This window comes from Phasianus colchicus, chromosome 21, assembly GCF_987193195.1.
Source record: "Phasianus colchicus chromosome 21, bPhaCol1.hap1.1, whole genome shotgun sequence".
NCBI classification, from domain to species: Eukaryota; Metazoa; Chordata; class Aves; order Galliformes; family Phasianidae; genus Phasianus; species Phasianus colchicus.
Window position 1 is genome coordinate 832,499 of NC_143456.1, and position 65,462 is coordinate 897,960.

Below are 65,462 nucleotides of genomic sequence, written 5' to 3' on the forward strand. Positions count from 1 at the left end.
CGTTCGTGTTTTGTGACAGAAGATCTGATCACGCTAGAATACTGAATATACCTCTTGATGACATGTTTTGGTTGCAATAGTGTTATGTTTTGCGTTGGTGTGGGTGTGGGTGGTGGTTGACATCAGTGCTCGGATCTGTTAAACTTCACAACTGGGTTCAGAGTTCTTAGAGGTCATCCTCGCTTCCTGATACTCCCTGCACAGTGATAGCATTTCCTTTGAGCGCTTCTTATCAAACTGATCATGATTTGCACGTAAGTCCTCCACAGTGTTTCCTAACAAACGGAAATGAATCAAGGGACCCATCTAATATCTGTCAGATGCGGGCACAAAAGAAATCTGTCGTAAAGCCTTTTGCACCGATGCTTTACAGTGTCACACCAGCCCAGGAGCTCCATCCCAAACACGGCTGTTGGAAAGTGCCTAAGTTTTGATAAGAGATGTGTACGTTTCTGGGATTACTCCTCTTTGACGCTTTCTACTGTCGCACGCTTTCCTGTGAAAGTTCTGTAGACTGTAACAGTACTTGAAGTTGCCAAACTAGGAGCTCTATCTCTCAGCACCTGAATTGCTTTGGAAATGCTCAAGTGGAGAGTTCTCATGACACTAAATCATCTTAGAAAACATTCCATGGCAAGTCCACATACTGTCAAATTGGACTAGATACGCTTTTGGTGAATTAACTGAAGTGTCCTATTGTATGGCCGTTGAGAAACACCACAACCTCTACTGAAGAATTCCCATCTGGATCCTGGCTTCCACTGGGAGTTCCTGGGTGGGCTACGCAGCTGACACAAAGAGCTCTATTTGTTTTACCTATTGATCTGTCATTATTGGTTCTTGTTAAATGTATGGCTGTTGCCAAATGGATGGTTGTCTCTTTTCACTTTCTACCTTTTCTTCATTAGGAACCATGGGTGTCACCACTGCTGAAGAGCCACCGGCTGGTGTTTGCGGCAAACTGAATGATTCTAATTGTTGTCTAAAAATTGAATGATAATGAAGAAGTTGCTAAACAAATTGCCCACGGGTGAAATGCATCCTATTTTGTGTGCTGTTGCAACTCTTGTGTTTGTTCCTTGTGTGGTTCCATGGTGGATTCAACCTATACAACCAGCGGTATCCTCCATGGACTTTGTAAGCACTTCAACTGATGATGAACCAGTCCAACAGATCAGGGCAACCTTTGTAACCAAGCCCAAGAAGTCCCTTCTAACAACTGTGTAACATTTAACCCCCCTTACTCCCCACCCCTCTTTTCCCTTCTGCTTACTTTTTCTTTTCTTTCCTTTCTTTCTTTCTTTCTTTCTTTCTCTCTTTCTTTCTCTCTTTCTCTCTTTCTTTCTTTCTTTCTTTCTTTTTTTCTTTCTTTCTTTCTTTCTTTTTCTCTCTCTCCCCACCACCAGGAACGGTCATTTGCACAGCAGTTTCAAGCAATCTTGTTTGGGCTCAAAGCTTGCTTCCTGAGGTATTTCTTGTGATGAGACTGACTTGTTTAGGAGATGAGTGATGGGTGTTGCCGTGTGGCAATCAACATCACTGTGTGGACAATTTTAGCTGTTTCCTTCGGAAGAGAGTGCTCAGGACTGTTTACTGGTGGAAGATCTAGGCTGTGACCAAAGAAGTCCAGCTTGCTACGGGAGACTGGGGGATGATCCCATTGTATCCTGTGAAGGCAAGATACAAGTGGGCGCCTCCCTGCTCCCTCTTATCTGCTGGTAAGGCCCGGAAGATGGGAACAAAAGGAGTTCCTGCCGAGATCCAAAAGCCAGAAGCTCTCACCCCCAAAACAACTGACTCAACCACTTTGGACTTATAAATTTATGAGTTGGTACTACCATTGGAAAGGAGTTGCCATCATCGCTGTGGTGTCACCGTCGTCGTCAACAGAACAACAATGCCCGACGACCCACCACTACTGAAGATCAATGACTGAACTATGAACCACGCTGCATCCACGGTGGTGAGTATCTCCTTCTTGCTTCCTACAGAGACTCCTTGCTGCTTCTTTCCTATCTGTCCTATTGGCCCCCTTCCCTTCCCCGTTCCCCTCATTCATAATAGTGTCCGTCCTCCCCTTCCCCATCTCCCTGATTAAGATCTGCAATAAACTGGTCGAACCAACATTGGAACCGTTGTCCTGTAAGCCCCGGGCATCTCCCTAAAATCTACCTGTCGGCGCTGGAAGGGATGCACCGCCCACGGCCAGCCTCCCTTTGCTATTTGCTTCGTTTAGTCTTTACTTCAGCACGTGGCAGACATCAGTAACGCAAATGGCTGACCAAGCAAGCATCAGAGGTTTCCAACGCACTGAAGTTTGAAAGGCTTCAGGAAGCGCTGGCACATTCCTGTGTGCAGCAGCGAGGAAAAAGGAGTAACCGGAAAGCATACATATAGGTGTTGAGTTGATTTTATTGATGACTTACTCCAATTGTTAACGTTCAAGAGTAAAATGGGCAAAAGCCCAAGTCGATAGAGGGAAATGGAATCAAGTGGAAATCGGCATTTGATTGGTGTCTTCCCGTCCCCTTCCGTCCCAGGAAAGCAAAGGCGGCCTTCCAGACTTGGCTGTTTTATTCCACAATCAGAGGGGTTGTGTAGAGGGAGTGCCGGATTCCAAAAGTGGATGCAGGCGCCTGGGGCTTGATCAGCGTCACCTGGAAGGGCGAAAAGGAAAGGCAGATCCACAAGGGCCCTTGTCTTCTCTGCTGCCCTCGCACCCTGCTGTCCCGCACCCCTCCCGATGCCAGACCGTCCCGGGTGCCTCTCTGGGCAGGGCTGAGCGCCAGCGCAGGGCCGCTGCAGCTGGAGCAGAGCTGGCTCAGGGAGCTGGGCTGGCCTGACAGGAGGTGCGCTAACGGGCACCTCCTGTCTCGGAGAGGGCTGGATGTGCACCTGGGACCTCGCAGCTAACTCTCCTACGCTGGGGGTGTGCCGCTTGGAGCCATTCTGAGCTGCGTCCCCCAGAAGAGCTTGTGAAGGACCAGCACGCCCCGTGAAGGGAAAGGGAGCAGAGGGAGGAAAAGCTGCATGCTGTGCTGTCTGTCCCTTCCTCTGCTCGGAGGTGGCACGAGGGCAGGGAGCAGGCCTGCTGTCCGGCACTTGGTCCCTGCGGCCAGAAGCTCTTTGGCCGGAGGAAGCCTTGGGGGAAGGGGGAGAGGCGTGAAGGCTGTGCTTGTGAAACAGAGGGGAAGAGCTGAGCAGCTAGCTGCCTTACCCGGCCTACGCTGTAGTCTGCTGGCCCAGGCTTCGCTGCTTTGCCCTCTGCGGGTTTTGGTCGGGCTGCCATGGTGTACGCGGGCGCCCTGGTCTTGTAGGCATCCACAGCTACTTTGGGCAACGCCGCAGGACCCGGAGTCTGCAAGAGAGTCATGGGCGCACGGGGCTGGGATCACATTCAAGGCTCTCTCTTTCCCTGGAAGCCTGCGTTAAGCAAAGGTGCAGCAGGCTTGGAAGCCCCTGTGGCACAGGGAGAGCAGCCCAGCTTTGGATGCTAACATGGAAAAGAGGAGCAGCAGAGCTCACCTTGGCGAGGTCTTCGTCAAAGCGGCCGCGCTGGCTCCTTCCCCTCATGGAGTAGCAGGGGCTGGCCGACGTGTAGGCCGTATTGGGGCCCATCAGCCTGGGCAGTGTGTAGGTGCCCGGACCTGCAGGAGGAGCAGCAGAGAGCGTGTGCGCGAGGGGCCGGAGGAGATGGAAGCAGCAGAGAGGGGCAGCCTGCCCAGCCTGCTGCTGGGAGGTCTCGCCCCTCTGCCAGTTCCTCCCTCTACTCTGGCACTGGGCCAGTGCCGGCAGCTCTGAGCCCGAGCAGCTGGAGCCGCTGCGGGCCGAGAGGTGTTGGTCATGCCAGAAAGCTTGCGGCCCCAGCGCTGCGCAGGCTGCGCAGTAGGCCCGCTGCTGGTGCTGAGCAGCAGCCCGTCCCTGGACGATGCTCAGGCTGAAGGCTCTGCCTTTGCCAGGGTCGGCGTACCTGGAGGGTGGTCTGTCCGCAAGGGCTCCCGCCGGAAGGCCATGGACTGCACCGGGGGGCACTTGAAGATGTGCCTGTTGGCTGCCTCGGTGCGGTAGTCACCTGGGGCAGAGGAGAAGAGGAAGAAAGCTGTGAAGCACTGGTCTCCCTCTGCAGCCGCAGAGACAATGGCCCGAGGAAAGGGTCTTCTGAAGAGCTGCAGGATTGCTGGGGGACCCAGGCAGCACGCGGGGACGCTTTTCCGTGCCCCGCCACTATGTCCTGCCGTGCTGTCCCTCCTGTCAGCCCCTGACTCTTTGCTCTTTTCGGACGCGGGGTCCTTGTGCCCTCAGCCCGTGGTGCTGGGCAGCGGTCCTTCTCCGAGGGCGTTTATCGCTGCTCAGAGCCGTTTGTGTTCTCTCGCAAAAGACCTACAGCTCCATCAGGGCGCGAGCTGACCCAGGGCAAACGCCCCGTGCTCGTCCTGTGTGGGGGAAGCGCTGCAGAAGTGGTACTCACTGGGTCCGGGGGTGACGGTGGTCTCCGTCATGGGTCGTCCGTGAAGGTGGGCGCTTGGAGCCACGTACTTCCCGTTCCTGGAGATGGCGGGCTCCACAAAGTAGCAGGGACCTGGCCCGCAGCTCTCGGCCGCAGGCGGTTTGGTCCCGCGAAACGTGTATGCGGGGGCACGGGCTTTGGTGGGGCTGTGGCCCACGAAACCTAGGAGGAAAAGCAGAAGAGAGCACACCCCTGAGCAGCTGCACGTTTCAAGCTCCTGTGGAGCAGTTAGGCGCAGTTAGGCGCCTGGCCCCCTGACATTCCCTTCCCGTGACTTCTTCCTCCCAGACCAACAGAGGCGAGCCGTGCGGGGCCTCGCAGCGCACAAGAGTCAGCCCCTGAGTGCAAACGGCTGAGCCAGCGCCTTGCAAAGTCACCGGAAAAAGAGAGCGGAGCTTTGGCCAGCACGCTGCCTGTAGCCAGCAGTTTCCAAAGGCCTTCCCGCACCACGCGTGCAGGCACTCCATAGCGAGAGCCCCCAGAGCGCCTCTGTGCAGCTGCCGAGCTGAGTCTGTGGGAGGCTCTGCCGGAACGGGGAAAGGCTCGGGAGCTGCTCTGCCCCGTGATGTCCCCGATGCGCGCCCCGCCCTGGGGATGGCCGCTGTACCTGTTGTCCCCGGGATGGAGTACTGGGGCCCGGGGCTGGGGAACTGGGCCGAGATGAGGCCGCGTGGGCGATGAGGTCTCCACGTCCCCACCCAGGCTCCGTCCATGCTGGCAGGCACGTGCCTCCAAACCTAAAGGCAAGAGCAGAGGAGTTAGTGACGGGCTGCCCCGGCAGAGGCCGCGGGTGAGCTTTGCTTCCTGCCCCCCGCCCCTCGGAGCCCAGAGGGGCAGGCAGGAGAGGGCTGTCTCATTTGCCCAGCCGCGAGCCGCCCGCCACATGGCTTGCAGCTCCCGAGCCAGAAGGGCCGGCAGCAATTTCTCCTGCTCACGGCAGTCCTGCCAGTCTCGTGCTGCACGCCCCTCGCGCACAGCGGAGCTAAGCCCGCATCCTGCGGCCGGGCTCTGCAGCCTGAAGCGTTTTGGAGCTCTCCCTCACCTCTGAGAGCCTTGGAGGACGAGCGCGAAGAGGCTGAGCTGGTCTGCTGCTGGGGCTGCTCTCGGGCACAGCGCACGGCGAGCGGCTGCGGGCAGCACAGCTCACGAATGAGGTGCCTGGAGCCGGCGGGCAGCTGTCCTTGGGGAGGGCCCGGCGTCGTCATGGCAGTGCATTGTGACAGCACGCGGGCTCCGGGTGATGTCATCTGTGCTGTGACATCTCCCGGCTGGCCTGAAGCCGCGCCCTCCACGCCTTTTCCGCCTCGCACTCCAGCCAGGAAAAAGCTGTAGCGCACGCTGCCGGCACCTGCAGTTGGACCGAGCTCTCAGTTCCAGCCCCGTGCCGCCCGGGGCTCCTGGGGCTTGATCAGCGTCACCTGCAAGGGAGAGAATCCCAGCGGGGAAGTGCACTGAAAGTCCCTTCCGTCTGGCACGGCCAGCTCAGCCGTGTGCAGCCACCAGCATGATGATTTGGTTGCCCTCTTTTTTAGCTCGTACCAAAGATACATGTAAATGAAGTACACGTGTTCTTGTTGTTCACTCTGTTCTGGAGTGCATACGTGGCACCAGACAATTTTTCTTTGCCCAGTCCGGCCCAGACAGGCCAGGAGTCGTAGAATCATATCATAGAATCATAGAATGGCTTGGGTTGAAAAGGACCACAATGACCATCTCGTTTCAACCCCCTGCTACGTGCAGGGTCGACAACCAGCAGACCAGGCTGCCCAGAGCCACATCCAGCCTGGCCTTGAATGCCTGCAGGAATGGGGCATCCACAGCCTCCTTGGGCAACCTGTTCCAGCGCCTCACCACCGTCAGAGTGAAAGACTTCCCACTAATATCTTACCTAAACCTCACCTGTCTCACTTTAAAACCATTCCTCTTTGTCCTAGCGCTATCCACCCAAGTCTTCACTCACTCTGGCCCAGAGAGATCAGGATTCACACATTCACCCTCCACAGAAGGTGTTTGCAAATCTGTTCCAGTTTCCAAGCACAGCTGCTGTTTCTGCCACACCACAGTGTGCTGTGCAATACCTCCTTCCAGTGCTTTGAGGCAGCCCAATGAGCTTATGGCTCTATGTAGAGCACATTTCTGCTTCCCTATTAGGAGCTGTCTCCACCACTCTCACACACCCCACTCCCGCTATGGGCTGTTCTCACTCCACTGAGAAACCTCACCCATAAGTTGGGGGAAGGAACGGGACATTGCTGAGCCATTCCTGTCCTGGGTTTAAAGGCAGAGCACACCCTCACCACACTCACACCTCCCCATCTTGCGTGAGCTATATATTGCTTGGTTGCTTCTCTCCTCCAGGTTGGGGATTATTTGGGTAGGGCATTCCATAGAGAAGAACCCTCTGTCTCCTCTAGGTATTGCCTCTATTTGGGCTAATGCCAATAGTGGCAATCTGACCCAAGGTTAGTGCATTTCCATCACTGCTTTAAGAAGAAGTTTCTTTATTCCCTCACTGTCACAGTTTTTCACAGGAATTCCATATCAGAACATCATGCAGTATGCTGTCAGAGCTGTATGCTGTGAAGCTGCAGTTCTTGGGGTCGATAGGTGGGAACTACAGTTCCCAGCAGCGTTGCACATCCCCACATGGTTTCTGTGAGGAAAGGTGAAGTAAGCATGGCCCTTCTGGCCACACTGCCATTCCGCAGCGCAGTTAGGAAGACGTTTCTCTCCCATTTGCTTGATTTACTACTGTTGATTCCTTTTATATTGTATTCTCTCCTATTTCTTTACTTTTTCTAATACATTAGTTTTGGATCAAAGAAATGGATGCATAGGAACAGGTATTCTTTATTAGTGACACTGGGAAGCACTAGGGATATTCCACCTTAAGTGCTTCAAAGATGACATGGTTCAGAGTCCATTATATTTCAATTGATAGTACATATTCATCAATTACCTGAGAGGTAATTAACATATACACACCTACCTCAGATAGTGATTTATGAAGTTCCAAATCCTCTATTCCGTGGTCTCTATTACTCTAGTAATAGGTCTAGTGTCCTTTCATCAACATGACAGTCCAACTAACAGTCTTTTATTTCATCCAGGGTCTTCCTCGCTTGCCCTCCAGATGAACTCTAGTTTTGTCTTTAATTCCCCATTTGTTTCATTGAAAATATTCCTCTCTGATTTCTTATTGAAACAGGAGCCACAGGTCTGCTCCTGGCTAATGCTGGCAGCAGATGAAAGACATTTTCACATGTCTGTGTTGGTTCTGAAAGCAGTTTTATTCTGTAGGATGAGCACAGGCGGCAACAGCCATATGTTCTCTCCCAGAAATAAGTAAGACACTATGTCATGCCACCCTTGAAATTCAGCCGCACGGAATAACAGGACGAAAACCACCACCCACCCCCAGAGCGGGATGCACAGTTCTTCCTTGAAGTGTCCTGATCCCAATCTTTGGTGGAGAATTTCATGTTGTTGTGCATGTTACTGGGATTGTCTGAGTCCATGGCATTCCCTGCTGTGCCTATGTAGGAGCCCAGCCGCAGCCGGTAGCCCTGGGACTCATCGTCCAGACTGAAGAGGTTGTACTCTGCGAACCTGATGTTGTTGGAGGCATCCTGGATGACGAACCTGACCTGGTAGACCTTCTGCTTGGCGATCTGGTGGATGTACTCGGTGCCCAGCCAGTAGTCGCCGCGCACGTTCCCAAAGCCGTACTTGTAGGTGCTCCAGGACTCGGCCCAGGTGATGTCTGTGTTGTAGCGGTTCCTCTGGATGACCGTCCAGCCCCCGTCTGTCACGTTCATCTCGCAGTACACCACGATGGGGTGGAGCCCTGAGGGCTGGATGATGTAGACGCCACTGGGGCTGCCTGCAGAAATCTCACTGCAGTCCTTGGGCCAACCTGCAGCAGGAAACAAGTGGTTTTACATCTTATCTGACACAAGGAGACGGTGAGAGCACTCCTTGGTTGGCTCAGACCAAGAAATGACAATGGGGTTGGTGAGAGCACTGCAATACCCATGGAATACTCCTTACTGTTTTTCTTCAAAGCATTTGTCGAAGTGTCGGAGAAGGTTTTCTTGAAAGTGTTTAGGGTTTGTGAAGGCAAGGAGAAGACTGGGGCAGCTAAGACCAGCACACAAGCAAGGAGTAGAAGGCACTGGGTTACTAGAAAAGGGAAAAGATATAAAAACGTTGAGACATGAGGTGGGAAACCTCCTGGCTCCAGCACTCACATGTGAGATGCAGGAACACACAACATTCGCTGTGCTCTGTGCCAGATGGGGAGTGAAGGTCTCTGCTGCTCTGCCCAAGGGGTGAGCAGCTTGCCCTTTCCCTGTCCCCAAAGCCATGCACGAGGCAGGGTAAGGTGGAGCACAGCACCGACAGCTGACCGAGCTGAGTCCTCACAGGATAACCTTCCTGGCCTTAAAGCAGGACCTGACTGGGCTCACCAGCAGGGTGGGCATGAAGGGGTGCAGGGGAGCGCGGCCCTCTGTGTGTGCTGATGCCCCCAGTCCCCATCAGGGCAGCGCTCAGAGCCTCTCGTGGTGCCCCACAAGCAGTCCTCCCCAGCCCCGCACTCACCCATGGCTGCAGCACGGGGCTCCCTCTGACACGCAGAGCCGTGGGGCTGCAGTGGGAGAGGCACTTGTATGGCCATCTGCAGTGGGTGGGGTGAGCACATCTGATCCACGCAGTCTCCTTTCTCCTGGGGGTGGGAATCCGAGTGAGTTCCCTTCTGGCCCTCAGAAAACAGGACCTGAGAAGAAAGTGACCGTGGTGCCTGGCATACAGCTGCAAAGAAAACAACGCCTGTGCCAGCAAGAGTGCTCAGAATGCTCTCTGCTGTGAGTGCTCAGCTCCTTGGATGAAATTCCTGCTGGGAACGGCATAGCTGAGAGCTCTGAAGGGCGCTGCTTTTGAACAAACACTTGAATGCCAGTCCTCATCCAGCAGGGAGAGCAAACTCTGGGGACTGGAGAGACCTTGAGTGGTCATGGTGAGAATGGAGGGCATCTGAGGTGCTAGGAGCTGGACAAATCCACAGGTGGTTGGGGTGGGACACAGAGATCTGAGAGTACTTAGAAGGCAACAGAGGGGATTGGAAGGTACATAGAGGGGATAAAATTTGCGTGTAAGGAATGGCAGGGGCTGAGGTGTGCATGGAGGGCGGCAGAGGAGATCAGAGCACACATGGATGGGAACTGTGGTGTTGCAAAGCGTGAGCTGGGGGCAGAGAGGGGCCACAGTTGCCCTCCTCCTTTTCCCCTTCTGTTTGCTTTCCTCCAGTTTTTGGATGCTTCTTGCAGGTGCCACGGCCAATCAAAGCTGATGGTGCGTGCCCACGCAGTGACACCCACCCGCACCCAAATAGCTGTGGGTGCATCCCTCAGCACCCAGGAACTTGTCCACATCCAACTTGCTCAAGTGTTCCCTGACCCAATCCTTTCCACCAAGGATAAATCTCCCTTGCTCAAGTCTTTCAGAGCAAGCCCACGTTTTCTCTGCTCTTTGTACTGCAGGAATTCTTCTCACCGTGGATTTCCTATTGAACTCAGCTCCTTGTGAAGCAGCACTGCCCATCAGGAAGGGCGCGTGGGGCAGCTCCGAGATGGTGACAGTTTATCACGAAGACAAGGAGCCCACCACATATCAAATGAGTTTAGGATTCCAGCTCCTGCACTTCAAGGATATCTACATGCCTTTGCACAGGTGCTTCTCAGCACAGAGAGATCTCAGTGCGGAGGACAAGACACGACTGCGTGACTTGTTTGCTCCATTTGGGAAGAGCTCCAGTGCATTAAGCTCCATGACAGCAGCAGCAGCAGAGGTGGTGCAGCTCTGTCCCTGGCCACTCTGTGTTCTCAGAGCATGTCACTGCTGTGCTGCTGCCTTTATACCCAAGCAGTGAGTTGGGACAACAGGCGCTCTCTGGCTGCGTTGGACTCTCTGACACGGCTCTCCTGGGGCTGCACACAGCGGCTCCTGCCTCTGCGGGGTTGAGTCATCTCCTCCCATCCCATACCTTCTCTCTCCCAAAAATGAATAAGACACTATGATTATAATTTGTAACAAAAGCAAAGGCAAATTCTCCCCCAGTCCATACAGGCAAAGAGTCAGGAGAAGGACCCAGAAGTCTCCGCTACACCCCACGGACAATGCACGATGAGCAACTGCTGATGCTTTGACCCTCAGGGAAAGATCCTAGTGTAAGTCCACATGAATCCACACTCCCTTTGGGGCCCTGGTGTCCAGGTCCATGGGGTGCCTGGGAGTCACTGGGGTCTGGGAGGCTCCAGAGATTTTCGGCAGCATCGCCAGGAGGCCCTAGGAGGAGGTGAGAAGGATGGAGAGAGAGCAGGAGGGGAAAGGAGACCTCATATCCCCATCTGTTGGAGGTGAGGGAAGAGGGCTGTGGGGCACCCGTGGGTCCTGGAAGCAACCGAAGGATCTAAGGGTGAAAGTATGGGGCCTTGAGGTCGTGGGGTCAACTGAGTCACCTGTAAGCAGGGCCCTAGAGGGACTGTGGTGATTCCGGAGAAACTGAGGGAAAGTGACAGGGTCTCAGGGGCAGCTAAGGAGTCTGGGGAAAGCAGGGTGCTGTGGAGAGGTCCTGGGTGTGAGTGAGGAGCCCCAAGTATGGGTCAGAGGATAAAGGGAGTCCCGGGGGAAAATAAGATCTCTGTCAGGCGGGGAGTCACAGCAGTCTGTGCTGAGGGGGACATCTGGTCCCCTCACATCTGTAGGGATTCCTGAGGTGCTGAGACTTCAGGGGGGTTTGGTAACCCGATGCAGGTCTGTGAGGGACCCCAGCTACGGGAACGGTGAGTGCAGCAGGTCAGGAGCGCTCACAGCAGCAGCAGCAGCAGCAGCAGCACAAGCCCGATGAAGCCAAGGACCAGTCCCAGCTGCAGGGATGTGGCGAGGTGCAGGGGGGTTCTGCCCCGGGGCCAGCGCAGCACAGCTCTGAACCGGGCCTGGAGCCCCTGCTCGGCCTCCACGCTTCCTCCTGACACTGCAGGGACCCAGCCAGGCATGTGGGGAACTCTTGCCAGGAGCCACACACCCTTGCAGCCCCTTCAGCCTCTGCTCTGGAACAGACCTGGTGGCCCCCAGAGCCCCCACACACCCCATTGCCCCACGAGGAACTGGGGTCAGGGCACATGTGCTCTGCTCTCTCCTCTCACCAGGGCCCCGGCTGTGCAGGCACTCTGCTCTCGTGTAGCCCACCTCCTCCAACCCCGTGCACCTGTGGATCCCGGGGTCCCTCTGCACCCCATGCTGCCCTGGAGGCTTCCGATCCATGCACACCGTTGAGGTAGAAGTACTTGCGGGCCAGGGTCTCAGAGGCGGCCCCCAGGCGACAGGCAATGGTTCCCAGAGTGGGGTCCTGCACGGTCAGGCTGGGTGGTTCCCCAATGCCCCTCCTTTGCAGCTCCTCAAACAGTGCCAGGTCCTGCGTGCGTATCTGGGGCATGGGGAACCCGGCCCATCGGTGCGTGCACGCAAAGGCACCCGTGTCACATGCGTGCTTGTCGTGTCCCCATGTGCTCCTCGTGTCCTACACTCATGCATGTGCATTGCACCTCACGTCCCACGCATGCTGCTCACGTGCTCATGTGCACAAGGGTGCACAACACGTGCACGGGTCACTTCCTTCACAGAAGTGCACGAGAAGCTGCACACACACGGAGACCCATCTCGTGCTCACGCTCACCCTTTGTGCGGGTGCTCACCTGTTCCTGCCCCATGCGCTCTCACACATGCTGCTTACAGTGCACATTCATCTCATTACAAGCAATGCCCCCCGCAGCTGGCCCCATACACATAAGCGGCAGTGCCCCCATGCGCAGGCCCCTCCTGATGTCTGTACGCACTGCATGTGCGTGCTGCTTACATCCTTGGCAAACATCCACGTAACCTGCAGCTCGGGAGGGACGGCGAAGGGCACGTTGCAGTGCAGTGTGATGGCTTCATCCTCGTGGACCCACACATCCTGAACTGGGAGCACCGCCAGCTGAACTCACCTGTGCTCATGCACCTGCAGGAGCCGCTGCGCCCCTGTGCAACTGCTGGTGCTCGCAGCAGGCATGGGCAGACACACAGCCTGGGCAGCGACGTCCCGGTCCCCATGCCCCCTACCTGGGCAGTCTACAGGGAACTGGCAGTCCACGAGGCGGCAGGTTGAGCACTGGAAGATGCGGGCCGCCGGCTGGTGCCCTGGGAAGGAGGTGCTTGGCAGTGTCAGGGGGTACGAGGGGAATTTGGGGACGGAGGGATGGCAAAACACAAGGCACTCACCGCAGGGGGGGATGCAGGCAGGAGCTGGTTGGGGGAAGCATCGTTAAACTGGGGATCGCGAGGGGTCCTCATCCCTGTGACGAGCTGTAAGGGCCCAGGCCCTGTCCAGCCCTGGTATGGAGTCCCTGGGGGTGCCTCCAGGAAAGAGATGCCCAGGGAGGGTGGAGACCTAGAGGGGTGTCTGTGTGCCCCATGTGGGGATGCTGGGGGGGTGGAGTCCCAGGGTTCACATGGGTGGGAGTCCTGGATGGGGGTCCCTGCTGGCCCCATACCTTGCTCCAACTGGCTCAGCTTCACCCAAATCATTTGGATGGCTTCTTGCAGGGACACCTCGAAAGGCTCTGGGGGCTCACAGATGTGCACGTCAGACAATGCCCCCATCCCCAAATCTTCCAATGTCAAGACTCCTGTCCCCACTCATCCCACACATTCCCCGTGCAACTCATCTGGATCCCATATACCCATCCCAGAGTTTCATATGCCCCTAAATACCCCCCAAAGCACCAGACCCTCTATACCCTGAAACCCATATACCCTCACCATTCCCCAGATATGCCCTTATACCATGCCAGAAATCCATATATGCTATATTCCCACGGATCCCCATCCAAATCCTCTGAGTCCCGTCCCCTGTGCCCCAAACCTCCCATACGTCTCATCCCTGCTCACTCTTGTCCTTCTGCTTCTCCAGTAAATGCAAGGCATCCATCACGATCTTCCGCAGTGCTTCGCTCTGCCCTGCTCCTGGGACCACAACAAGGGCACTGGGACCACCACATGGTCAGGATTGGAGGCTCAGGGCTAGAGGGTTCCAGTAAGAACTGGAGGAGGGTGAGGGGGCTGATTCCCGGAGTCCTGGTCAGGGCATAGGGGTACTGGGAAGGGTCAGGTATCCCTGAAGATCTCCAAGATCTTGGGTAGCTCTGGGAGTTGTTGGAAGTCCACACTGCATCCCTGCCCAGGGCTGGGATCCATCCAGCATTCCACACAAGTCTGGCATTCCCAGACATCCCCGGGATCCATATCACAGCTGGAAGAGTGCCAGATGGGGCTGAGGGGTGCCTGGGGGGGTCCACCTCAAGACTGGAGAGACCATGGCATGCTTGAGGGCCCCCAGAATGCTCATCTGAGTATCCCATTGAGATGGTGGTCCCTAGGGTACCAGTCAGGACGGGTGACCTTGGGCAGAGGGTCCCATTGGGGTGGGCATCACCACCCACCCACAGTGACGGGGGCAAGTGGCACAGCAGCCTCTGCGAGGGCCTCCAGGCAGTGTTGGTGCTGGGAGTCCTTCTGAGAGCTCCTGGCGATCTCACGGCAGAGCCGGGCCCACTGAATGGGGGGCCCAAAGCAGAGCAGGCAGGGGTGCAGCCCCGGAAGCCAGGGCACCAGGAGCAGCAGGAGGGGCACCCACCACCACTCCATGGTCCCAGAGCACAGCACTGGCATGCAAGGGTGCCCAGGCAACAAGGGTTCTGAGGTGGGGCCCAGGTGCCTGGGTCATCTCCCGTGGGGATGGAGATATTCTGACACGTGGCTTTTGGAAATGGAGGAGGAGCTCTCGCTCTCCTCATTTTCATCTCCTCAAATTCTTTGCCTTCAGTCCCCACCAATATCACCTGATATCTCCAAACACCCTCTTAACATTTAATTTCCGCCACCCCCCTCCCACCCACCCATTTCCTATAAGCTTATTCCTTGCGCACCCTCAGTCCAGGCTCTTGGAGTCTCCAAATCCCAGCTGGTGAAATCCACACAAGGCTCCACTTTTGGTTTGGTGCCCAACTGTATACAAGGTACCTACATCATTTCTGAAGTGCTTGGTCTCTGGAACAGTAGGAACCACTTCGCATTTGGAGGCAGCGCTCATTGCGCAGCGTTGGAACGCTCCTGGAACTGAGCTGCTCACATTTCACATTTTGTGCTGAAGTACAAATCCCAGATACTGCAACACAGAGGAATATTCCATTCCAAGGTACAGAACAGCAATCTGTTTTCGTAGGAATGGGTAATACTGAGAATCTGAAAACAACTTACAAACAGGTAGGTACGGAAACCAGCGCCAGGTTTCACTGCAGAAACCTCAGTAATGGATAGAGAGGGAACACAGACAAGCCCCGGAGACACCACAGAAATGCAGAGCAGTCACTTCCCAACACCATTTTTGAGATGCCTTAACATGGCAGGTGCAATCTGCAGGCCCTGGCAGGGATCACTGGGGCGACCCTGTGTTTGTGGTTGTGTCCTTAAACACGGGCTCATGTAAGCAGACTTTTTACCAGATCAGCATCAGATTCTTCAGCCACACATTCGTTCTCAATTGACCAGCAGTGCTGCCCGGCAGACACGTGGTCAGTCCTTCTGGCTGCTGGCCATGCATCTGGGACTTGGACAGAGATGGATTCTCGTGTTCTGATTGGAGTCTGGTATGCTCTTCCTAACAGCAGGGTCACCCACGGCCCTTCCACAGCCATTTCTGTGGTTCACACATTATGATCTGCTGGAAAATATTCTGTAGTTGTCTACTTAATGCGGGCCCAGTCTGACCTGCTCCAGAACTTAGGATTTAGTCAAATATTTGAATGAAGAGCGAAATAAAGTGATAAATAAGTTACTTTATCTCTTCATAAGCACGCAGACGTTTTGTTGTCAACAGAAATCAGTCACCAACCCTTCCCACTCATCACAGAAGCTCTTGTTATCCCCCACTGTGGGCAGGGTCCCCAGTGTCCCTCATCTTATGGAAGGGGGAGGGCTCAGTGCCCCCATCTCCCATCAGTGTGAAGTGGGTCTCGCTGCCCCCACAACACAGGGAGGCTCTGGGAGAGGGCTCTGCCCCCATCCCCACCCAGAAAGCATTAAGAGGGACCTTAGAAGTGGGGGGAGCTTTGACAGACCCATCTGTTTTCAACCAAAAACTATCCCACGGGGGGGCATTTTGGGGATCTTTATTTTGTAAATGATCATTTTTGCACCTTTTTTTAAAACTTTATATCAAGTGCTGTAGGGGGGGGTGCCTTACTGTGAGGGGAGGGCAGCTCTGGGGTTCCCGACTCCCAGTGCAGGTCCCTGGGGTGTACTTGTTGGGGGGTTGTGTCTCAGTGTCACCGCAACACGGGGGGATGGCCGCATCAGCAGCCCCCTCCCATCCCTCGCCGCCACGGTGCTGAACCCTGTGGCTGACCCAGACCCTCTTCGAAGGTAACCCCCCCCTTGTTCCTGTTCCTCCCTGACCCCCCTTGGCCGCAGAATTTTATCGCAGTTAGAAGGGACCAGGACTGCCGTGTACTCCCTCTCTCCCACTGAAACATTTTGTACCTGAGATTAAATTAACCTGCACAACTCTGTTTCAGGTTGAAAATGGAGTGTTTGGGGGAGGAAGGGGCATCTGTGTCCTGCTTTGCAGGGGACTGGAATGACGGCATCACGTGGTGACAGCGTGACCACCACGGGGGCTCATCTGGGGCTGCAGGGACCACAGTTCCGGTGGTCATTTTGCATGGCTGGCGTTCATCACGAGTTAGGGCACACGAGAGATGCACAACACTCAGGGCTCCGTCCCATGGTGGGGCCGTCAGGAGCACAGGGCGGCAGCGGCGTCGCGCTCCACCTCAATGGACACGATGTGGTGCCCAGGCACCATGGCCAAGCCCAGCACACGTGGCTCGCTGCCCGGGAACGCATCTGCAGGGGACAGCAGCCCCGTGTCAGCCTCACCGCTGCGTCCCCATCCCCACCGTTCCCCGTGGTCCCGCTCCCATAGCCCTTGGTACCCCCACCGCCCTCCCCATCGCTGCCCCCATTTCATCACTCCCTTCACCCCCATCAGCCCCCGAGTCCCCACTGTCCCTGCGGCCCCATTTCCCACCGTGGCCCCCTACCTGCAGCCTTGAGGAATTCCTGCGCAGAGCCGAGGATGATGTTGGCGTCGCGGTCGGTGCAGAGGAAGGCTCCCACCAGCGTGCGCCCATCCGACATGCGCACCCGCAGGCTGCGGTTCAGCAGTGCCGCCAGGCGCCGGGCGCGGGGCTGCGGCCCCCCGGGGGGCTGCACAGGGGGAGCCGGGTCAAACACAGCCCTATAGAACCTCTGTAGCACCCATAACCCCCAGACATCCCGTGAGCACCGCACAACCCCACAGCGCCCCTGCGGCTCCCAGGATCGCCTGCTGAACCCCATACCCTCTCCGTGCCTCGCCGGCCCCCTGGAGCACTCCCACAGCCACGCCTGCTGCTCCCAGCAACGCCTGCACCGCTGCCACAGCACCCCTCTATCTCTGCACCTCGCACACAGGGCCCCTATTCCCACTCCGTCGCTCCCCACCCACGCTTCTCAGCACCCCACAGCACAACCCAGATGGTCACCTGGAGGATCGCTTACCGTACTCCCAGAGCGCCCGTCGAGCACCCCTAAAGCTCTCGGGACTGCCTGTGGGACCCGCACAGCTTACGGGATCACCTATGGGACCCTGCAGCCCCGCTACGGCTCCCAGGACCCCAGCAGCTCCACACATCGCTACCACCTCTACAGCTCCGCGACCCCACGGACAGCCCCGTGCCCACCCGCACGCCTCTACGGCCCCCTCGCAGCTCCTACAGCCCTCCTACAGCCACCCCGGAGGCCCCGCGGAACTTACAGACTTACAGCCCCCAGCCCCCCATCCCGCCCCACGGCACCCCAAACGCCCGCCCCGCTCACCGCCGGCTCCGCCATAGAACCGCACCGCTTCCCGGCAACCCCCGCGCGGCGGCGGAAGGACCGCGCTTCCCGGCATGCCCTGCGGCGCCGTCGGGGGAAGGAGGAGGGGCGGCTCTCGGATCAGCCAATCAGGAAGGCCGCTGCCAGCCGCGTTGCCATGGAGACGGCGTCACTTTCCGGCGGCGTTGTCGTTAACGGCGCTGCTTTCCGGCGGCGTTGTTTTTTTTCCCCTTCATTCTCCCGTTGCTTGTGCCGCGTCTTTTGACCGGGGTCCGTTGGCCCTACCGGGCGCGAGGGCGTCTCTGTTTGGAGTAGGGGTTCTCGGTCCATCTTTTGGATATCCCGATGCGGTGCTTTTGTTTTCAGGGACCTCCGGAGCTCGCGGCCGTTGTGGAACACCTCCATCACTCGGTGGGGCTGGGAACGCCATGCTTGGCGGCGCTGCTCTTTGAGGTCCCTTCGTTCACCCTGGGGGTTTGGGGCTCTTAGCGTCCCTCCAGCCGTGGCTTCTCCCCCTTTTTGGATTTCTGTTGGGGTTCAGGTACCCCCAGATCTGAGCCCCCCCGCTTATGGGGGTAATTGTGGGTCTGTAGGGGGCTGTAGTTGACCCCGTTATCTTTTTGGGGTTCCCGAGTGTGTGAAAAAAGTGGGGGGGGGGGGCAGGGGGGTCCTGTGCAGGGCAGGATTGCCCTCCTGGAGCTATTCAGGGCGTACTTTGGGCAGGTCCTGCTGTGCCTCCACCTCACCCTACAGCAGGACACGGGCCCCGTGACGTTGCCAGGCTGCACCTGTCCCCACAGCCCTGCCTCTGGCTTTGTCATAACAGCATTAAGGCCTCTGATGATGTTGGGGAAGGTAGAGACTTCAGGACCCTCCTCAAGATCCCAACAATGCCTCTAGGCAGCCCCAAACCAAAATGAGTCCTCAACCCCCCCCTGTGGGGGGCAAGGCAAAGGGGGTTCATTTATAGAGCTTTGAACTAGGTATGAAGAGGTGTGGGGGTGAAACTGGAGTCACTAGAAATGAGCCAGTATGTAACAGGCCTGCTCTTGTGGGAAAGGAATGTGCTGGTAAGATCCCACAGTCTTGTGTCCTGGTGAAGGAGGAGAGTCACACACCTTTTTGCACGATCAACACAAGAGTTAGTGTGAGGTTGGTTACTATGGAAACAACTGAATATGGTCAAGAGGCGTTAGGCCTTCTGCCACTCAAAAGTTGGCCCAGCTGAGGTACATTTACACTAATGCATGCAGCATAGGTAACAAACAGAAGGAGCTGGAAGCCATCGTGCTGTCAGAAAGCTATTATGTAGTGGCCATCACAGAAATGTGCTGGGAGGACTCATGCAGTTGGAGTGCTGTGATGAATGGTTACCAACTTTTGAAAAAAAAGATAGGCAAAGCAGGAAAGGCCATGGTGTGGCCCTCTACGTTAAGAAAGAAATGTGAATGTCTGGAAATTAATTATGGTGATGATAGGGTTGAGAGCTTAAGGATGGGAGCCTAAGAGAACGCTGAGATGCTATCAGAGCTAATCCGTTGGAGAGAATCTGTGCTGCAAACTGGATCGTATGTGATGGAGAGTCCCCCAGAATAATGAAAAGCTAGACGTGACCCTACTAAAATTGTTCCCATCTGTGGAGTTGTCTGACAGTGGTGGGCAACCCTCTAAAAACCTGGTATATTTTAAAAATTATAACCTTTCTGTGAGATTGCGTGTCTGTTGGGGATATGCTAATTATGGTCACTGGAAAAAAAATAACTGATGTGATGGCTCTTCTATATATTCTAAGGCACTGCAAAAGCTTCCCTTTCTGCCCTCCCCCTCCCCCATTAAATCTCCCCTGTGTCAGCATTCCCTCAATTCTGCACTGCTTTCTTTGCACCCCAGTTCTTCTGCCCTTCTGCTGCATTTGGTGGCCCCAGTGTATCCCCTCCCATTGTATCCACCAGTCTTGGGATAAGTGGTGTGCTGTGGGAAGATGGTATGTTCTGAGAAATAAACATTTTTGTGAGAAAAATACTTCCTTTGGGGGGAAAAGATAAGTGTTTTGGGGAAAAAAAAAAAAAAAAAAAAAAAGGCCCTCTGCTGGCTGTCCCCTGGGAGCTGACAGCATCCATCTCTCTGTTTCTCCAGGGAAGCAGCATCCATAAAGCAGTTGTCAGGCCATAATCTACCTGCCACGTGTCTGCCAGATTGGTTTGTTTCCTCTCACACAGCTCTGGGTACAGGTGCATGTCTTACAGCGTTTCCCTTTGGATGCCCACCATCCTCCAGTGGCTGTGCAGCTGATGGAGAGCCTCTCTGTGAGGCCCTGTGGCAATGTAAGGCTGAAGTGTGGGGAGAGGACAGCGGTGGTGACAGGCAAGGGGATCTCTCCACTAAAAGAGGAAAGACATAGCTTAGATGTGAGGGGGAAATTCTTCACTCAGGGTGGTGAGTCCCATTCCCCCTTCCCCACCAGCTCCTTTTAGGCAGTTGTAGGGAGCAGTGAGATCTCCCCTGAGCCTCCTCTGCTCCACACTGACCCATCCCAGCTCCCTCAGCTGCTCCCCATCAGACGTGTGCTCTATAACCCTCACAGCTCTGTTCCTTCTCTGGACACACTCCAGGGCCTCCATGTCTTTCTTGCAGTGAACTGAGGTGTGGCCTCATCAGGGCTGGCACAGAGGAACGGTCAGCTCCTGCTCTGCTGGCTGCATTACTGCTGACACAAGCCAGGATGCCATTGGCCTTCTTGGCCCCTTGGGCATGCTGCTGGCTCATGGTCAGTGGGTATCAGCTCACACCTCCAGCTCCTTTTCTTCCATGCATTTTTCCAGCCATTCTGCCCTAAGCCCATAGCACTGCACGGGGCAGCAGGTCACGCACTTTTTCCTCTCAAGTCATGGGGAGTTACTCTGCTCCCACTCCTGTGTTCCAGCTCAGAAGCTGAGTACCCCAAGGATAACCAGTTTGTTAAAGACAGAAGTAAAGAGGGCTTTGAGAATGGCCATGCCACAGACAAGGAACTCCTGTGCAGTGACAGTGCCATGGTGCAGACCCATGACCATGTCAGCCTGGGCCCAATGCCCAGCCATGTCCTGCAGTGCAGGGCTGTGGTGTGTGTGGGGTGAGGTGCACGGGCAATAGGCTGGTGGGTGGGACACCTTCATCCCATGGAGCTGTGCCCCCTGCCCACAGGGAGCAGCAGCCCTGCATGCCAGGAGCTCTGTGCACCAGGAGCTGTGCTGCACCCTGTGCTGCAGGAGGTGGAGCAGCATGCAGCTCTGTGCAGTGCTGCCAGAAACAGTCTGGGGACAGCCAAACAGAGATCTGTTCTGTCAATGCCAAAGCAGACTGCTCCTGGGAGCTGACAGGCCAGTTTCCTGCAGCCTTTTGGCACAGGCATAAAGAAATGTAATCATAAGAGGTGTCAGAATTTGTTTTTAGAAGCGCTTGTGTGTTGAGGAATGCTGAACGGCAGAGTGAGGCAATGTCTGAGAGCAGGCGGTGCTCAGCAGTTTGGTGGCTGACTCACATCCATTGCTCCCACTGTCTATTCATTTTCCTTTGTATTCATCTGTTGCCAGCTGAAAGGGAAGAAGAAATGCAAAGTCTTTATCTGCACTGCATTTGTTTCATGGAGAGTACTGGATAATTGCAAAAGAGTATTACACACTTGTACAATTGAGAAATAATTGGTATGAATGAATATTTGTTTTACTGTTTAATTGGAGCCAACGGCAGTTTGGGGAAGTGGCCAAGGTCTTGGGAAGGGATCTGATGTTTTTCTTTTGTTTAAATGTGATCTGAAAAGCTGTGGTGTGGAAACCTGGTGGCAGGACTGCCTGGCTTTGGCATCTGCCTTTTGCCTCCTGGTCCAGCAGTGCTGTTGCACTGCAGGAATTCCCATCTGGGCTTTTGGCAGAGGCAGCAACAGCTGCACTGAGCACCGTGACAGTGGTAGAACTCTGCAGGCAACTCAGTGTGCATTCAGTGTAGGGCAGCATTGTGTACGTGATTGACCACAGAGATCTCTGCAGGAAGTGTCTCAGACCATGGTTTCAGAGGTGGCTGTCAGCTGGGAAGGGGGAATCATGTCAGAAGCACTGGATGGCAATGGTTGGTCAGAAGTACTCTTTTAGATTTGATGAGGGAAAAAGTGCTGTACCACAGTTTTTGAGAGCATTTTTTCTGTTACACAGGCCTTGCTGAGAAACTGTGGCAGAGGATTTTGTGTGTTTTGTGCTCTGCCTGAGCACTGCCAAACAGGTTTTTCCTAAGCCGTGACATCCTTTTCCCTTGTTTCTATTAGCATAGGCCACCAGCAGTTATCCTGAGTATGGAGCACTGCCATGAGCAGCCAGCAGTCCTGCTGCATGCCTGGAGGACACTGGCTGTGTTCCCCAACCTCCCCAGCCCTACAGCTAAAGTTGTGTCTGTTTTTCTCCACCAGTGAGAGCACCAGACCATTAGAGGCCTGCAGGCCAGGAGGGAAGCCTTTAGTCCTCTAGCCATCTTGGCCTTCCTCTGGACCTCCTTGTCTCTAAGCCCTCCCATAGGTGTCTAAATCTATACACCTCTGCACCTTCCTTGGTTGCTGAATGCCCCTTGGCCTCCCTCCAGCTCTCTTGGCCCCTTTGTCTCAAGACCTCTAGTCCAGCTTTAGGCCTTCAGGCTTCTTGGGCTGTAGGTGTCCAGACCTCAAGGTTCGAGGGCACTCAACCCCCAGATCCTCTTGGCCTCTGGTCTTCTAGACTCCCTCTTTCTTGGCCTCCATGCCTCAGTTTGGCCTCAAGACTACTAAGCTGCAAGGCTTCTTGGCCAGGTTCTTGGCCTCTCTCCAGGCTGTTTTACCTTAAGGCCTCTAAGCCTCCTGGGCAACCTCTAGCCTCTAGGACAGCCTGCAGACATCTGTGCCTCCAGATATGTTCTCCATTACACCTCTAAGCCTTCCTTTGTACCTTAAATACTCATGGACTCGTGATCTCTTTTTTGGCCTCCTTCTGTGCATCAGGGCCTCAAAACCTCAGTGCTTCCAGTCCAGCCCATAGGTATCTCAGCTCTAGGCCTTCCTTTAAGCCTCAAGGACTTTAGGCTCTACACGTTAAGGCCTCTAAGCCTCCTTGGCCTCTAAAATTTTAGGCCTCTATACCTCCTTCTGGGCCTTCTGTACTCTAGATTTCTAGGCCTCTTGGCCAGTCTCCAGCTCTGTAGAAATCTATGCCTAGAAGCTTCCCTCTTGGCTGCTAAGCCTCTAAGCCCTAAAGCCTAAATTCTGGCCTGAGGCCTCTGGTGCTCTTGGCTGGCATCCTGGCCTTCCACTGGGTCTCTTGAGCTATGGCAGTAGAGGTTGAACCTTCCCACCAGTGCCCCATTTTTTGTTGTTGCTGTGTGACAGCTGGCAGCAGAGGGGCAGTCTGTCAGAATGGTGCCTGACACAAAAATGTGGATGGAGCAAAGGGTGTAATTGAATTCCGCTGTGAGGAAAAAATTGCACCCACTGACATTCATTGATGCTTGCTGAATGTTGATGGAAACTAACAAACAGCTGTGAGCACAGTGAGGGGTGGGTGCATTTCAGAAGTGGGACAGGAACATGACAGACATGCCATGTTCCAGAGAGCCGTGCAGAGCTGTCATGCCGCAAAATGAAGAATGTCTGGATCAGCATATCTATGCAAATTGGCTAATGGTGGTGACTATGTTGCTTTATTAAATAGCGTTATTGTGCTCTTTGTATCTGGTGTCGTTTCCATGAAAATACCCAGGAGGCATTACTTTTGGAGAAACCTACATAAAATTGTGTCACATAGATGCCACACTCTGCCCTGTATTTCCCAGTTTTCCCCACAGTTCCCATTGTGTCTAATAGAGCCACCTCTGTCCTGTAAGCTCTGTCCCATAACCCCCACAGCTTTGCCCTGTAAGCTATGCCCCATAAGCTTCCGCTTTGCCTATAAGCTATGGGTTCTGTGAGCCCCTATGGGGCTCTACAGTACACACCATGCCCACCACTTCCTGCTGCAGACAGGGGGACAAGGATGGGGCTATTTCTGACCTCCTTATCACCCGGCCCCGCCTCTGCCTCTTTGTCCCCTCTTTGTCCTTGGCAAGTGACAAATTCCTAGGGTTGGGCCACAGGGGTGGTCCGTTCCCACAGTCCGTCGGAGGCAGAACCCACAGGACCCATAGAACATCACAGAGAGTCATAGAACCCAATAGAGCCACGTACGAACCACAGGGAGCCATAGAGACCCATGGGGAGCCAAAGGGAACAAACAGAGACCCATATGGGAGCAATAATGACACACTGTCACACAGGAACCTGGAGGGACCTATAGAAGTGCATAGGGAAACATACTGTCCTGTAGCAACCCATAGTGCCCCACAGCCAGTTGCACTGAGGTTCACTCACCATGAGTCAAGATGCACAGCATTGTAGGATAGCCTGAGTGGCCATCTCACACTCTTGTCTACCCTCTGTCTCCCATGGCTCCCACACCAACCCCACTGCACTACCCACACTAAGCCCTACCCCATACCAAGCCCTGTCCCACACATGCAGCTGCTGCTGCTAAACAATTTTTATTGGCTGAAAGCAGGAGAGTTGGGAGATCCAAAGGGAATTGGTCAGAGGTTGGGGCTGGAAGGCAGAGCATCTGGAGCTTTCATTCCTCATTGAGTCCTTTCTATTGGGAGAGAAGATGGAGGAAGGTGATGAGGCACATGAGGGACAGATATAGGGTGAAGCTGCAGCAGGGATGTGGGGCAGGAACCCACCTTGGCGCCAATGTCACGGCTCCGTGCCCGCAGCTTGTTAACCTGGGATTCAGCCATGTCAGCACGTTCCTCTGCCTCATCCAGCTCGTGCTGCGCCTTGCGGAACTTGGCCAGGTTGGAGTTGGCCTGCTCTTCCTGTGGGGTGAGGCAGTGGCCATCTTGGCAGCTTATCATCTATCATCATCTATCCATCCACTGGTCCAAAAATCCATCCACCATGCATCCATCCACCCAGACTTTTTCTGTCTACCAGCATCTACTCTTTCCCACCCATCCATCTTCATTCTCCCTCAGTCCTATCATCCTTGCAGCCATCTCAGCATCATATTGTCCATCCACACTTCCCCATTCTCTGTCCCAACCCAGCCATCTATTTCTACTCTTCCATTCATCCATCTTCTCAACCATCCCTTTCTCCAATTCTTCCACCTGAATCTTCATCCAATATCTCCATCCATCAATCATTTTCTCCATTTCTACATTTTCTCCATTTTATCCATCTTCTCTAATTTCTCCATGCATTCTCCTCCAATATCTCCATCCATCAATCAATTTATCTAATTTCTCTGATTTCTACAGTTTCTCCACCTAGTTCTCCACCCAATACATCTGTCCATTCATCCATTTCTCCAACCTTTTCTACAGCCAGTTCCACATTCATCAATCATTTTTTTCTAGCTTTTCCAACTTCTCCATCTATTTCTCCATTTTTCCTAATTTCTCCCTCCCGTTCTCCTCCCCACTGAACTCACCGCCTCCTCTGCCTGCCTCTTATAGGCCTTCACTTTCAGCTGCAGCTTGTCTACCAGGTCCTGCAGCCTCACCATGTTCTTCCGGTCCTCCTCTGTCTGGGGGGAGGGAAACACCAAGGTGGGAGATGGTTGGTCCAGGTCCCATAGCCCCTCATAGATCTCCATGCTTTAGGTAACCATGGTGGCAGTTAGAAGTGGAGATTATTTAGAGGTGTTCTTGTGAGGGGTGTGTCCTCCCTACAAGCTTGAAGGTCATTGGATGTAGACGCAGCAGTGTCCACTGGCCACGATGTTCTAGGTTACCCATGTCCCTGTGACCACCAGGTCTATGCTTTAGATCATCCCTGCCCCTACAGCAAACAGGTCAACCATGTTCTAGGTCACTCATCCCCATTGCTACCAGGTCAACCATGCTGTAGGGCATGCATTTCCCTAAAGCCAAAAGGTCAACCACATTCCAGGTCATGCAGCATCTATGTGAACATAGAGTGGGTGACATTCCAGGTCATCCATGCCTTTATGGCCACCAGCTCTGCTGTGATGTCCCACCTGGTAGCTGAGCTCCTTGACTCTCCGCTCTGACTTGCGGAGTCCCTTGATGCTCTCAGCATTGCGCTTCTGCTCGGCCTCCAGCTCATTCTCCAGCTCCCGCACCCGAACCTCCAACTTCTGCAGCTGCTTCTTGCCTCCCTTGAGGGCCAGCTGCTCAGCCTCATCCAGCCTCAGCTGGAGGTCCTTGACAGTCTGCTCCATGTTCTTCTTCATCCTCTCCAAATGGGCACTTGTGTCCTGCTCCTTCTTCAGCTCCTCCACCATCATGGCCGCCTAGGCAAGGGAGATGAGACACCAAGGAGGGAATGGAGAGATGAAGGAATGTGGGGAGTCCCATTTGTCCACTGACCCCATTGCTAGGAGAATGATTTAGGGTGTCCTTGGTTTGTCAACCAAGTCCATCATGACACTCACATCAGTGATGGCCTTCTTGGCTTTCTCCTCAGCATTCCGGCACTCCTGGATGGCTTCTTCCACCTCTGTCTGCAGCTGGGAGATGTCGGCCTCCATCTTCTTCTTCTGGTTGATGAGGCTGGTGTTCTGGAATAGAGGAGCATGGAAGTCACCTGCTGTTCTCCAATGGGACTTTCTAGGTCTTTCTGCCCTTCAGAGGAATGTTCTATGTCTTAATGCTCTATCTCTTGCCTCTCTCCAATGGGATATTTTAGGAGATAAAAGGCTGAGTCTTCATCAAAGTGTCCTCACCTGGGAGTGGAGAAGTTGGACCCGCTCACTGGCCTCAATCAGTTCCTGCTCAGCCAATTTACGAGCCCGCTCGCTCTGCTCCACCATAGCCCGCAGCTCCTCCAGTTCTGACTGAAGGAGGTTGTTCCTCCGCTCCACAATGGCAGTGTTCTCTTTCAGGTCCTCATTAGCTCGTACAGCATCGTCCAGCTGTAATTGGGTGTCCTGCAAGGCAATGTGGTGGGAGGAGCATGAGTAGGGAGCTGGGAATTGGGTGAACACACACCCAACAGCCATCTTGTGCCACCTAGTGGCCACCTAAGGATCACCCAATGGCCACCCAATTGCCATGCAGTGATCACCCACTGGCCATACAATAGATGCCCAGTTGGCGCTCATTGGCAACCAAACAAGCATATAATGGCCTCCCATGGCTACCCAAGGGTCACTGGATAGCCACCCAATGGCCACTCAACAGTACCCAATAGGCAATCAATGGCTACCTAACAGGCACTCAGCAGGCATCCATCAGCTACACTGAGCTTTCCAATGACCACCCAGTGGGCAAGCCAAATTCCAACCAATGGCTGTCCATCAGCTAGCAAATGTCCACTCATTAGCAACCACTCAAAGGCCACTTAGTGGATACCCAGTGGCATCTTAGTTTCCACCCAATGGACAGCCAACAGCTATCTAATGGCCATCCATCAGCCAGTAAATGAATATCTAACAGGCACCCAATAGCCACTCAGTGGGCACTCAGTGGTCACACAATAACTTCCCTATTGCCACTTACTGCCACTCATCAGCCAGCTGATGGTCACCCAATGGCAACCTAAGACCAATCATACTGGCGTCCAATAGCAAACTGGTGACACCTAATGTGCAAATGGCAATCTTGGCCCATTAATTCCTGATGGGTCAGCAGTCCAATAGGTACCTTGAGATAGCCCTGCAGTGCCTTGACTTGCTTCTGGGCCTCAGCTGCCATACGGTTGGCATGGCTCAGCTGGATCTCCATCTCATTGAGGTCACCCTCCATCTTCTTCTTCAGCCTCAGGGCTTCATTTCGACTTCGTGTCTCAGCATCCAGTGAGGTCTGCAGTGAGTCCACCACCCGCAGGTGGTTGCGTTTGGCTTGCTCCATCTCCTCATCCTTCTCAGCAAGCTTGCGTTCATAGTCAGCCTTTACTTGATTAAACTCTAGCTGGGCCCTCAGGATCTTCCCCTCCTCATGCTCGAGAGATGCCTACGAAGGACAGGAAAACACTGGTGGCCATAGAGGACACCAGGAGGACACATGGAGATATATGGGGCAGGTGGTTATAGAGTTTGGCTCACCTCTGCCTCCTCCAGTGCTGCTTGCAGCTCCAGCTTCTCGGCATCCAGTTGCTTCCGGACTTTCTCCAACTCATGGATGGATTTTTGGCTGGCTCCCAGCTGCTCTGTGAGGTCCGAGATCTCCTCTGCATGGATGAGAATCCATCAGATCATCTCGAAATAGATGGATAACATTGGAGTGACCAGGTGGATGCCATGGTCTCACCTTGGAGGTTCTTATTCTCCCTCTTGAAGGTCTCCAGGTGTTCCAGTGATTCCTCATAGGCATTCTTCAGCTTGAAGAGCTCAGTGCTGAGGGACCTAGCCTCCTTCTGTGATGCTTCCAGCTCTGTTTGTGACTCCTCAAACTTCTGCTTCCATTCTGACAAGATCTATGGGGACACCAGCAGGACATTGCTTAAAACCTCTTCCTCTGTGGAGAACCTTCTCCTCCTCTGAACCCTTACCATATTCTGGTGCCCTGACCTTGTCAAAGTTCCTCTGCTTCTTGTCCAGAGCAGCAGCCGCGGCATTTGACCTCTCTACATCCGCCATCAAGTCCTCAATCTCATTCTGCAGCCGGTGCTTGGTCTTCTCCAAGGAGGAGCACTTAGCATTGACCGCCTCCACAGCCTCCTCAGCTTCCTGAAGTCGTTGTGCCAGCTTCTTCCTACCAGATGGATGGACATAACCCACACATGGCCTTTCTGGACTCCTTGAAGAGCCTCTATATCCATGGAAGATGACTCACTTGGCCTCCTCCAGCTCCTCAGTGCGTTGGATGGCATCTGTCTCGTACTTGGTCCTCCACTGGGCCACCTCAGAGTTGGCCTTGGAGAGAGCACGCTGGAGTTCAGCCTTGGCCTCCATCTCCTCCTCGTACTGCTCCCGCAGCAGGTCGCAGTCATGCTGGGCTGACTGGAGGGCATGGGCCAACGCATTCTTGGCCTGGGGCAAGAAGATGGAGCTATGTTAACTGGGGACATCTTGAGGTCCTCCAACTCATTAAGTGGTGGTGTTCATCAGCTTAAAGCAATCAGGTATTCCTTAGACCAACTGAACCCAAACAAACTCAACCCAACCTAACTCAACCTCCTTGACTCCAGCCAACTCAACTGAGCTCCCCCATCCCATTCCTCACGCCTAACATTGTGGTGTCTTGCACCTTAAACCTCCAGCCCTACCAACCTCTCCAGCAAGGCCATACCTTGGCCTCCTCCTCCAGCTGCCTCTTGAGATCCTCCAGCTGCTGAGTGTAGGTGAGTTTCCCTCGCATCAGCTGGTTGACGAAAGCTTCCTTCTCCTCCAGCTGTCTTGAGAGCTCACCTAAGGAGTACAAAGAGGGGTGATCATTGCTGAAGAGACCCCCAGAGCCACCTCATAGTCCCCAAGGCCAGCAGTGGGTGAGAAGTGAATGAGGCACTCACTATTCTCTGTCTGGAGCTTGGCTCGCTGGGTGCTGAGGTCAGTGACAGTGCGCTGAGCCTCCTCCAACTTGCTGCGGTGCTCATTCATCTGGTCCTCCATGGTGCGGCACATCTTCTCCAGGTTGGCCTAGGGGAAGAAAGGGAAGGGAGATGCAAGGGAATGTGGGAAGAGTGGAAGAAGAGCTAGCCTCATCTTGATCTTTGCAGTTGAAGGCCCCAGTCTCTTACCTTGGCCTTGATGAGCTGCTCCGTGTTGGAGCTGACATCATCCAGCTCCAGCTTGAGCTCACTCTTCTCCTTCTCCAGTTTCTGCTTGACACGCTGCAGGTTGTCGAGCTGCTCACTCAGCTCAGCCACACTGTCGGCATGCTTCTTGCGCAGTGCGGCAGCCGTGGCCTCATGCTGCAATGTGGCCTCCTCCAGGTCCCTCCGCAGCTTCTGGAATTCGGCTTCCCGTTTCTTGTTAAGCTCAAGCTGCACTGAAGTGGCACCGCCTGCCTCCTCCAGCCGCTCACTGGTCTCCTCCAGTTCCTGCAACAGCTCTGAGCGTAGCTTCTCCACCTTAGCCCGGCCCGTCCGCTCCGCCTCTAGTTCTTCCTCCAGCTCCTCAATCCGTGCCTGTAGCCCATGGACAGGTAGAACATCAAAGGGCTTCCCTTGGCCCAACTCTTCCACTCAGCCAGTTGGAGACTCTTCAACCCAACTCAACCAGTTGCATATTCTTCAAATCCAATCTGATGGAGAGTCTTGAACCCAACCCAACTCCATCCAACTGAACTCAACCCAACTCAGTGGAGATTCTTCAACCCAATCCACCCAACTGGAGACACCTCTATCCAAACCAATTCAACCCAACCCAACAGAGCTCAACACAACCAAGTGGAGACTCTTCAACTCCACCCTCAGCCTGACCTGAAGCTCTTTCAGCTTCTTCTGGAGCTGAGCAGCAATCGCTTGTTCATCCTCAATTCGAGCGTTGAGTGTGTTGAGTTCAAAGTCTTTCCTGGAAGAGAAGAAACACCAATCATAGGCCCAGATTCTCAGAGAAGAGCAGGATTATGGGTAAGAGACAAGGGGATGGAAGAGGTGGTGGGCAGTTCCCTACTTTTTCAGCCTCTCCTCCAGCTGCTGCTTGTCATTCTCCAGGTCCATAACACTCTCCTGAGCTAGCTTCAAGTCACCTTCCAGCTTCCTCTTGGCTCGTTCCAGGTCCATCCGTATCTTTTTCTCCTGTTCCAGTGAGCTCTCCAGCTGCAAAAAATGCAGAGACCTCCATCAGCTGACAAAAAAACCCACCCTAGAAGGACGTTTTCCACCAGGAGAAACAGGACTCACATCATCCACTTGCTGTTCCAGCTTCACTTTGGCCTTCGCCAAAGTGTTGACCTTGTCTTCCTCAGCCTGCAGGTCATCCAGGGCTTGCTGGTGAGACTCCTGCAGGGTCTTCTTCTCTTTGGTCAGCTTGGTGATGTTCTCGTCCAACCCAGCCATCTCCTCTGTAAGGTTCTTGACCTGCATGGTGAGAAACATCAGGCCTCCATCATGATGTCAAAGGTAGGGCAGAGACAGGAAGAGGCTGTTCTTGCTCATAATCAAGCTGAATCTAAATTGATACAGGAGAACCCTTGGTACTTCTCAACCCAAATCTACCAACTTAAATTTCATCTCAATGCAACTAAACCATCTTTGGGTCAAATCCAACCCAGCCACCCTTGGGTCTTCTCAATCCAATCAAACCCCTCTTGGAGTTTCTCAACCCAACTCAACAACCTTTGGGTCTTCTCAATCCAACCCAGCCACCCTTCAGTCTTCTCAACCCAATAAAACTACCCTTAGGTCTTCTCAGTGCAACTCAACAATGTCTAGGTTTTTCCAATTCAACACAACTCTCCTTACATATTCTCAACCCAATCCAACTAATTTTGAGTCATCTCAATCCAACCTAACTGAAATACCCTGGGACTTACCAACCCAACCCAACCATCCCTGGGTCTTCTCACCCCAACCACTTCACCTTGTTCTCTGTGGCATGCTTCTCCTTCTCCACTTTAGCTAAAGACAGCTCCAGGTCATCAATGTCCTTCTTAAGCTCTGAACACTCATCCTCAAGCTTCCTCTTCTTGGCTGTCAGCTCAGCGTTCATCTCTTCTTCTTCCTCTAGCCTCTCTGTCATCTCCTTCACTTTGGCCTCCAGCTGGATCTTGTTCTTGATCAGCTGATCACAGCGCTCCTCAGCATCAGCAAGATTGTCTTGTTCCTATGAAGGGGACAAATTGGTGGGAGCAGGAAGGAAGGGAGAAGGGAGTCTGTGGGGTTGGGACATTTCCATCACGCACAGCCTGCACTTGCAACTGGAGGTCATTCTTCTCCTGCAGCATGGAAACCATTTTCTCCTCCAGTTCCTTCCGACGTGCCTCTGACTTCTCCAAGGCTTCCTTGAGATGCCCAAATTCCTCCTTCATTGTCTGAATCAGGGCACAGGAGACCAATAGCAATAGCAAATGGTTCCACCACTCATTAGCACTATCCTAACCATGTCCTTGGTGGCCCACACCATGATGGTTTTGTGATGTCCTCCCACCTGCATCTCCTTCTCAGTCTCAGCGCTCTTCAGTAGGGGCTTGATCTTGAAGTAGAGCTTCATCCACGGCCAATTCTTCACCCCCATGAAGGCCCGGATGTTCCACTGGATTACCAAGAGTGCATCCCTATGATGGGGACACTCAGATGATGCCACCACCCGAGCCCTACATAATGGAGCTGGGTCACATGAGAGCTCCATCGTTGGTAGGAGGAGCTATCTCCATCTCACCGGCGCTCCAGAATCTTCTTGAACTCAATGCGCATGAGCTGGCCTCGGGCTTGAGCTTGGATGCGGGTGATGATGAGGGAGAGGCGCTCATCCCGCATCTCCTCCAACTGCCCCAGCAGCCCAGCCTTGAAGAAGACCTTGGAAGAGGAAGGAGGTGGTTGAGAAGAGGATGGAGCAGGAGACAGGTGGAATGGGTGGGATTGGGTTGGATGGAAGGGCTGGAGATTGAATTGGATGGGAGAGCTGCCTGGAAGGGTTGGTGGACAGGCTGGATGGAAAGAATGCCAAATGAGTTGGATGGAAGTGTCAGTGGTTGTGTTGGGTTAGATGTGGAAGAGTTGGAGACTGGATTGAAGGGCTGGACATTGGATAGTATGGAAGGGTTAAATGGAAGAGTTGGATATTGGGTTGGATTGGATAGATAGAAGTGTTGGTTGCCAGGACAGACTGATGATTTGATGTATGGATGGACCTCACCTTGGTGTGCCCAAATTTGTACTGGTTATGGTCAATGTCAAGGGACCCCAGGAGCTTCTCAGCACCCTTGCGGCTGTCAATGAATTGTCCCTCAGGGATAGCTGTGGGGTTAAGGATGCGGTATCTAGGTAGGGCAGGAAGAGAGAACCCAAAATGAGCTCAAAGCCCATCCCCACATCCCCAACACCCTTGTCATGCTGTCTCCACCGTTGGCGGAAGTCCCCATAGAGGATGCGGTTGGGGAAACCCTTGCGGCAGATGCGGATGCCCTCTAGCACCCCATTGCAGCGGAGCTGGTGCATCACTAGGGGGTTGTCCATCACACCTGTCAGATAGAGAGTAAAAATGGGTCAGGTCAGCCTTTAGCCACACCTACTGCCACACCTCTCTAGTCTCCACCCCCTCACCCGGCTCCTTCCTCTCATTAGGGATGAGGCAGCGGACAAAGTGGGGATGGGTTGTCTTGAGGTTGGCCATCAGCTTGTTGAGGTTCTCCTGGAGGAGGTGAGAAGAGGCTGAAACCAATGGGCCAGAGGAGAAGAGCAAGAAGGCCCTGGGGTGAGGTAGTCTTCCCTCTGCCTCCTAGCCTGTCCTTTCTATGGGGCACTCACCCGGTGCAGGGCTGAGACAGTCTGGAAGGAGGAACCTTTCTTCTTGGCTCCTTTCCCCTTTCCACTGTCACCACCTTGGGAAAGGAGAAGGGGTAAGGTAAGCAAGGAGAGAACTGCCAGGAGTAGATAGATCTTCCTCATCCATCGTCCAACCATCTCCATCCATCCTCTTACCAGCATCTGCCCCAGCATAGTTGGAGAAGAGACTGGCCAATAGCTTGAGGGCTGACTTCTGATAGAGCCCCACCACTGTCTCATTGAGAGGATCCTTGTTCTTCTCCAACCAACCGATGATATTGTAGTCCACTGTGCCCGCGTAGTGGATGAGTGAGAAGTGGGCTTCTGCCTTCCCTTTGACATTCCTGGGTTTCCCAAAATTGGCCGATTTGCCCAAGTGGTTGTCAAACAGTTTGGCCTTGAAGGTCATGTCTGAAGCTTTGGGGAACATGCACTCCTCCTCCAGGATGGACATGATCCCCATGGGCTGCCAAGGAGAGGACCTCGTTGGCCATAGAGTACACCAAGCACCACCCAAGTGACCACTTTTGAGGTCCCTGGCAAGCTCCAAATAGAAAAGCACCCCAAAATGCCCGGGGAGAGGCAGTACCTTCTCGATGAGATCAATGCAGGCCTGGAGGTCCATGCCAAAATCAATGAACTCCCACTCAATGCCCTCCTTCTTGTACTCTTCCTGCTCCAGCACAAACATGTGGTGGTTAAAGAACTGCTGCAGCTTCTCATTGGTGAAGTTAATACAGAGCTGCTCAAAGCTGTTGAACTGGGGAGAGAAAAGACAGTCAATGTGGTCAATGTAACACCCAATGTGTGATCCAATGGGTCAACATAAGGCTGAATGGAGTCAGTTGAGTCAATTGAAGACACAGTGGGGTCACCAGAAAACCCAAGGGGGTCAATGAAATGCTCAGTAGGAGTAGTGGAGTTAACTACAGACCCATTATAGTTAACATAACACCACACAGGATCAATAGAATGAATTGGAGACCCAGCAAAGTCAACAGGAAACCCAACAATGTCAATATAATGCCCAGTGGAGAGGTCAAGTCACCACTCAGTGGGGATAAACCCAGCATCCAGCAGCACCACATTCCCACCGAAGTTCAATGTGACTCTTAAGGACATCGATCCTCTGCCCAGCTGCATCAGCCCAACACCCAAAAGCACCCATGGTGCTCTCCCACAGCCTCACATCAAAGATCTCAAAGCCAGCAATATCCAGGACACCAATGAAGTATTGACGAGGCTGTTTGGTCTCCAGTGAGTTGTTGATCCTGACCACCATCCAGTTGAACATTTTCTCATAGACAGCCTTGGCCAGAGCCCCAATGGAGTAGTAGACTTGCTGGACGCTCTGTCCCTTGGTGACATACTCATTGCCCACCTTCACCCGGGGATGGCACAGCCCCTTGAGGAGGTCGGCTGAGTTTAGCCCCATCAGGTAAGCCGACTTGTCGGCATCTTCCCATCAAGGAGGAGAGAACATGAGTCAGGCCCCATCTCCTCCACATCTTGGAGGGAGCTGGGGGACCCCAAACTATGTCATCCCACAAACCTTCGGTGCCGTCTGGCTCCGCCTGCTCCTCTCGTTGCTTTTGCTTGAACTTCATATTGCCAAAGTGCATGATGGCACCCGTCAGCTTGTAAACACCAGCCTTCTCCTCTGCAGTGAAGCCCAGGACATCGAAAGCACTCTGTAGGGTGAACAGAGGGAATCAGAGAGGGCCTGATGTCCCCCCAGCACACTGTGCTGAGGGCAAGACATCATGTGGCCACCAGCTGCGTGTCTGTCTGTCCCGCTCTTCTTATTTGTTAGACAGTCTCATCTACCCATGACCTATTTAACCATCTAAAATGTCATTCATCCATCTAAAGACTCATCCATCCACCACAGACTCATCCATCCATGCACTCATCCATTTAAAGATCCAACCATCCATTTAAAGAATCGTTCATCCATTTCAGGGCCCAACAACACATGGTTTTCTTCATCTGATGATCCAATCATTCATCCATTGATTCATCCACCCATGGTCTCCTCCATCTGAGGACTCCTCCATCTGCTTACGTCGGTTGCCAACAGCTCTTCCGAGTCATCGATGGAGGCCACGGTCACCTCTCCTTGGGAGACGTAACTGTAGTCATAAGGGTTGTTGGTGATAAGCAGCATCTCTGCTCAGTGGTGGGGCAGGAATGAGGGAAAAAGACACAAAATAACCCACGTGGTCCTCAATTGCCTCAAAAAATGAGTAGAAAAAGAGAGGATGGAAGAAGACCCAACTCACCCAGAAGCTCAGGCTTCTTGTTGGAGAGGATCTGGTAGAAGATGTGGTAGTTTCGCTCAGCCTTCAGCTGGAAGATGACTCGGGACTTCTCCAGGAGGTCTGGGGAGGATGGAGAGAAAGTTTTGAGGTGGATGGGATGAGAAGATGGATAAGACAGATGGAGGGTTGGCATGATGGCTCAAAGATGCATCCCCAAAGCCACTCACAGGTCTCTATATCGGCTGATGCCAACTTCCCAGTAGCCCCAAAGTGGATTCGGATGAACTTCCCCTATGAGAACAGCAGCATGAGATTTCTCTGCCCCATAGATTCCCAACCCTGTGCCATAGATCCCACCCAACATGCCCACCACTCACAAATCGTGAAGAGTTGTCATTGCGGACAGTCTTGGCGTTGCCAAAGGCCTCCAAGGCAGGGTTGGCCTGGATGATTTGATCCTCCAGGGTTCCCTGGTGGTCAGTGGAGATCAGTGGAAGAGAACAAGCAGCTCCACAAGTGTGGCATGCTAAGAAGTATGGCCAGAGGACCCACCTTGCTGCTATTTGCTACCTCCTTTTTGCGGTCACCAATGGCGGCAATGCTGGCAAAGTATTGGATGACCCTCTTTGTGTTAACAGTCTTCCCCGCTCCGGATTCTCCACTGAAGCCATGGGGCAATGGTGAGATGTGTGGGACACTATAGTGCAGCGCTGCCCTCCCACCCCTCCAGCACAATAGGACTGGGACTTACGTGATGAGGATGGACTGGTTCTCACGATCTGCAGGGAGAAGATGCAAGAGATGGTAGACCCACTAACATGAAGACCAGGCTTTAGCTCTGGGTCCAATTTTGGTGATGAAATTTGTTAGTTTGAGGTCCCTACCTGTCAGCATGTTCTGGTATGCATTATCCGAGATGGAGAAGATATGGGGTGGTACCTCAGTCCGCTTCTTGCCCCGGTAGGCAGCTACCACCTCAGCATTGTAGACTGGAAGCCACTTGTATGGGTTGACAGTGACACAAAAGAGCCCCGAGTAGGTCTGGAGAAGGGGACATAGGACAGGATCATGAAATGTCATCGCACTAGAAGGAGTTATTGGTGACTCTATGGGTCTGGAGAGAGGACATCACAGTTCTAGGTATCCCACACAGTCTGTAAATAGATTGTCCCAGTTTTAGATGGCCAAAGGGATCTTGAGATCTTGCTTCTAAGTGTACCAAAGAATCTCAAGATGGAACATTCCACTTCTAAGATGCCCAAGTGATCTTGAGATGGGAAGTCCCATTTCTATGTGGCCCAAAAGGCGTGGAAATCTTGGTTTTAGTTGCTCCAAGGGGAGAAAGGATGTGACATTCCAGTTCTGGTTGACAGAACAGGCCTGTAAACTTTGTTTGTAGGTGTCCCAAAGGGTCTAGACACAGGACATCTCAATTCTAGATGGCCTTGTGTTCTTGATGTCTCAGTTCTAGGTAATCCAAGGACTCTGGAAATGGGATGGCCCAATTCTAGACGACACAAAGGGTCCTGAAATTTCCATTTAATTGCTACAAGGGGAATAAAGACGGGACATCTCTGTTCTATGTGGCTTAATGGGATCTGGAAATCACAGTTCTAGGTATCAAAGAGGTCTTGAAATGGGACATTCAGGGGACTGGAGCACTTCCCCTACAAAGACAGGCTGAGAGAGTTGGGCTTGTTCAGCCTGGAGAAAAGAAGGCTGCGGGGTGACCTCATTGCAGCCTTTCAGTACCTAAAGGGAGACTACAAACAGGAGGGGAATCAACTCTTTGAAAGGGTAGATAACAGCAGGACAAGGGGGAATGGTTTTAAGTTGAGGCAGGAAAGATTTAGGCTGGATGTCAGGGAAAAGTTCTTTACAGAGAGAGTGGTGAAGTGCTGGAACAGGCCCAGAGAGGTTGTGGATGCCCCAATCCCTAGAGGTATTCAAGGCCAGATTGGATGGGGCCCTGGGCATCCTGCTTTAGTACTAAATGTGGAGGTTGGTGGCGCTGCATGTGGCAGGGGGGCTGTAGATTCATGATCCTTGAGGTCCCTTCCAACCTGGCCATTCTATGATTCTGTGACATCCCAATTCTAGGTGGTCTTAAGATCTTGGTTCTAGGTATCTCAAGTAGTCTGTAAATCGGTTGTCCCAGTACTAGGTGGCTCAATGGGATCTGGAAATCACAGTTTGAGGTGACCCAATAGGACTGGTTCTAAGTGGTCCAAAGTGTTTGAGATGGGATGTGCCTATTCTAGGTGGCCCAATGGGACTGGAGATAGGACATCCCAGTTCTAGGTGACCAAAGAACTCTGGAGGAATACCACCACATATTGGGTGCCTCAGATCCTATGGGCACAAGGTGACCACCCAGATCTTCATGGAGAAACCACAATACTCCTGCATCTTTATAGGCTGTGGGGCCACCTTATAGATTTGGGGCTGCTCTACAGGCTATGGGGTCACCCCCTCAGCTGTGGGTCCACCACAGGGGCTGCTGGGAAGGCTCACATATATCATCCAGGAAGCATAGCGCTCCTTGAGATTGTAGAGAACGGCGGGCTCATGGAGGAACGTCAGCATGGCCATGTCCTCAATGCGGTCAAATTTTGGGGGGTTTTGGGGGTGCACGTCGGCCTCAGGCACTGTCAGGGTCTGCAGAGAGATCCCAAGAATCCCCTAAATGCAACTTTTTCAAGTTAAAATCCCAAGTCTAACTTTTCCACCCCAGATCTCATCAAACTCCCTCTTTTCAGCCCCAAATCCCCACAAATTCAGCTTTGTCACATTAAGGTATCCCCCCAAATCACATTTTTTTATTCACTCCACTACATCATCTTTGCCATTTCAAGTGTCTTCTAAGATAGTTTTTTCCACCCTAAGCTCCACCAAATCCTTTTTTTTTTTTTTTTTGCCCCGAATCTCAACATTATGTCTTTAAATTTCAAATCTCCCAAATCAATCCTTTCCACCCCAAATCCATTATGGCTTTCTTCTCCAAATCACCCAAGCTGAACTTTTACCCAAATCTCTCCTTTTCATCCCAAACCCCCATAATAACCCTTTCTCTTCCATCACCCTCTATTGACCCCACCCCACTGACCCCACTCCATTTACCCCATTTACTACCATTGATCCTCACTGACCCCACCCCGCTGAATCCCACTGACCCTCACTGACTCACCTCCATTGACCCCTCCCCATTGACTTCCACTGACCACACTGAATCAACTTGCACTGATCCCATTGACCAGCTCTATTGATCCCCACTGACCCCACCTCATGAACCCCTGCCCCCACGATCCCATCTCTCACCTCCCCTGTCTCCGTGGTGACGGTGACCCCATTCCCTGCCCGGGCAGTGATGCGGCCACGGACAAACTCAAGCTGGGGGTGGGGCACGAAGCAGAGCCCTCGAGTGTCACCTGGTGGGGTTGGACGAGACCCCTCGGGCGCACGCAGGAAGGGGGCAGCCACACCCAGCGCTGCCTCCATCTGTGGGTATGGTGCCAGTGATGTCATCATGGTGACAGCATCATGGTGACATCATCATGGCGACACAGTGACCAATAGGGATACATGGGCTCCATAGAAATGCATGGGCCCCATAGAGATAAGGGGTGCCTCACAGACATGCATGAGCCCCCCACATGCAGACTGTCCCACAGATATCTGTGAGACCCACAGAAATGAGCTGTGACCCATAGACATGTGTGAGCCCAACAGAAATGCAGGGACCCCACAGAAATCCACAGTGCCCCATAGCATTGTATGAGCCCCTTAAATATGCATAGTGCCCCATAGAAATGTATGGGCCCCATAGACATCCATGAGACCCATAGCAATGCACAGGGCCTCATTGACAAACAGGGCCACATTGAAAGAGCAGCACCCCATAGCAATGTATGAGCTCCATAGTGATGCACTGTACCCCATAGCAAAGTGATGCCCCCCACTCCCCCCAGCCTCTCCCCTCTGCCCCACAGCATTCATATCACCCCATAGAGCCTTGTCCTGCCCCAAAGCGCTCCCCTGCCTCATATCATTCCCATACCCCATAGTGGCCCTTTGCCCTATTGTATCCCCCAACCCCACATCGACCCTGTACCTTCAGTCTCTGGCTTTGACAGAGGAAACAGGAACAGATCTGCAGTGCTGGGGGAGAAAGACTGTTACCCACAGCTCCTCCCTCATAGATCCCCACATCCCCCCGCCCTATAGATCCTTCTATCCCCCTCCCCCGTAGATTTCCACATCCTCCCACATCCCCCTGCCCCACAGATCCCCATATCCCCTTGTCCCATGGATTCCCACATCCTCCCATATTCCACTACTCATAGGTCTCCACACACCTCATAGCCCATAACCTCATATCCCTCACATCCATGGCCCATAGAGCTCCACATGCCTAAGGGGCACCTCATAGCCCCCTTTGTGACCCACAGTTCCCCATATCCCCACATCCCATTTCTCCCTGCTGCCCCGTAGATCCCAATGTGCTCCCCATCTCTCCCCATCTCCCCACCTCCGCCTGCCCCACACCAAGCCTGCTGCTGCCCCACGGCTTTTATGAGCTTTCCCCCGCCCCACCCCGCCCCCTTCTGTCTCCCCTAAAAAATTCCTGGAAGAGGAGGAGGGGAAGAGGGTACGGGGGAGGGGGGGGGGCCTGCCCCATAGCGCTCGACAGAGCCCATAAGGAATCCAGGCACCATGCTCTGTCCCAGAGAACACACTGCCCAATAGTTCCCATTCTATCCCACAGAACTCCCTCTGCCCCACAACTCTCCTTCTCTCACATAGAACTGCCTCTGCCCCATAGATCCCATCCTTCCCTACAGCTCCACAACTCCCTGTCAATCCCATTCTGCCCTCTATTCCCACACTGTGCCCCACAGCTGTGCCTTATAAGCCCTGCCCCATAAGCTTCTGCTCTACCTATAAACTCTGCTCCACAGAACTTTATCTGCCCCGTAGGCTCTGCCCCACTATGCTCACCTTGTACCCAAAGCCTAGACCAACAGGCTCTGCCCCATAGAACCTGCTGTAAGCCCTACAAGAGACACAGGGAGCAAGCTCTGCCCCACAAGCTCTGCCTCTTAGCTCTCACTCTGGGTGCGTATGGGACCCCATGGGGCTCTATGGGGAGCAATGAGGTTTTAAGGGTCCCTGCGGATCTCTGGAACACACCGTGTCTGCCACCTCTCACTGCTGACAGGGGGGCAGGGATGGGGCTATTTCTGGCCTCCTTATCGCCCAGCCCCACCTCTGCCTCTTTGTCTCCTCTTTGTCCTTGGCAAGTGACAAATTCCTGGGGGTGGGGCCACGGTGGTGGTCAGTGGGGGATGGGGACCCACAAGACCCATAGAAAACCAAAGAGACCCCATAGAGACACATAGGGACCAACAGGGGACCAATAGGGACACAGAGAAACCTATAGGGATGCATAATGCTCTGTAGCACCCTATAGAGCTACACAGCCAGTTGAGGTTCACATGAGGCCGCTCAAACAGCACTGCAAGATAATCTGGGAGGCGATCTGGTGCTCTTGACCACATTCAATCTCCTGTGTCTCCCACTACAACCCCGCTGCGCCATGGGGCAGCATCACACAAAGCCCTGCCCCACACAAAGCACTTCCCCACACCATACTTTACCCCACACCATACTTTACCCCACACAAGCAGCTGCAGCTTCTTGAAGATATTTATTGACTGAAAGCATGGGACTCTGGGGATACAAAAGGTATTGGACAGGGGTCAGGGTTTGAGCTATGTTGGCACGTTCCTCTGCCTCATCCAGCTCGTGCTGCGCCTTGCAGAACTTGGCCAGGTTGGAGTTGGCCTGCTCTCCCTGTGGGGTGAGGCAGTGGCCATCTTGGCAGCTTATCATCTATCATCTTATCATCTATCCATCCACTGGTCCAAAAATCCATCCACCATGCATCCATCCACCCAGGCTTTTTCTGTCTACCAGCAATCCTTCATCTACTCTTTCCCACCCATCCATCTTCTTTCTCCCTCAGTCCTATCATCCTTGCAGCCATCTCAGCATCATTCTGTCCATCCACGCTTCCCCATTCTCTGTCCTCAACCCAGCTATCCATCTCTATTCTTCCATTCATCCGTCTTCTCAACCATCCCTTTCTCCAATTCTTCCACCTGAATCTTTATCCAGTATCTCCATCCATCAATCGATTTCTCAAATTTCTCTGATTTCTACAGTTTCTCCACCCATCCATCATTTTTTCTAGTTTTTCCAATTTCTCCCCTCCTTTCTCCATTTTCTCCATTCTCTTCAGTTTATCCCTTCACATTTTTCCCTCCTCACACCAAAGTTTGGCCTTGAAGATCAGGTCTGAAGCTTGGGGAACATGCACTCCTCCTCCAGGATGGACATGATCCCCATGGGCTGCCAAGGAGAGGACCTCGTTGGCCATAGAGTACACCAAGCACCACCCAAGTGACCACTTTTGAGGTCCCTGGCAAGCTCCAAATAGAAAAGCACCCCAAAATGCCCGGGGAGAGGCAGTACCTTCTCGATGAGATCAATGCAGGCCTGGAGGTCCATGCCAAAATCAATGAACTCCCACTCAATGCCCTCCTTCTTGTACTCTTCCTGCTCCAGCACAAACATGTGGTGATTGAAGAACTGCTGCAGCTTCTTGTTGGTGAAGATGATGCAGAGCTGCTCAAAGCTGTTGAACTGGGGAGAGAAGGGCCAGACAGAGAAGTTGATGTGATGCCCAATGAGGTCACTGGAGTCAACCGAATTCACTAATATTAATAGGGTCGTCTGAACATCCATGGGGATCACCAGAACACCCAATGGGATCAGTGGCATCAACTCAACCCTCAATGTGGTCTGCACAATTCTCAGTGGAATCTAGAGTTAACATGAGGTCCAACTGACATAACATAATGCCCAGTGGGGTTAATAGATTCTAGTGGAGATGCAGTAGGTTCAATGTGATATCCAAAGGGATCAGTGAAGTCAACTTGAGACCCAATGGGGCCAACAGAGTGCTCAATGGGATCAACAAAGTCAACTGAATACCCTATGGTGTCAACATACCATCCAACAGGATCAACCTAGTCAATTCAACACCTACTGTAGGGTCACAGAATCATAGAAATCACAGAATGGCTCCAGTTGGAAGGGACCTCAAGGTCTCTTCTTGAGAGATAATACATAGTCATAGGGTTGTTGGTCACCAGCATCGTGTCTGCAAGGAGACAAGGGAGTTGAGACAGCCATCATTTTGGTGATGTTCATCTACCAGTAGAATGAGAGAGAATCTCACCCAGAAGCTCAGGCTTCTTGTTGGAGAGGATCTGGTAGAAGATGTGGTAGACCCTTTCAGCCTTCAAATGAACTCAGCACTGGTGAGGCCTCACCTTGAGTGCTGTGTTCAGTTTTGGGCATCTCAATACAAAAAAGACATTGAGGTGTTGGAGCAGATCCAAAGAAGGGCAACAAGGCTGGGGAAGGGCTTGGAGAGTATGGCCTACGAGGAGCAACTGAAGGAACTGAGGCTGTTTAGTCTGGGAAAGAGAAAGCTGAGGGGAGACCTTACTAATCTCTTCAAATACCCGAAAAGTGCTTACAGCAGAGCGGGGCTGGTCTCTTCTCACTGATGACAAGATGAGGGGAAACGGCCTCAGGTTGCACCAGGGTAAGTTTAGGTTGGATATCAAGAAAAACTTTACAGACAGAGTTGTTAAGCACTGGAATAGGAACCCCAGGGACGTGGTTGAGTCACCATCCACGGATGTGTTTAAAAACCATTTGGATGTGATTCTCAGGGACGTGATTTAGTGGAAGGTTGTTAGAGTTAGGGTAGTTTAGTTAGGTTGTGGTTGGACTCAATGATCTTTAAGGTCTTTTCCAACCTGAGTGATTCTATGATTCTATGATTCTGTGACTCTATGACATCAACTTCCTCGTGGCCCCAAGGTGGATCCAGATCAAGTTCCTTAAAAAGGATCTCAACATCATGTTGCAAGGGTGACATCAGCCCCGCCTATATCCTCACCACTCATTAATCATGATGAGTTGTCATTGCAGACAGTCTTGGCATCACCAAAGGCATCCAAGGGGGGGTTGATTTGGATGATTTGGTACTCCAGAGTCCCTTGGTTGGCGATCAGTGGGAGTAAAGATGGCAAATGGATGGATGGACGGATAGCCAAGTGGTGGCCAGAACCTGAGATGTCCCCTTGGTGTTCTCACCTTGCCCATGTCCTTGTGTCCTTCTTTGCATGGTTGCCAATGGCAGTGATGATGGCAAGATACTCTCTTGATGTTGTCCATCTTCCCCACCTGGATAAGGAGGTCTGAGGGTGAGGTTAAACCTACAAGCACGGGGTTGGATTCACACAGTAAGGATGGATGGGTTCTCCTGATCTGGTGAGACAAGAAGGATGACATCAGGCCCCAAAGCTCTGCCACTTGCCCCATAAACCAAGCCCTAAAGGGGTGGGGACAAGGTTATGGAGTTGGGGATGTCCCAGAGGAAGTCCCTACCCATCAGTGTATTCTGGTAGATGCTATTCAAGATGGAGAAGACATAAGGAAGAGCTTTGCTCTGCTTCTTGCCCCATTAGGCAGCCACCAGCTCAGCACTGTAGAGAAGCAGCTACTTGAATGGCTTGATGGCAATTTAGAATGGCCCCAAGTAGGTCTGGAGAAGGGGATGTGGGTCAGGGACACCAGGTAATATCCTTGGTTCTAGGCAGCCCAAAAGGTCTTCAGATGGGATGTGTCTGTTCTAGGTGGGCCAATGGGACTGGAGATGGGACATCCCAGTTCTAGGTGACCGAAGAACTCTGGAGGAAAACCACCATATTCTATATGCCTCAAGTCCTACAGGCACAAGGTGACCACCCAGATCTTCATGGAGAAGTCACCAAATTCCTTCTACCCTACAGTATGTGGGGTCACCCTACAGATGTTGGGGCTGCCCTGTAAGCTGTGGGGCCACTCAAGAGGCTATTTGGAAGACACATGCAGATCATCCAGGAGGCAAAGCACTCCTTGAGGTTGTAGAGGACAATAGTCTCGTGGAGTAATGTCACCATGGCCATGTCCTCGATGAAGTCAGATTTCAGGGGGTTCTGCTGCATGATTTGGTCCTCCTTGACTGTCACCATCTGCTTAGGGAGAAAGACATAATGTGCATATAGGGTCACTACAGGGCCAGAATGTCCTGGGGATTTCAGAGAAGGTATTTGGGGTTCTACGTGCCCAAAGGTGATGGATGTTGTATTTGAGGTCTAGGTGTCCTATAGGATTTTGGAGAATATGGCTTGGATTATAGTTGGCCCTTGGGTGATGGAGAAGGTATTTTGGGTTCCAGATGTCCCATGGGTGATGGAAGAGGTATTTGGGTTCTCAGTGTCAGTTGGTGGTATAGAAGGTGTTTTGGGATCTAGGTGTTCAATTGGACTTCTGGAGAAGAAGACTTGGGGGCTAGGTGTTCTATGGGTGATGGTGGAGCTGTTTGGGATCTTAGAGTCCCATGGGCCATGAAGGAGATATCTGGGGCTGACTTTGGGCCTTTAGGGGTAACATAGGCACTTGAGAGTGATTTGTGCAGCCATTTTTTGATGAGTGGACACCATTTTGGGCCGATTCCACCCACTGTTTGGGGGCTATTTGCATCATTTTGAGGGTGATTTGGACCATCTTGGGGGTAATTCAGGCTGCCATTTTGGGATGACTCCAACCACAATTTTGAGAATGATCTGGGCCATTTTGAGATGAGTCTAGCTGCCATTTTTCTGGGCAATGTAGGCCATTTGGGGAGTAATTTGGGCAATTTTGAGGGCAATATGGGCCACCTTTTTGGGGTGACTCCAGAAACCATTTTGGGATGAATCTAGATGTTATTCTGGGGGTAATTTGGACCATTTAAGAGCCAATTTTCACCATTTTTGGCAGCCCACCTTGCCCATGCTCGGTCTGCATGGTGACCTTGGTGCTGTTGCAGGATACGATAGTGGCCTTGATGAGCTTCTCATGCTTGTCAGGGATGGAGATGTCGTGCTTGAGGTTGAAGGGCCATGTCTGCACTGCCAAGTGCTCCTGCTCTGACATCCATGGGCACTGTGTGGCCTCCAAGAACTTGGCCAGCTTGGAGGTAGGGCTGGTATGGTGGCCTGTGCACCAGTGACACCAGTAAGGCATCAGTCACAAATAAGAAACCAGTTCAACTAACACCACCAAGGCACCATTTGGACACCATTAAGTTGGTACCTAAACCAGTAAGGCACCAGCAACACAAACACTACTAAAGCTCTAGTAGGACACCATTAAGACCAGTAAAACACCACTAAGACTAGTAGGACACCACTATGACACTACTGAGATCAGCAGAACACTAGTAAGACACCACTAAGACACTATTAAAACTGTAAGGCACCAGTGGGACACTATTAATACCAGTAGGACACCATGAAGGTACCAGAAGGACAGCAGTAAGATACCAGTACTACTAATCCCAGTAAGATTAGCAACACTAACATCAGTAAGGCACTAGGAAGACACATGTAAGGAACCAGTAAGGCACCACAATGTTATCAAGACCAGTAAGACACTAGCTGGACACTAGTTGGACACCAGTGCTTGCAGTCCCTCCCTCACTTTTTGTCCTCATTCAGTGAATCCAGGTCCAGAAAACAGCATGAACTCACCAGTGTATCCCAGTATATTCCAGTCCCAACCCAGTTCACCTACGGACCCTCCCAATCCCCTCCCAGTTTCTCCATACCCTCCCATATCCACTCCTAGTTCCCTGCCACCCCCCTCTTGGTTCCTCCATATCCCCCCATATCTCCTCCCACTATCCCCCTATAGACACCCCCAGTGCTCCCACTTCCATCCCAGTCCTTCCCAGTTTCCTCATATCCCCTCCCAGTCCCACCCAGTCCCTCCCATTCTCCCTATTGACCCTCCCAGTTCCTCTTAGTTTCTCCCATTCCTTTGCAGTTCCCCTATAGACAAGCTCAGTCCCCTTCCAGTGCTCCCCATTCCCAACTCCCACCTGCCCAGGCTCTGCTGCTTCTGATTACGGGGACATCTTTTATCTCCCCCCCCCCCCACTTCCCAAAAAAGTTATACATCATCTAGGGGGTGTGGCCAGACAGGATTTGCCATCCACCTCCTTCCTCAGACCCCCCTGCCCCATAGGGAGACCTCCAGTTCTATAGGACCACACAGGGATCTCCCTGCTTCCTAGGGACCCTCTGCCCTATAGAAACTCCACAGAACCCCCCTGGACCTCATATGAGCCCCCTATCCCATACAATCCCTTAGCTTCCCCTGACCACATAGCTCCTCTTAGGATCCTGCTGGATCCTATAAGACCTCCCCAGCACCACCACACCCCCCTACCTAGCCCCACAGAGCCGTATAGGACCTTATAGAGCCCACGGGATCCCTCAGGGGCTCCTCAAGTCCCATAGCAACCCATAGGAACTATGGGTTCCTATAGGATCCCACAGGATCCCCCCCTCCCGGCCCATAGGACCCTATAAGACTCTATGGAATGCCACAGAACTCTGTGGGATCTATAGCCTCTCAAGTCCCATAGGACCCACAGGGGCAAGGACAAAGCCCATGCACTAAATTTTCCCCGCCCCGCCCCCCCCCCCACCCCCTCCCTCCGGCTATTACGGGATGGTTGACGGCAGGCGAAAGGACCGCGGATGGACAAAGGACAAGTGAGGTAGGGAAGGGCTGGGCTTTGTCCTTGTCCCTGTCCCTGTGGGCTATTTTTAGGACTCCTCCCCCCAAGCCAAGCAGCTGCTGCCCTTATACGGCCACAATGGACACCCCTGGCGTGCCCACCTCCCTGCTTGTTTTCCCTGTAAGTTTCTACACCTTCCGCCGCATTTCCCCAGGTTTTCCTTCATTTTACACTAATTTACTGCATTTTTCCTTATTTCCCCGGTTCTTCCCCAAATTTCCTTCCAATTTCACTCATTTTCCCCCTTTTTCTCCTAATTTCCTTGTTTCCCCCCATTTCTTCTTAATTTCCTCTACATTTTTCTTTTATTTTCAACCAATTTACCCTTATCTTCCCCAAAGTTCTCCCAATATTACCCTTATTTCCCCCACTTTTCCCAATTCCACCTGGTTTTGCTCTTATTTGCTCTTATTTCCACTACTTCCCCTCAAATTTCACCCACTTCCCCTCCAAATTTCCTTTTTTATTTAATTTTCCATTTTCCCCCCAATACTCTACTAATTTACAAAGAAAAAACCTATATTCTCCCAATTTTCCCCTAATTACCTTATTTTATTTATTTGTTTTGAGCAAATTAGGACCCCAAACCCCTTCAAAATGCCACAAACCAGACCTTGAGAAAAAAATTAGTAGGAAAAAAACAAACAAATTATATCATTATATGTAATTATTTTTATCATTATCATGATAAGAAATGGTGTAAGATGAGGAAAACTCACAAGAAGTTTGTAAATTGTTTATTATGGAAAATGACAGAATTGGTAAAACCCTAAAATGGATACAACATAAAACCACAGTTTTGCTAATTCAGCAATTAATTCCCTCATAGGGATAAAATAATCAAACAAAAGGAAAGGCGATAACTGCATAAAACAAAGCCAGCTGCTGATGGCTGCAAGCCCAATCTAACGCAAAAGGAAGCTACAATCAGAAAATCTTAAAGCCTCAGCTCTGTGCCTAGGAAGACCACGGAGGAGATGTTAAGGCACAAGGGAGACGAGGTGACCCCAGGCACAGCTTCAACAAGGCCAGAGCATGGCTGACCCTCCTGGTGGCCTTCAGTGATGGAGTGATGGCATTGGTGGGCAAAGGGAGGGCAGCTGGTATCACCTACCTGGACTTCTGCGAAGCCGTTGACATGGTGCCCCACCACATCCTTATCTCTAAGTTGGAGAGATATGGGTTTGAGGAGTGGGATGTTTGGTGGATAGGAATTGGTTGGAAGGTCACAGCTGGAAGGCTGTGGTCAATGTCTGTGCCAGGTGGAGGCAGGGATGAGTGGTGTCCCACACGCTGCAGTTGTGGGACCTGTATTCTAACACTGTTATCAGTGACACAGATGATACTAAGTGCACCCTCAGCAAGTTTGCAGATGACACCAAGCTGAGTGGTGCAGCTGATAGAACAGAAGGGAGGGATGCCATCCACAAGGACCTTCACAAACTCAAAACGTGGGCCCACGTAACAAAGCCAAGTGCAAGGTGCTGCATTTGGGTGGGGGCAATTCCAGATTTGTATACGGACTGGGAGAAGTCAGAGAGTGTGGAGAAGGACATGAGGGTCCTGGTGGATGGAAGACAACAGCAGTGTGCAGCCGGAAAGCCGCCAGCAGCCTGGGCTGCATCAGCAGAGGGGTGGCAGCGGGCAGGGAGGGGACTGTCCCCCTCTGCTCTGCCCTCGTGAGGCCCCACCTGGAGTCCTGCGTCCAGGCCTGGGGCCCCCAGCACAAGAAAGACGTGGGGCTGTTGGAGCGGGTCCAGAGGAGGGCACGAGGATGCTTAGGGGGATGGAGCACCTCTACTGTGGAGCCAGGCTGAGGGAGCTGGGGCTGTTCTGCCTGGAGAAGAGAGGAGACCTCACTGCAGCCTTCCAGCACTTAACAGGGCATACAGGAGAGCTGAGAAGGGATTCTTTATCAGGGAACATAGTTAGATGACAAGAGGTAACAGATTTAAACTAAAAGAGGGGAGATTTAGATAGATGTGAGAAGGAATTTCTTCACCGAGGGTGGTGAGGCGCTCCAGACACTGCTGCCTGGAGCTGTGTGTGCCCCATCCCTGGAGGTGCTCCAGGCCATGATGGGTCCCAGGCAGCCTGAGCTGGGGAGGAAACCAGCACACAGCAGGAGTGGGGTAAGGACATTATTTCCAACCTGAGCCATTCTGTGATTTTATGGCATAGAGGACATGGGGCACACGGGTATGGGGGATACAGAGGACAATGGGGACATGGGCACACCTGGGGCAGGGGGGAGGCAGGGTCTATGAGAGGGCCAGAGAAGTAGGATCTGGAGTTAATGGGGTGGAGGGGTGGAGGAACGGGGTGAGGAACTGGTTAGGTCATGGGGTGCAAGGGGGCCCAATGGGAGTCATGGGACTTCTTAGGTGTCATGGGGTGGGGTGGTCATGAGGTCAAAGAGGGGGATGTAGGGTGGTTATGGGGTAGAAGGGGTCACAAGGACATAAAGTGAGGAGCATATGGGGAGTTGTATGGGAGTGTTACATGGGAGCGTTCCCCCATTTTAAGACCATGTCATTCCCACCTTCTTTTGCTCCCCAATTCTGTCCCCACCATCCTGTTCTCCCTCTGTAGCCCCTTCCTCCACTTTAACCAATTAGTTTAGCCTCTCCTTTAACCTCTCCATTTTTGCCTATGTCCACTTTCTACCTCTCATTTTAGCCTTCCTCAGCTCTTTCCCCTGCCATTAAAACTCTATCCCCGCACCTTTTTGTCCTCTCACGTTACAGAACTGTAGGGGATGGAAGAGATCTCTAGATATCCAGTCCAATGTCAATTCCATTTTAGACTGCCCGCTGCCACGGCAACGCCGCCGAAAAGCAGCGCCGTTAACGACAACGCCGCCGGAAAGTGACGCCGTCTCCATGGCAACGCGGCTGGCAGCGGCCTTCCTGATTGGCTGATCCGAGAGCCGCCCCTCCTCCTTCCCCCGACGGCGCCGCAGGGCATGCCGGGAAGCGCGGTCCTTCCGCCGCCGCGCGGGGGTTGCCGGGAAGCGGTGCGGTTCTATGGCGGAGCCGGCGGTGAGCGGGGCGGGCGTTTGGGGTGCCGTGGGGCGGGATGGGGGGCTGGGGGCTGTAAGTCTGTAAGTTCCGCGGGGCCTCCGGGGTGGCTGTAGGAGGGCTGTAGGAGCTGCGAGGGGGCCGTAGAGGCGTGCGGGTGGGCACGGGGCTGTCCGTGGGGTCGCGGAGCTGTAGAGGTGGTAGCGATGTGTGGAGCTGCTGGGGTCCTGGGAGCCGTAGCGGGGCTGCAGGGTCCCATAGGTGATCCCGTAAGCTGTGCGGGTCCCACAGGCAGTCCCGAGAGCTTTAGGGGTGCTCGACGGGCGCTCTGGGAGTACGGTAAGCGATCCTCCAGGTGACCATCTGGGTTGTGCTGTGGGGTGCTGAGAAGCGTGGGTGGGGAGCGACGGAGTGGGAATAGGGGCCCTGTGTGCGAGGTGCAGAGATAGAGGGGTGCTGTGGCAGCGGTGCAGGCGTTGCTGGGAGCAGCAGGCGTGGCTGTGGGAGTGCTCCAGGGGGCCGGCGAGGCACGGAGAGGGTATGGGGTTCAGCAGGCGATCCTGGGAGCCGCAGGGGCGCTGTGGGGTTGTGCGGTGCTCACGGGATGTCTGGGGGTTATGGGTGCTACAGAGGTTCTATAGGGCTGTGTTTGACCCGGCTCCCCCTGTGCAGCCCCCCGGGGGGCCGCAGCCCCGCGCCCGGCGCCTGGCGGCACTGCTGAACCGCAGCCTGCGGGTGCGCATGTCGGATGGGCGCACGCTGGTGGGAGCCTTCCTCTGCACCGACCGCGACGCCAACATCATCCTCGGCTCTGCGCAGGAATTCCTCAAGGCTGCAGGTAGGGGGCCACGGTGGGAAATGGGGCCGCAGGGACAGTGGGGACTCGGGGGCTGATGGGGGTGAAGGGAGTGATGAAATGGGGGCAGCGATGGGGAGGGCGGTGGGGGTACCAAGGGCTATGGGAGCGGGACCACGGGGAACGGTGGGGATGGGGACGCAGCGGTGAGGCTGACACGGGGCTGCTGTCCCCTGCAGATGCGTTCCCGGGCAGCGAGCCACGTGTGCTGGGCTTGGCCATGGTGCCTGGGCACCACATCGTGTCCATTGAGGTGGAGCGCGACGCCGCTGCCGCCCTGTGCTCCTGACGGCCCCACCATGGGACGGAGCCCTGAGTGTTGTGCATCTCTCGTGTGCCCTAACTCGTGATGAACGCCAGCCATGCAAAATGACCACCGGAACTGTGGTCCCTGCAGCCCCAGATGAGCCCCCGTGGTGGTCACGCTGTCACCACGTGATGCCGTCATTCCAGTCCCCTGCAAAGCAGGACACAGATGCCCCTTCCTCCCCCAAACACTCCATTTTCAACCTGAAACAGAGTTGTGCAGGTTAATTTAATCTCAGGTACAAAATGTTTCAGTGGGAGAGAGGGAGTACACGGCAGTCCTGGTCCCTTCTAACTGCGATAAAATTCTGCGGCCAAGGGGGGTCAGGGAGGAACAGGAACAAGGGGGGGGTTACCTTCGAAGAGGGTCTGGGTCAGCCACAGGGTTCAGCACCGTGGCGGCGAGGGATGGGAGGGGGCTGCTGATGCGGCCATCCCCCCGTGTTGCGGTGACACTGAGACACAACCCCCCAACAAGTACACCCCAGGGACCTGCACTGGGAGTCGGGAACCCCAGAGCTGCCCTCCCCTCACAGTAAGGCACCCCCCCCTACAGCACTTGATATAAAGTTTTAAAAAAAGGTGCAAAAATGATCATTTACAAAATAAAGATCCCCAAAATGCCCCCCCGTGGGATAGTTTTTGGTTGAAAACAGATGGGTCTGTCAAAGCTCCCCCCACTTCTAAGGTCCCTCTTAATGCTTTCTGGGTGGGGATGGGGGCAGAGCCCTCTCCCAGAGCCTCCCTGTGTTGTGGGGGCAGCGAGACCCACTTCACACTGATGGGAGATGGGGGCACTGAGCCCTCCCCCTTCCATAAGATGAGGGACACTGGGGACCCTGCCCACAGTGGGGGATAACAAGAGCTTCTGTGATGAGTGGGAAGGGTTGGTGACTGATTTCTGTTGACAACAAAACGTCTGCGTGCTTATGAAGAGATAAAGTAACTTATTTATCACTTTATTTCGCTCTTCATTCAAATATTTGACTAAATCCTAAGTTCTGGAGCAGGTCAGACTGGGCCCGCATTAAGTAGACAACTACAGAATATTTTCCAGCAGATCATAATGTGTGAACCACAGAAATGGCTGTGGAAGGGCCGTGGGTGACCCTGCTGTTAGGAAGAGCATACCAGACTCCAATCAGAACACGAGAATCCATCTCTGTCCAAGTCCCAGATGCATGGCCAGCAGCCAGAAGGACTGACCACGTGTCTGCCGGGCAGCACTGCTGGTCAATTGAGAACGAATGTGTGGCTGAAGAATCTGATGCTGATCTGGTAAAAAGTCTGCTTACATGAGCCCGTGTTTAAGGACACAACCACAAACACAGGGTCGCCCCAGTGATCCCTGCCAGGGCCCGCAGATTGCACCTGCCATGTTAAGGCATCTCAAAAATGGTGTTGGGAAGTGACTGCTCTGCATTTCTGTGGTGTCTCCGGGGCTTGTCTGTGTTCCCTCTCTATCCATTACTGAGGTTTCTGCAGTGAAACCTGGCGCTGGTTTCCGTACCTACCTGTTTGTAAGTTGTTTTCAGATTCTCAGTATTACCCATTCCTACGAAAACAGATTGCTGTTCTGTACCTTGGAATGGAATATTCCTCTGTGTTGCAGTATCTGGGATTTGTACTTCAGCACAAAATGTGAAATGTGAGCAGCTCAGTTCCAGGAGCGTTCCAACGCTGCGCAATGAGCGCTGCCTCCAAATGCGAAGTGGTTCCTACTGTTCCAGAGACCAAGCACTTCAGAAATGATGTAGGTACCTTGTATACAGTTGGGCACCAAACCAAAAGTGGAGCCTTGTGTGGATTTCACCAGCTGGGATTTGGAGACTCCAAGAGCCTGGACTGAGGGTGCGCAAGGAATAAGCTTATAGGAAATGGGTGGGTGGGAGGGGGGTGGCGGAAATTAAATGTTAAGAGGGTGTTTGGAGATATCAGGTGATATTGGTGGGGACTGAAGGCAAAGAATTTGAGGAGATGAAAATGAGGAGAGCGAGAGCTCCTCCTCCATTTCCAAAAGCCACGTGTCAGAATATCTCCATCCCCACGGGAGATGACCCAGGCACCTGGGCCCCACCTCAGAACCCTTGTTGCCTGGGCACCCTTGCATGCCAGTGCTGTGCTCTGGGACCATGGAGTGGCGGTGGGTGCCCCTCCTGCTGCTCCTGGTGCCCTGGCTTCCGGGGCTGCACCCCTGCCTGCTCTGCTTTGGGCCCCCCATTCAGTGGGCCCGGCTCTGCCGTGAGATCGCCAGGAGCTCTCAGAAGGACTCCCAGCACCAACACTGCCTGGAGGCCCTCGCAGAGGCTGCTGTGCCACTTGCCCCCGTCACTGTGGGTGGGTGGTGATGCCCACCCCAATGGGACCCTCTGCCCAAGGTCACCCGTCCTGACTGGTACCCTAGGGACCACCATCTCAATGGGATACTCAGATGAGCATTCTGGGGGCCCTCAAGCATGCCATGGTCTCTCCAGTCTTGAGGTGGACCCCCCCAGGCACCCCTCAGCCCCATCTGGCACTCTTCCAGCTGTGATATGGATCCCGGGGATGTCTGGGAATGCCAGACTTGTGTGGAATGCTGGATGGATCCCAGCCCTGGGCAGGGATGCAGTGTGGACTTCCAACAACTCCCAGAGCTACCCAAGATCTTGGAGATCTTCAGGGATACCTGACCCTTCCCAGTACCCCTATGCCCTGACCAGGACTCCGGGAATCAGCCCCCTCACCCTCCTCCAGTTCTTACTGGAACCCTCTAGCCCTGAGCCTCCAATCCTGACCATGTGGTGGTCCCAGTGCCCTTGTTGTGGTCCCAGGAGCAGGGCAGAGCGAAGCACTGCGGAAGATCGTGATGGATGCCTTGCATTTACTGGAGAAGCAGAAGGACAAGAGTGAGCAGGGATGAGACGTATGGGAGGTTTGGGGCACAGGGGACGGGACTCAGAGGATTTGGATGGGGATCCGTGGGAATATAGCATATATGGATTTCTGGCATGGTATAAGGGCATATCTGGGGAATGGTGAGGGTATATGGGTTTCAGGGTATAGAGGGTCTGGTGCTTTGGGGGGTATTTAGGGGCATATGAAACTCTGGGATGGGTATATGGGATCCAGATGAGTTGCACGGGGAATGTGTGGGATGAGTGGGGACAGGAGTCTTGACATTGGAAGATTTGGGGATGGGGGCATTGTCTGACGTGCACATCTGTGAGCCCCCAGAGCCTTTCGAGGTGTCCCTGCAAGAAGCCATCCAAATGATTTGGGTGAAGCTGAGCCAGTTGGAGCAAGGTATGGGGCCAGCAGGGACCCCCATCCAGGACTCCCACCCATGTGAACCCTGGGACTCCACCCCCCCAGCATCCCCACATGGGGCACACAGACACCCCTCTAGGTCTCCACCCTCCCTGGGCATCTCTTTCCTGGAGGCACCCCCAGGGACTCCATACCAGGGCTGGACAGGGCCTGGGCCCTTACAGCTCGTCACAGGGATGAGGACCCCTCGCGATCCCCAGTTTAACGATGCTTCCCCCAACCAGCTCCTGCCTGCATCCCCCCCTGCGGTGAGTGCCTTGTGTTTTGCCATCCCTCCGTCCCCAAATTCCCCTCGTACCCCCTGACACTGCCAAGCACCTCCTTCCCAGGGCACCAGCCGGCGGCCCGCATCTTCCAGTGCTCAACCTGCCGCCTCGTGGACTGCCAGTTCCCTGTAGACTGCCCAGGTAGGGGGCATGGGGACCGGGACGTCGCTGCCCAGGCTGTGTGTCTGCCCATGCCTGCTGCGAGCACCAGCAGTTGCACAGGGGCGCAGCGGCTCCTGCAGGTGCATGAGCACAGGTGAGTTCAGCTGGCGGTGCTCCCAGTTCAGGATGTGTGGGTCCACGAGGATGAAGCCATCACACTGCACTGCAACGTGCCCTTCGCCGTCCCTCCCGAGCTGCAGGTTACATGGATGTTTGCCAAGGATGTAAGCAGCACGCACGTGCAGTGCGTACAGACATCAGGAGGGGCCTGCGCATGGGGGCACTGCCGCTTATGTGTATGGGGCCAGCTGCGGGGGGCATTGCTTGTAATGAGATGAATGTGCACTGTAAGCAGCATGTGTGAGAGCGCATGGGGCAGGAACAGGTGAGCACCCGCACAAAGGGTGAGCGTGAGCACGAGATGGGTCTCCGTGTGTGTGCAGCTTCTCGTGCACTTCTGTGAAGGAAGTGACCCGTGCACGTGTTGTGCACCCTTGTGCACATGAGCACGTGAGCAGCATGCGTGGGACGTGAGGTGCAATGCACATGCATGAGTGTAGGACACGAGGAGCACATGGGGACATGACAAGCACGCATGTGACACGGGTGCCTTTGCGTGCACGCACCGATGGGCCGGGTTCCCCATGCCCCAGATACGCACGCAGGACCTGGCACTGTTTGAGGAGCTGCAAAGGAGGGGCATTGGGGAACCACCCAGCCTGACCGTGCAGGACCCCACTCTGGGAACCATTGCCTGTCGCCTGGGGGCCGCCTCTGAGACCCTGGCCCGCAAGTACTTCTACCTCAACGGTGTGCATGGATCGGAAGCCTCCAGGGCAGCATGGGGTGCAGAGGGACCCCGGGATCCACGGGTGCACGGGGTTGGAGGAGGTGGGCTACACGAGAGCAGAGTGCCTGCACAGCCGGGGCCCTGGTGAGAGGAGAGAGCAGAGCACATGTGCCCTGACCCCAGTTCCTCGTGGGGCAATGGGGTGTGTGGGGGCTCTGGGGGCCACCAGGTCTGTTCCAGAGCAGAGGCTGAAGGGGCTGCAAGGGTGTGTGGCTCCTGGCAAGAGTTCCCCACATGCCTGGCTGGGTCCCTGCAGTGTCAGGAGGAAGCGTGGAGGCCGAGCAGGGGCTCCAGGCCCGGTTCAGAGCTGTGCTGCGCTGGCCCCGGGGCAGAACCCCCCTGCACCTCGCCACATCCCTGCAGCTGGGACTGGTCCTTGGCTTCATCGGGCTTGTGCTGCTGCTGCTGCTGCTGCTGCTGTGAGCGCTCCTGACCTGCTGCACTCACCGTTCCCGTAGCTGGGGTCCCTCACAGACCTGCATCGGGTTACCAAACCCCCCTGAAGTCTCAGCACCTCAGGAATCCCTACAGATGTGAGGGGACCAGATGTCCCCCTCAGCACAGACTGCTGTGACTCCCCGCCTGACAGAGATCTTATTTTCCCCCGGGACTCCCTTTATCCTCTGACCCATACTTGGGGCTCCTCACTCACACCCAGGACCTCTCCACAGCACCCTGCTTTCCCCAGACTCCTTAGCTGCCCCTGAGACCCTGTCACTTTCCCTCAGTTTCTCCGGAATCACCACAGTCCCTCTAGGGCCCTGCTTACAGGTGACTCAGTTGACCCCACGACCTCAAGGCCCCATACTTTCACCCTTAGATCCTTCGGTTGCTTCCAGGACCCACGGGTGCCCCACAGCCCTCTTCCCTCACCTCCAACAGATGGGGATATGAGGTCTCCTTTCCCCTCCTGCTCTCTCTCCATCCTTCTCACCTCCTCCTAGGGCCTCCTGGCGATGCTGCCGAAAATCTCTGGAGCCTCCCAGACCCCAGTGACTCCCAGGCACCCCATGGACCTGGACACCAGGGCCCCAAAGGGAGTGTGGATTCATGTGGACTTACACTAGGATCTTTCCCTGAGGGTCAAAGCATCAGCAGTTGCTCATCGTGCATTGTCCGTGGGGTGTAGCGGAGACTTCTGGGTCCTTCTCCTGACTCTTTGCCTGTATGGACTGGGGGAGAATTTGCCTTTGCTTTTGTTACAAATTATAATCATAGTGTCTTATTCATTTTTGGGAGAGAGAAGGTATGGGATGGGAGGAGATGACTCAACCCCGCAGAGGCAGGAGCCGCTGTGTGCAGCCCCAGGAGAGCCGTGTCAGAGAGTCCAACGCAGCCAGAGAGCGCCTGTTGTCCCAACTCACTGCTTGGGTATAAAGGCAGCAGCACAGCAGTGACATGCTCTGAGAACACAGAGTGGCCAGGGACAGAGCTGCACCACCTCTGCTGCTGCTGCTGTCATGGAGCTTAATGCACTGGAGCTCTTCCCAAATGGAGCAAACAAGTCACGCAGTCGTGTCTTGTCCTCCGCACTGAGATCTCTCTGTGCTGAGAAGCACCTGTGCAAAGGCATGTAGATATCCTTGAAGTGCAGGAGCTGGAATCCTAAACTCATTTGATATGTGGTGGGCTCCTTGTCTTCGTGATAAACTGTCACCATCTCGGAGCTGCCCCACGCGCCCTTCCTGATGGGCAGTGCTGCTTCACAAGGAGCTGAGTTCAATAGGAAATCCACGGTGAGAAGAATTCCTGCAGTACAAAGAGCAGAGAAAACGTGGGCTTGCTCTGAAAGACTTGAGCAAGGGAGATTTATCCTTGGTGGAAAGGATTGGGTCAGGGAACACTTGAGCAAGTTGGATGTGGACAAGTTCCTGGGTGCTGAGGGATGCACCCACAGCTATTTGGGTGCGGGTGGGTGTCACTGCGTGGGCACGCACCATCAGCTTTGATTGGCCGTGGCACCTGCAAGAAGCATCCAAAAACTGGAGGAAAGCAAACAGAAGGGGAAAAGGAGGAGGGCAACTGTGGCCCCTCTCTGCCCCCAGCTCACGCTTTGCAACACCACAGTTCCCATCCATGTGTGCTCTGATCTCCTCTGCCGCCCTCCATGCACACCTCAGCCCCTGCCATTCCTTACACGCAAATTTTATCCCCTCTATGTACCCTCCAATCCCCTCTGTTGCCTTCTAAGTACTCTCAGATCTCTGTGTCCCACCCCAACCACCTGTGGATTTGTCCAGCTCCTAGCACCTCAGATGCCCTCCATTCTCACCATGACCACTCAAGGTCTCTCCAGTCCCCAGAGTTTGCTCTCCCTGCTGGATGAGGACTGGCATTCAAGTGTTTGTTCAAAAGCAGCGCCCTTCAGAGCTCTCAGCTATGCCGTTCCCAGCAGGAATTTCATCCAAGGAGCTGAGCACTCACAGCAGAGAGCATTCTGAGCACTCTTGCTGGCACAGGCGTTGTTTTCTTTGCAGCTGTATGCCAGGCACCACGGTCACTTTCTTCTCAGGTCCTGTTTTCTGAGGGCCAGAAGGGAACTCACTCGGATTCCCACCCCCAGGAGAAAGGAGACTGCGTGGATCAGATGTGCTCACCCCACCCACTGCAGATGGCCATACAAGTGCCTCTCCCACTGCAGCCCCACGGCTCTGCGTGTCAGAGGGAGCCCCGTGCTGCAGCCATGGGTGAGTGTGGGGCTGGGGAGGACTGCTTGTGGGGCACCACGAGAGGCTCTGAGTGCTGCCCTGATGGGGACTGGGGGCATCAGCACACACAGAGGGCCGCACTCCCCTGCACCCCTTCATGCCCACCCTGCTGGTGAGCCCAGTCAGGTCCTGCTTTAAGGCCAGGAAGGTTATCCTGTGAGGACTCAGCTCGGTCAGCTGTCGGTGCTGTGCTCCACCTTACCCTGCCTCGTGCATGGCTTTGGGGACAGGGAAAGGGCAAGCTGCTCACCCCTTGGGCAGAGCAGCAGAGACCTTCACTCCCCATCTGGCACAGAGCACAGCGAATGTTGTGTGTTCCTGCATCTCACATGTGAGTGCTGGAGCCAGGAGGTTTCCCACCTCATGTCTTAACGTTTTTATATCTTTTCCCTTTTCTAGTAACCCAGTGCCTTCTACTCCTTGCTTGTGTGCTGGTCTTAGCTGCCCCAGTCTTCTCCTTGCCTTCACAAACCCTAAACACTTTCAAGAAAACCTTCTCCGACACTTCGACAAATGCTTTGAAGAAAAACAGTAAGGAGTATTCCATGGGTATTGCAGTGCTCTCACCAACCCCATTGTCATTTCTTGGTCTGAGCCAACCAAGGAGTGCTCTCACCGTCTCCTTGTGTCAGATAAGATGTAAAACCACTTGTTTCCTGCTGCAGGTTGGCCCAAGGACTGCAGTGAGATTTCTGCAGGCAGCCCCAGTGGCGTCTACATCATCCAGCCCTCAGGGCTCCACCCCATCGTGGTGTACTGCGAGATGAACGTGACAGACGGGGGCTGGACGGTCATCCAGAGGAACCGCTACAACACAGACATCACCTGGGCCGAGTCCTGGAGCACCTACAAGTACGGCTTTGGGAACGTGCGCGGCGACTACTGGCTGGGCACCGAGTACATCCACCAGATCGCCAAGCAGAAGGTCTACCAGGTCAGGTTCGTCATCCAGGATGCCTCCAACAACATCAGGTTCGCAGAGTACAACCTCTTCAGTCTGGACGATGAGTCCCAGGGCTACCGGCTGCGGCTGGGCTCCTACATAGGCACAGCAGGGAATGCCATGGACTCAGACAATCCCAGTAACATGCACAACAACATGAAATTCTCCACTAAAGATTGGGATCAGGACACTTCAAGGAAGAACTGTGCATCCCGCTCTGGGGGTGGGTGGTGGTTTTCGTCCTGTTATTCCGTGCGGCTGAATTTCAAGGGTGGCATGACATGGGGCAGCCTGTGCAAAGGGGACTGCAAATCCTCCCTCATCCTCATCAAACCAGCTCCATACAGATAGCAGCCCTTCCTCACTGGATGCAGCCAGACCAGGGCTCTGCTGCACCACTCGTTGCTGGCTGGGGTTCTGGGTGTGAGTGGGGGTGTTTTTCTATACCAAGAGCTGTTTTCCTTTCCTCTTTTCCTGGAAATCAGCAATGTTCACTGCTTTGTCTGTGGCCTGTCACCTGTGGGTTTTTAGGACCATCATTAGAACAAGACGTTATAAACGTTTTGGTATTCCTGGTCCAGCAAGGGCTCATTCTCTTCCTGCTCTATGGTTACAGATGAAGGCCATAGACTTCAGCACAAAAATCTCATTCATTGCCAGCAAACCCAATCTACGCTGCTCCATACCCAGGCAGAACATACAGCTGCTGCAGCCTGTGCTCATCCTGCAGAATAAAACTGCTTTCAGAACCAGCACAGACATGTGGAAATGTCCTTCATCTGCTGCCAGCTATTAGCCAGGAGCAGACCTGAGGCTCCTGTTTCAGAAATCAGAGGGGAATATTTTTGATGAAACAAATGGGGAATTAAAGAGAAAATTTGCACTTAAAGAAGGGAGTTGGGTTTCAAAATGTGGATCTTTCCAAATGGGAATGCAGAACCATACAGCCTAAAGCGAGAGGTGAGAATGACGGCGTTTCCCCTGCTCCCCCTTCTCCTCCCAGTCTGACCATTGCACCATCAGCCTTTTTCCAGCGGGGGGTAACCGCAATCCCAGCTGTTTCCAGCCCAGCTGATGGAGAAACCGGCACCGTGCTCAGCAGCAGACTAGCGGTAGTGCTGAATGCTGTCTCATTTAAGCGAGATTCCGGGGCGCTTAACACCAAGCTCAGAACTAAATCACTATCCGATATGACTACGAGCCAGTCATCTTACCCCTATACTCAGTAAACTGACCAGAGCCCTCCCACTCTACTGTGCCAAAGCAGAATGTATGGCTGAATCTCCCCTTGCATAGGGGAGACTCTCAAGGTTACACCTGCTGCAGGAATTCTTTATCACACAATCCCAGAATCACAGGGGCTGGAAGGGCTGGAGCTCCCCAAGTCCAAATCCCTCAAAGCAGTTCCCTGCATTACATTGCTCAATACATTCCTGTTGTTCTCTCACAAAGGCCGAGGTACTGAATGAGTTCTTTGCCTTGGTCTTCACTGGCAGCCAGGACTCCAGTACTCCTTCCGTCCCTGAGCCCTGCATCCCTACACCTCTGGGTGGGGACTGGGGTGGTAAATCCCCCCCCGCTGTGAGGACAGAGCAGGTCCGAGACCGCCTCATGAGACTGATTGTGTACAAGTCTATGGGGCCGGATGGCGTGCATCCCAGGGTTCTGAAGGAGCTGGCTGAGGTGGTTGCCGAGCCGCTCTCCATCATATTTGAAAAGTCGTGGCTGTCTGGTGTTGTCCCAGATGACTGGAGGAAGGGTCACGTCACTCCCATTTACAAGAAAGGAAGCAAGGAGGACCCCGGGAACTACAGGCCGGTGAGTCTCACCTCTGTGCCTGGGAAGATCATGGAACAGATCATCCTGGATGACATGCTTGATCACATGAGGAATGGGCGTGTGATCCGTGACAGCCAGCACGGCTTCACCAGAGGAAGGTCATGCTTGACCAATCTGGTGGCCTTTTATGATGGAGTGACGGCATCGGTGGACAAAGGAAAGGCGACCGATGTCATTTACCTGGACTTGAGCAAGGCCTTTGACATGGTCCCCCACCACATCCTTCTCTCCAAACTGGAGGGATGTGGATTTGATGGGTGGACCACTCGATGGATAAGAAACTGGTTGAAAGGCCGCAGACAGAGGGTGGTCATCAATGGCTCCATGTCCAGGTGGAGGCTGGTAACGAGCGGCGTCCCCCAGGGGTCTGTCTTGGGACCGGTGCTCTTTAACATCTTTATCAATGACATCGATGACGGAATCGAGTGCACCCTCAGCAAGTTTGCTGACGACACCAAGCTGAGTGGTGTGGTTGACATGGTTGAAGGACGGGATGCCATTCAGAGGGACCTCGAGAGGCTAGAAAGGTGGGCCTGGGTGAACCTGATGAGGTTCAACACGGCAAAGTGCAGAGTTTTGCACTTGGGCCGGAGGAATCCCAGGCATCCCTACAGACTGGAAGGAGCGGTCCTTGAGAGCAGCCCTGTGGAGAAGGACCTGGGGGTCTTGGTAGACGAAAAACTTAACATGAGCCAGCAGTGTGCCCTTGTGGCTTGGAAGGTAAATGGTATCCTGGGCTCCATCAGAAGAGGGCTGGCCAGCAGGGACAGAGAGGTGATTGTCCCCATCTACTCTGCTCTTGTGAGGCCCCATCTGGAGTACTGTGTCCAGGTCTGGAGCCCCCAGTACAAGAAAGACAGGGAGCTGTTGGAGAGGGTCCAGAGGAAGGCCACGAAGATGATCAGGGGACTGGAGCACCTCCCCTATGAGGACAGGCTGAAAGAGCTGGGCTTGTTCAGCCTGGAGAAAAGAAGGCTGCGGGGTGACCTCATTGCAGCCTTTCAGTACCTAAAGGGAGCCTACAAAGAGGAGGGGAATCAACTCTTTGAAAGGGTGAGTGACAGCAGGACAAGGGGAAATGGTTTTAAGCTGAGGGAAGGGAGATTTAGGTTGGACGTCAGGGGGAAATTCTTTACGGAGAGAGTGGTGAGGTACTGGAACAGGCTGCCCAGGGAGGTTGTGGATGCCCCGTCCCTGGAGGTGTTCAAGGCCAGATTGGATGGGGCCCTGGGCAGTCTGGTCTAGCATTAGGTGGAATGGTTGGTGGCCCTGCGTGTGGCAGGGGGGTTGGAGATTCATGATCCTTGAGGTCCCTTCCAACCCTGGCAATTCTGTGATTCTGTGATTCTGTGAAATAGAGCATCTTCACTGCCTTGGTTCATAATGGGATTGCCTTTATGGACCCTGACCCCAGGTCCTCCAGTTTAAAGCCTGCCTATGCTGGGTTGGCCAGCCTGCTGCCATGGATTGCCCGGCCTCTTCTGGATCCCACCCCTCCCAGGCAGGTTATAATCTTCACAAAAAGCCCCATTGTTGTAAAAACCAAAACCCTCACTCCAACACCAGCCTCGCAGCCAGATGATGTGCATTACATATCTATTTCAGGCTTCTCTCTTTCTTTAAGCTGGCAAAACTGAGAAGATGTGGGCTCTAACATTTTCCAATTGTGCTCACAAGTCTTTATAGCCTTTGATTCTGCCCATGTTCTGTCTTCCAATTTTGTTCATGCCCACAGGAAAGAGCAGCAGCAAATAGCAGTCTTTGCAGTATTTCCCTACACTTGCTGCAGTGTTTTCTTGTGCCTTGATGTTAAGAGGCTCTGCCAGAACAGATCCTTAGTAAGTGACTAACAGTTTGTTGAGCTGTGTTATCTTTGCTAAGGTTGAGGGGTGGCAGCGGGCAGGGAGGGGACTGTCCCCCTCTGCTCTGCCCTCGTGAGGCCCCACCTGGAGTCCTGCGTCCAGGCCTGGGGCCCCCAGCACAAGAAAGATGTGGGGCTGTTGGAGCGGGTCCAGAGGAGGGCTCAGAGGGCTGGAGCACCTCTGCTGTGGAGCCAGGCTGAGGAGCTGGGGCTGTTCTGCCTGGAGAAGAGGAGACCTCGCTGCAGCCTTCCAGCACTTAACAGGGCATACAGGAGAGCTGAGAAGGGATTCTTTATCAGGGAACATAGTTAGATGACAAGAGGTAAAAGATTTAAACTAAAAGAGGAGAGGTTGAGATGAGGAAGAAATTCTTCCCTTCCCAACATGGAGCAACCACCCAGCCTTGGACAGACAGAGGCAGATTTTGGGCAAACATCTTGTGGTCTGGCCCTGCTGACCAGTCACAGTCACTTCTCAATGCACAGTGGGAGCATCCAGAGATCTGAGAACCAAACTGCAGTCAGAATTCAGTATAAAAACTGTACAGTGCTGTGTAAAGCAACCACACCAGAGGGACATGTTCAGGACAGCCAGCAGTAGAGGGGATGAGCTTCATGTGTTCTGCTGAGGAGTCTTTGAGCACTTTAGAATAAAAGCAAAATAATAAACATCAGCAGAAAACCCCTGCATGGCACATTTGCTCTGCACCAGCTCAGTGCAGGAGGATCATCATCTCAACAGCTGATGTGGCCCAGCACTGCCTGACAAAACCATCTCAGGATGAGCAGCCTGCACACTAGCCATGGGAAAGATGTGCTGTGTGTGCTCCAGGGAGGTTTGGGGCCACTTGGGTGTGTGCATCTCCTTGTCCAGGAGGAGATCTGTGTGAGCACACCGTATAATGCACCCACCCTCCCTAACTGGACAGGGTGGTTCTTCCTCTGTTTATTCACATTATTGATATAGCAAGGAGACATGAGGCAGCGAAGTCTGACTCTGGGGTTTATTGTAGCTGATTTCTTACAGTGTGGGTAGCAATTATGGGACTGAGGAGCGAAGCGGGGAGATGCTGATTGCAGAAGGGAACTTGCACTTTTCCTCTTCACCCATCTCAAAGGAGCGCCTGCGTCCCGGTGCCAGCCAACACAGCAGCACTGGACAAAGCTGCCCATGTGCCCAGGGCTCCAGGAGACTGCTCCCAAGCCCCAGAACTGCAGTGTTGGAGCTGGTGGCCATGAGGGAGCTGCAGGTGGCACGGGGCGCCCAGCAGGGCTGGCACAGGGCTGGTAGGCACAGGGACGGAGCACTGGGCTGCGGACAGTGGTACTTCCCCAACGTCTGGCACAGTCAGCACACGTCGGTGGGTTTGACCAGGATGAGGGATGATGTGCAGTCACCTTTATCACAGAATCCTGGCCAGAGGATGTACTTCTTGGCATTGAGCACGACATTCTGGCACCTGTCGTACCACCACCCCCCATAGCTGCTGGCACAGTTCCCGCTGTACTGGTCCTGGTCTTTGTCCACCGTGCTGAACTTCATGTTGTCATGGATGCCACCCTTCTTGGGGTAGTAGCTGGTCAGATAGTCGTCCCCTTCACCAGAAAACCGTCCCAGCCTCAGCGGGTATCCGCTGCTCTCGCTCTCCACTCTGAAGATGTCGTACTCGGCATAGTGGGTGACGTTGGCTTTGTCCCGCACAACGAAGCGGGCCTTGTAGGTGCCCTGCTGTGTCAGCAGGTGCAGATACTCGGTGCCCAGCCAGTGGTCGCCCCGCACGTTCCCGAAGCCGTACTTGTAGGTGGTCCAGGATTGCTTCCATGCAATCTCAGTGTCATGAGAGTTTCTCTGGACAACAGTCCAGCCCTTGCCTTCGGTGTCCATGTCACACCACACCACGCGGGGGGGCGACTGTGCCGGCTGGATGACGTACACCCCGCTGGGGCTGGTCTTGCGAAGGTGGCTGCAGTCTGCAGGGAACCCTGCAACAGGAACTGCAGCAGAGAGTGGGGTGGGAGAGAGAAGGGCTGTATGAGTCTGTGTGGGCAATGAGGAGCTCCTAGAAGAGAGTAAGGACTCAGCACAAAAAGGGACACTTTTATCTGTGGTCTTTTCTGCACTGGCAGTGGCTCTTTTGTATGGAGAACAAGACTGGCCTTGCTAAGCACCCTGCTCGTGACTTGCCCTTGCATTTGGAGCTGCTGAGGCATCTGGCCAAGATGGAGGGGGAAAAGATCTCCCACATGCCAGTCATGTCTTCCAGGCAAAGCTGGCCTGCTACTGGGCCCTTGACATTCTGAGATGCGCCTCCAGCAAAGATCAGAAGTGTGCAAAACACTCCACTGGGTGAGGATATGTAATGAAAATTTATGTTTACCCTTGGGGTCGT

General features: G+C 53.7%; 9 protein-coding genes across 14 annotated transcripts in view; 2 read left to right on the forward strand and 7 right to left on the reverse strand.

Annotated features, from left to right (window-relative positions):
* Window positions 1-2,392: 2,392 nt before the first annotated feature.
* LOC149915294 (uncharacterized) lies at window positions 2,393-3,921 on the reverse strand. Its single transcript, XM_090122609.1, has 2 exons — window positions 3,526-3,921; window positions 2,393-3,358 (listed from the first exon to the last, which is right to left on the reverse strand). Exons 1-2 carry the CDS (start codon window positions 3,616-3,618, stop codon window positions 2,855-2,857), a joined length of 597 nt encoding a protein of 198 aa, XP_089978735.1. The 5' UTR covers window positions 3,619-3,921; the 3' UTR covers window positions 2,393-2,854.
* On the reverse strand, window positions 2,393-5,712 carry LOC149915295 (uncharacterized). The gene is made up of 4 exons (XM_090122778.1): window positions 5,550-5,712; window positions 4,798-5,244; window positions 4,469-4,747; window positions 2,393-4,072 (listed from the first exon to the last, which is right to left on the reverse strand). The coding sequence occupies exons 1-4, from the start codon at window positions 5,710-5,712 to the stop codon at window positions 3,933-3,935; spliced, it is 1,029 nt and encodes a 342-aa protein (XP_089978904.1). The 3' UTR covers window positions 2,393-3,932.
* A 1,631-nt stretch (window positions 5,713-7,343) lies between these two features.
* Window positions 7,344-14,478, reverse strand: LOC149915296 (uncharacterized). Of its 3 annotated transcripts, XM_090122368.1 has the most exons (9): window positions 14,047-14,478; window positions 13,496-13,570; window positions 13,099-13,167; window positions 12,668-12,850; window positions 12,423-12,526; window positions 11,775-11,993; window positions 9,110-9,233; window positions 8,558-8,689; window positions 7,344-8,423 (listed from the first exon to the last, which is right to left on the reverse strand). In XM_090122368.1, the coding sequence occupies exons 1-9, from the start codon at window positions 14,273-14,275 to the stop codon at window positions 7,861-7,863; spliced, it is 1,698 nt and encodes a 565-aa protein (XP_089978494.1). In that variant the 5' UTR covers window positions 14,276-14,478; the 3' UTR covers window positions 7,344-7,860. The 3 variants fall into 3 exon arrangements, with proteins under 3 accessions (XP_089978494.1, XP_089978496.1, XP_089978495.1); XM_090122370.1 differs by lacking the exon at window positions 11,775-11,993; XM_090122369.1 differs by lacking the exon at window positions 11,775-11,993 and having other exon boundaries at window positions 9,110-9,284.
* A 943-nt stretch (window positions 14,479-15,421) lies between these two features.
* On the reverse strand, window positions 15,422-17,681 carry LOC149915297 (N-alpha-acetyltransferase 38, NatC auxiliary subunit-like). Its single transcript, XM_090122371.1, has 3 exons — window positions 17,525-17,681; window positions 16,708-16,873; window positions 15,422-16,510 (listed from the first exon to the last, which is right to left on the reverse strand). Exons 1-3 carry the CDS (start codon window positions 17,537-17,539, stop codon window positions 16,401-16,403), a joined length of 291 nt encoding a protein of 96 aa, XP_089978497.1. The 5' UTR covers window positions 17,540-17,681; the 3' UTR covers window positions 15,422-16,400.
* A 4,515-nt stretch (window positions 17,682-22,196) lies between these two features.
* LOC116228246 (myosin-7-like) lies at window positions 22,197-40,561 on the reverse strand. Its single transcript, XM_090122736.1, has 39 exons — window positions 39,315-40,561; window positions 38,522-38,701; window positions 37,718-37,861; window positions 36,088-36,244; window positions 35,955-35,982; window positions 35,756-35,864; window positions 35,581-35,673; window positions 35,431-35,494; window positions 35,225-35,323; window positions 35,008-35,111; window positions 34,495-34,633; window positions 34,132-34,400; window positions 33,532-33,702; window positions 33,099-33,408; window positions 32,925-32,998; window positions 32,721-32,808; window positions 32,521-32,638; window positions 32,314-32,437; window positions 31,837-31,973; window positions 31,606-31,732; window positions 31,361-31,489; window positions 31,039-31,281; window positions 30,360-30,536; window positions 30,130-30,275; window positions 29,937-30,027; window positions 29,253-29,642; window positions 29,025-29,151; window positions 28,805-28,923; window positions 28,349-28,545; window positions 28,084-28,267; window positions 27,824-27,989; window positions 27,619-27,743; window positions 27,218-27,526; window positions 26,299-26,502; window positions 26,008-26,133; window positions 25,591-25,866; window positions 25,042-25,137; window positions 24,290-24,424; window positions 22,197-24,198 (listed from the first exon to the last, which is right to left on the reverse strand). The coding sequence occupies exons 1-39, from the start codon at window positions 39,528-39,530 to the stop codon at window positions 24,178-24,180; spliced, it is 6,012 nt and encodes a 2,003-aa protein (XP_089978862.1). The 5' UTR covers window positions 39,531-40,561; the 3' UTR covers window positions 22,197-24,177.
* Window positions 40,562-40,579: 18 nt separating this feature from the next.
* LOC149915298 (uncharacterized) lies at window positions 40,580-45,091 on the reverse strand. Of its 2 annotated transcripts, none has more exons than XM_090122734.1 (4): window positions 44,281-45,091; window positions 43,436-43,609; window positions 41,738-41,908; window positions 40,580-40,933 (listed from the first exon to the last, which is right to left on the reverse strand). In XM_090122734.1, exons 1-4 carry the CDS (start codon window positions 44,353-44,355, stop codon window positions 40,874-40,876), a joined length of 480 nt encoding a protein of 159 aa, XP_089978860.1. In that variant the 5' UTR covers window positions 44,356-45,091; the 3' UTR covers window positions 40,580-40,873. The 2 variants fall into 2 exon arrangements, with proteins under 2 accessions (XP_089978860.1, XP_089978859.1); XM_090122733.1 differs by having other exon boundaries at window positions 40,580-41,056.
* A 1,812-nt stretch (window positions 45,092-46,903) lies between these two features.
* Window positions 46,904-52,985, forward strand: LOC116228245 (N-alpha-acetyltransferase 38, NatC auxiliary subunit). 3 transcript variants are annotated; one of them, XM_090122735.1, is made up of 4 exons: window positions 46,904-46,931; window positions 49,758-49,993; window positions 50,645-50,810; window positions 52,747-52,985. In XM_090122735.1, exons 2-4 carry the CDS (start codon window positions 49,979-49,981, stop codon window positions 52,884-52,886), a joined length of 321 nt encoding a protein of 106 aa, XP_089978861.1. In that variant the 5' UTR covers window positions 46,904-46,931; window positions 49,758-49,978; the 3' UTR covers window positions 52,887-52,985. The 3 variants fall into 3 exon arrangements, with proteins under 3 accessions (XP_089978861.1, XP_031447857.1, XP_031447858.1); XM_031591997.2 differs by having other exon boundaries at window positions 46,912-47,072; XM_031591998.2 differs by lacking the exons at window positions 46,904-46,931; window positions 52,747-52,985 and adding an exon at window positions 51,008-52,096 and having other exon boundaries at window positions 49,762-49,993.
* A 54-nt stretch (window positions 52,986-53,039) lies between these two features.
* On the forward strand, window positions 53,040-60,241 carry LOC149915299 (uncharacterized). The gene is made up of 8 exons (XM_090122732.1): window positions 53,040-53,471; window positions 53,948-54,022; window positions 54,351-54,419; window positions 54,668-54,850; window positions 54,992-55,095; window positions 58,285-58,408; window positions 58,829-58,960; window positions 59,095-60,241. Exons 1-8 carry the CDS (start codon window positions 53,243-53,245, stop codon window positions 59,721-59,723), a joined length of 1,545 nt encoding a protein of 514 aa, XP_089978858.1. The 5' UTR covers window positions 53,040-53,242; the 3' UTR covers window positions 59,724-60,241.
* Window positions 60,242-64,292: 4,051 nt separating this feature from the next.
* The window catches only part of LOC116227875 (fibrinogen-like protein 1-like protein), a 2,503-nt gene continuing 1,333 nt past the window's right edge, over window positions 64,293-65,462 (reverse strand). The window contains exon 3 of the mRNA XM_031591368.2: window positions 64,293-65,067. Within this exon, the coding sequence (XP_031447228.2) occupies window positions 64,421-65,067 (647 nt within the window). The 3' untranslated portion in view covers window positions 64,293-64,420. The remainder of the gene's footprint in view (window positions 65,068-65,462) is intronic.

What these genes read in the sequence shown, in the direction of transcription:
- LOC149915294 (XM_090122609.1), bottom strand. Translation starts at nt 3,618, where the DNA reads ATGGGCCCCAATACGGCCTACACGTCGGCCAGCCCCTGCTACTCCATG. An exon ending in TTGACGAAGACCTCGCCAAG is followed by an intron (nt 3,359 to 3,525) that starts GTGAGCTCTGCT and finishes ACTCTCTTGCAG; the next exon opens with ACTCCGGGTCCTGCGGCGTT.
- LOC149915295 (XM_090122778.1), bottom strand. Translation starts at nt 5,712, where the DNA reads ATGACGACGCCGGGCCCTCCCCAAGGACAGCTGCCCGCCGGCTCCAGG. An exon ending in GTCCTCCAAGGCTCTCAGAG is followed by an intron (nt 5,245 to 5,549) that starts GTGAGGGAGAGC and finishes TCTTGCCTTTAG; the next exon opens with GTTTGGAGGCACGTGCCTGC. An exon ending in CACCGTCACCCCCGGACCCA is followed by an intron (nt 4,073 to 4,468) that starts GTGAGTACCACT and finishes CCTCTGCCCCAG; the next exon opens with GTGACTACCGCACCGAGGCA.
- LOC149915296 (XM_090122368.1), bottom strand. Translation starts at nt 14,275, where the DNA reads ATGCCAGTGCTGTGCTCTGGGACCATGGAGTGGTGGTGGGTGCCCCTC. An exon ending in GCTGAGCCAGTTGGAGCAAG is followed by an intron (nt 12,851 to 13,098) that starts GTATGGGGCCAG and finishes TCCCCCAACCAG; the next exon opens with CTCCTGCCTGCATCCCCCCC. An exon ending in GCCCCGTGCTGCAGCCATGG is followed by an intron (nt 8,690 to 9,109) that starts GTGAGTGCGGGG and finishes TCCCTTTTCTAG; the next exon opens with TAACCCAGTGCCTTCTACTC.
- LOC149915297 (XM_090122371.1), bottom strand. An exon ending in GGAATTCCTCAAGGCTGCAG is followed by an intron (nt 16,511 to 16,707) that starts GTAGGGGGCCAC and finishes TGTCCCCTGCAG; the next exon opens with ATGCGTTCCCGGGCAGCGAG.
- LOC116228246 (XM_090122736.1), bottom strand. Translation starts at nt 39,530, where the DNA reads ATGGGAGGATGTGGGAATCCATGGGACAAGGGGATATGGGGATCTGTG. An exon ending in GCATTGATCTCATCGAGAAG is followed by an intron (nt 33,409 to 33,531) that starts GTACTGCCTCTC and finishes TCTCCTTGGCAG; the next exon opens with CCCATGGGGATCATGTCCAT. An exon ending in TGGAACAGCAAGTGGATGAT is followed by an intron (nt 30,276 to 30,359) that starts GTGAGTCCTGTT and finishes CATTTTTTGCAG; the next exon opens with CTGGAGAGCTCACTGGAACA.
- LOC149915298 (XM_090122733.1), bottom strand. Translation starts at nt 44,355, where the DNA reads ATGGTGACAGTCAAGGAGGACCAAATCATGCAGCAGAACCCCCTGAAA. An exon ending in TCATCGAGGACATGGCCATG is followed by an intron (nt 43,610 to 44,280) that starts GTGACATTACTC and finishes TTGTCTCACCAG; the next exon opens with ATCAGGAGAACCCATCCATC. An exon ending in GCATTGATCTCATCGAGAAG is followed by an intron (nt 41,057 to 41,737) that starts GTACTGCCTCTC and finishes CTCACCCCACAG; the next exon opens with GGAGAGCAGGCCAACTCCAA.
- LOC116228245 (XM_090122735.1), top strand. An exon ending in GGAATTCCTCAAGGCTGCAG is followed by an intron (nt 50,811 to 52,746) that starts GTAGGGGGCCAC and finishes TCTGTGTTGCAG; the next exon opens with TATCTGGGATTTGTACTTCA.
- LOC149915299 (XM_090122732.1), top strand. Translation starts at nt 53,243, where the DNA reads ATGCCAGTGCTGTGCTCTGGGACCATGGAGTGGCGGTGGGTGCCCCTC. An exon ending in GCTGAGCCAGTTGGAGCAAG is followed by an intron (nt 54,420 to 54,667) that starts GTATGGGGCCAG and finishes TCCCCCAACCAG; the next exon opens with CTCCTGCCTGCATCCCCCCC. An exon ending in GTTCCCTGTAGACTGCCCAG is followed by an intron (nt 54,851 to 54,991) that starts GTAGGGGGCATG and finishes CGGTGCTCCCAG; the next exon opens with TTCAGGATGTGTGGGTCCAC.